General features: G+C 40.5%; 2 protein-coding genes and 3 long non-coding RNA genes across 6 annotated transcripts; 2 read left to right on the top strand and 3 right to left on the bottom strand.

Moving 5' to 3' along the window:
* Positions 1-4,962: 4,962 nt before the first annotated feature.
* Positions 4,963-13,349, bottom strand: LOC103707536 (uncharacterized). The gene is made up of 4 exons (XR_604158.6): positions 13,110-13,349; positions 5,549-5,620; positions 5,315-5,387; positions 4,963-5,229 (listed from the first exon to the last, which is right to left on the bottom strand). It is a non-coding gene; the product is annotated as an uncharacterized LOC103707536 (long non-coding RNA).
* A 2,783-nt stretch (positions 13,350-16,132) lies between these two features.
* LOC149768387 (uncharacterized) lies at positions 16,133-16,867 on the bottom strand. The gene is made up of 3 exons (XR_016399687.1): positions 16,530-16,867; positions 16,289-16,413; positions 16,133-16,201 (listed from the first exon to the last, which is right to left on the bottom strand). It is a non-coding gene; the product is annotated as an uncharacterized LOC149768387 (long non-coding RNA).
* A 3,162-nt stretch (positions 16,868-20,029) lies between these two features.
* On the top strand, positions 20,030-33,970 carry LOC148714884 (uncharacterized). Its single transcript, XR_015975781.2, has 2 exons — positions 20,030-20,196; positions 33,797-33,970. It is a non-coding gene; the product is annotated as an uncharacterized LOC148714884 (long non-coding RNA).
* LOC103707537 (receptor-like cytosolic serine/threonine-protein kinase RBK2) lies at positions 33,664-38,988 on the bottom strand. 2 transcript variants are annotated; one of them, XM_088716793.2, is made up of 10 exons: positions 38,787-38,988; positions 38,517-38,567; positions 37,586-37,701; positions 37,115-37,501; positions 35,877-36,128; positions 35,645-35,799; positions 34,684-34,763; positions 34,445-34,580; positions 34,208-34,357; positions 33,664-34,119 (listed from the first exon to the last, which is right to left on the bottom strand). In XM_088716793.2, exons 1-10 carry the CDS (start codon positions 38,804-38,806, stop codon positions 33,949-33,951), a joined length of 1,518 nt encoding a protein of 505 aa, XP_088572919.2. In that variant the 5' UTR covers positions 38,807-38,988; the 3' UTR covers positions 33,664-33,948. The 2 variants fall into 2 exon arrangements, 1 of the variants encoding a protein (XP_088572919.2); XR_003385810.4 differs by lacking the exon at positions 38,787-38,988 and having other exon boundaries at positions 34,449-34,580; positions 38,517-38,778.
* Positions 38,989-49,093: 10,105 nt separating this feature from the next.
* On the top strand, positions 49,094-51,896 carry RKF3 (receptor-like kinase in in flowers 3). Its single transcript, XM_008792068.6, has one exon. The coding sequence runs from the start codon at positions 49,511-49,513 to the stop codon at positions 51,467-51,469; it is 1,959 nt and encodes a 652-aa protein (XP_008790290.2). The 5' UTR covers positions 49,094-49,510; the 3' UTR covers positions 51,470-51,896.
* The last annotated feature ends 20,193 nt before the right edge of the window (positions 51,897-72,089 follow it).

Genomic DNA, 72,089 nt, shown 5'->3' with positions numbered 1-72,089 from the left:
CCGGAACCTGGACAACAACGGCCGCTCCACCTATCCCTCTCCACCGCCTGCGACGCTCGCACAATCTTCCAAAAGTATAAGTTAGCTATATGTGAAGCATCCATAGTCTTGCTACATGGAACAAAATGCGTCATCTTCGAAAAATGATCAACAAAGACCATGATAGAATCCTTATTCCTTTGTGTTCGCGGAAGCCCCATCACAAAGTCAATGCTAACTTCCTCCCATGGTGAATTTGGAATTAGTAATGGGGTATACAAGCCTGTGTTTTGCCCATGACTCTTGGCTATATAACAAATCTTGCATCACTCCAAGTGCCTTATAATGTCTTGCTCCATTCTAGGCCAATAGAAATGAGACGCCACCAACGAAAGAGTCTTGTCTCGCCCAAAATGTCCAGCTAGGCCACCTCCATGAGCTTCTAGAATAATTGCCTCCTGCAATGAGCATTGAGGAATGCATAATCGATTGTCTTTAAAAAGAAATCCATCCTGCAAGACAAAATGATTAAGTAGTCCTTTCATGCATTCAGTTAAAATAGTACTGAAATACGGATCATCTTGGTATAGCTCTTTGAGAACTTCAAATCCTAAGACCTTCACTTGCATAGTAGACAGCAAGGAATATCTTCGATTAAAATATCGTCAAAGTAAACCACAATAAACAAACCAATAAAAGGTTTAAACATATGATTCATAAGGTGCATAAAAGTGCTTGGGGCATTTGACAATCCGAATGGCATAACCATCCACTCATACAATCCATCCCCTATCTTGAATACAGTCTTCCACTTGTCTTCCAACCTTATTCCGATCTGATGATAACCGCTCTTAAGATCAATCTTCAAAAATATAGAAGCACTATGTAATTGTTCAAGTAGGTCATCAAGATGTGGAATTGGAAACCGGTACTTGATTGTGATCATGTTCACTACTTTACTATCAACACACATACACCAAGAACCATCCTTTTTAGGCACAAGAAAAGCTGGAACCGCACAAGGACTTATACTTTCCCTCACTAACCCCTTAGCAATCAACTCGTCTACTAGCCTTTGTAACTCTTCTTGCTCCTTAGGATTTATCGTATATGCTGCCTTGTTTGGGAGACTAGCACCGAGAATGAAATCAATGCAATGTTGTATGTTTCTCATAGGTGGTAGTCCAGGTAGAATTTCATCGGACATAATGTCAGAAAATTCATGGAGCAAAGTATTCATGGTAGGAGGCAACTCACGCTTCTCCTCATTCTCTTCTAGAACAACAAGGGCATAGATTCTACAAGATTCCACTATGGCCTTTTCAACTTTAGTTTTGAACAAAAGATTATTTCCCTCCCATTTAGAAAGTTTGGGACTGCTCTCTATCTTAGTAGCCCTAACACAATCTTCACCCCATCCTTCACAAAGGAATACATATTTGTGAACCCATCATGTATCACTTTTCTATCATATAGCCATGGACGACCAAGTAATAGATGGCATGCATCTATAGATATAACATCACAAAGCAACTCATCGAAATATTTCTTGCCCATAGAAAATTGAATATGGTAACGCTTGTGAACCTTTACCTTATTACCTTGCGAAGCTAAGAAAGCTTGTATGGTTGAGGATGATCTTCTGTTTTAGTTTCAATTTCTCCATCATTGATGATGCTACGACATTCTCACAGCTCCCCCTATCAATGATCACATCACAGACTTTACCATGGGAAGTACATCGTGTATGGAAGATATTGTTGTGAAACCACTCATCATCTTCTACATGTGCTACGCTCAAGCTCCTACAAACTACCAGAGATTCTCCTTGATCGGCATAAGCCACTTCTTCTTCTTCTACCTCCTCATCATATGTTGGTTCACCCAATTCTTCGATTTCACCTTCATCTTCCTCCACAAGAAAAATAATTTTATGGTTAGCACGATGACCGGTAGGAGGTAGGGAACGACAAAAACCAACTGATGGACTTTCTGCTTTTGGAGGAATTTCTGATAAGGATGCCTTAGTGGAATTACCTTAGAAGGTTCGACACTCTCCCGGTTAAAAAGAGTGTCACGACTTGTAGAGCGAAAAACTCTCCTACGAGGCTCCTTCAATTGCTTCTCCACCTTAGCTGCAGCTTGCGCACATAGTTAAAAGTCCAATAAGGTTGCAATTATATCATGTCACAAATTTCACCACGTAACCCGCTAAGATAACATGCTATGATTTACTCCTCAAGCTCCTCAACATCACACTGCAACATTAGATACTCAAATTCAGCAATATAATCTTCCACAGATAAATCTTTTCACTTAAAATTATAAAATTTGAGAAAAGCATTTTGCCTGTAATTATCTAGAAGAAATTTCTGTCTCGGCACCTTTCTCATCTTTTTCCATGTCACAATTCACCTTTTTCTTTCATGTGCCCTTTGCTTCTTAAGATGCACCCACCAGATAGAGGCGCGTTTCTTCAACTTGATAGCTACAATTTTTACCTTGCGATCTTCTAGTAAATCTTTGTATTCAAAGACGCGTTCCACCGTATGCAACCAATCAATGAACTCATCAGAATGCGCCCTTCCTTCAAAATCAGGAATATCAACTTGGATGTCGAACTCTTGTTGAAACTCGCGACTCCTTTGGGAACGATTAGATGTCGAGCTATGATCACAATGAAAAGATTGCTCTCTTCTTCCTCATCATGTGAATCTTCTTCCTTTGATTCATGATTTGGGATATTATGTCTCAGTTTGAAGACGCGCCAAATTTTGTTGAAGCACTGCAATTCTTCATTCGCAGCATCACAAAGATCCCGCTCACGGTTTGGTCCTTCAACTTCCTGCCCTCTTTGACCACGACCTCAAGTAGCCATGAGGCTTTGATACTAATCTGATGCCAAAAAAATAAAAAGGGGGGAAGACAAACACAACGAGCAAACCAAAACTACCCAGAAATTTGAGAATAATGGTATACACAAATCCTCAAGGACAAGAACAATGGATAGATAAAAACTCACCATCCAAAAGAATCCACCCAAGGGATACAGAGTTTGATGGAAAATAAAACTCACCACCCAAAGAAATCCACCCTAGGGATACAGAGTTCTAGTGATCACCACTCAAAGACAATCTTCTTGAGATACAGAGCAAGAATACGCTCACCACCCAAAGAAATGCCTAGAGATACAGAACACTCAAAATATGGAACTCGTTAAGCCAAATGCTTAATCGTTAATCCACTCAATCTTGAAATTAAATTCTCTGATGACATAGTGTAGGGTATGCTTTTATACAGGCACGTTTGGAATACTTTTTAAGCAATTACAATCAATAATTTTAAACGTGAGGAGAAAGAAAATACTATAAGAAAAAAATCATAACCAAAATATAAGGAAAAGCATCCTAAACTTGGAGGGGGAAAAAACACCATAAATAGGCGTTCCAAAATTTATCTTTCCTTAGGCATAAATAAAAAATAAATTGCTAAAGAAATATTTTCTTTTTGGCTCCTCCGGTTGAAAAGGATTCTTCTAAGCACCCGTGTCAAAATTGTCATAGATAAAATTTCTTTTTGGCTCCTCCATTTGAAAAGGACTTTACTTTAGCACCCGTGTCAGAAAGGAAAGGTGATGCACTCATACCTTAATTATCCAGGTCAGATACTTGGTGATATACTATCCAAGTTTCGAACTTTGAACCTCTAACTGGTAGACAAGGAGGTTTGACCATTATTTCTTACGCCTAAATATTTGTATCAATGCATCAGAATGAAATATTTGAAACAAACTACGTCTAGGACTTAAACGTATATATGAATCCTCTACCTTATCGTCATAAGTCCTTGTAAACTAGTCATGAAATTTCTCAATTACTTACTTTGATATTGTGCATACTTCTTCAATGCTGAAGTTTCTAATAATGGTTAATTGCAAAGGTTATTAATAGAGATTTGACATGATGGGGGTTTCCATGAATAATAGAAACTTTTTTGTAAAACACTAGCATATGTATGTATTTGAGACACTAAACACTAACATTTAATTGTATATCAGCATAATTTTCAATTTTTATTTGGTATTCAAGTTTTACAAGAGGCTTGCTTGTATTTAGCTCTTGTAGGGGTTACGAGTAAATGTTTTTCCTTGGTTGAGACATGAACTCGAGAAGAAGAAGAGTGGTGTAACTGGGCTTTTACAATGTGCAGAGACTCATCTCTCTGATATTAATATCTAATAGGGATCCCGGCAAGGTGCTTGCCGCAATTGGTTCAAACTTTATATAGTGGAGTTATATGTAATATTTTATGAAATATGAACTGCTGGGACTAGTTCAAAGTTCAAACCGGATGCAAACAACTGCAAATAAGACCCTTAATAAACTTAATATTTCGTCCGGAATTTTTAAAACTCGATGCCTCCCCCAGTTCCCAATTACACTCCTGACTCCATTGTGGACCTAAAAAACCCTCCCAGTCCCTGAGGTTGGTAATTTCTCACTTTCTTCTTGGAGATAGAGGATCCAAACCTAGTTAGGGACCAAGAGGAGAATTCGATGTCTCCAGGTAAAACTCTTAGAAATTTGAGATTAAGCATCGCAGTAAATCTAAATGATGTGCTCTCTCCTCAGTCTTATTCTGACAAAAAGGGTGAAATCTTTTTATTTTTTGAGCATGGGGTCTAATCAAAATGGAGCCCTGTGTTTGATATTATAACTAGGTTGGTAAAATACTAGATGAAACCATGAGCAATTGAGATTAAAACTAGATAGTTTATGCCAATGTCTTGTCTGGGCTCCAATGACGAGAGGTGGCTCTAGTGGATTGTCTGGATGTTTTGTATGTTTCTCTCCCACTGAATTCTGCTTCTGAATTGGAGCTGTTTTTGTATCACCATTTGCAATCAGTTTACAGCCTGCATAAACTGTGATATAAAGAAGAGTGTACCTCAGCAGTTAGATCATAATATAGCAGCCCTTATGCTTACTTGCTAACCAACATTTCAAACATTATATTTGCATCTAAGAAAATGTTATTAAAGTTCAGCTCAAATTTTATCCAGCCAAGTTCAAATTCAACATTATTATTGGAACATCAGTGCCAAGGTTCAGCATGGCCTTCCTACCCAATGCTTGGCTTGTTAAAAACTTGATGGGGAAATAAAGAAGCTTCAGTAAGATTCCTCCTTTCCCTCCTTTCTCCACCACCAGCCTAAAGACTACCACCAGCTGCCACAATGAGGTGCTCGAGCTGCAAGTCATTAAAGGTAAAGATGAAGAAGATCTAGCAAGATTGAAACTTTCATTAATGAAGGTTCGAGAAAACATCTCCGGACCTGGAAGATACATGCAAGCTTGTTTCTTAAAAAAGCCATGTCATCCTTAAATTGTTGTAGATTCCTTATACATCTGCAGAAATCCAAACTTATTTTCAAAAGGGGTAATTTGTATGGAGAATCAAAATAGGATAGGATACATGGATTTGATTTTTTTTTTTTTCAATGACATGAGTCTATACCATACACCAAATGGAGCAAGTAGCTAAAAGATTATAAAAGATTAGTATTCACCCTTCCCTGTTGCCATTCCTGCAGCAGCTTAGAAATGCTATGCATATGTTGTGAAGTCTTCTAAAACCAATGCTGTTCAAAGAAAAACACCGTTTTAGAGTGATTCAGATTAGAAGCTGTGTGGAAGAGAAAGAAATTCGAAGAGAGAGAGTTTGATAATGGATGGTATATTAAGCTCCCTTAACTACAGAGGGACATAAGGAGACAACATAAAGTACAGAGATGCAACTCCAGAAAAGTTTGAAAATAAAGAGTGCGCAACTCTTTTTGGTTCTGAAGTCAGTGTTTAATCTAGTTTATACAACCTAAGTACCCCATAGCACTATCAATACGCATATAGAAGCTGGTACACATAAAGAACATCCTGTAAACATAATAGCCACACATGTATGTACTCACACTTCATCATTACCAATAGCAACTTATACAACTCTTATAAGAAACTTGTGGCCTCCATGTATGTTTTCAACGTGAAAAATGATTTATTTGAGTCTATATCTCTCCTTTCTCTATTTTCCATATGTAAATGCACTAATGCTCCAAACGTGCAAGGAGGACATATAACAAAAAGAATATATATATAAATTCTCTTTTGGAAAGAAAATTAAAAAATCGGAGCATTAGCTTGGTGAAATATTGTAAGTTGTAACATGCAATTAGCATCATAGGGTATCAAACCTGTACCAATATACAAGCATTGATGGAATAACCTGGCAGCAAGTAGGAAATTTAATATTTAGAGTGATAGCAAATATGGTCTGAAAAAAAAATTGATAGCAAGGATCAAGTTTTATCAGGCCTGACATTGACGTGCATATTTGCTGAGTGCAAGATTGTGCTCAAACTTTGACATAATAATTACTAATAAATTGTTACAATACTAACATATATTTTTATTGTTAAAAAAGTTAAGGTTATGAAATATTAGGTTATGTTAGCAACTTATATGCTCGCTATGACAAGTTTGTATTACATAGATCGTAATTAAAATATCTCCAAACTATGACTACATAAGCTGCTCTTCAGATGGAAGTGCACTTGTTTAGTTGCAAGTTCTTTTGACACTCAAAAATGCTTCAAATGAAATTTTAGTAATATTGGTTAGAAGGCTATTTATGCCTCTGAAGACTGTGTTCTATCCAAAGCATGTCATCAATGCGAGCCACATAAGTACGTGAATCTTAGCAGAAAAACAACTCAATTCTGCAGACTCTTGGGACTTGGTAGAACCACCCTCCCCTCCTTCCCCCAAGAACTGAACCCTATTTCCGCCTTTTGAAATCCTTACCTAACAAGTGCAGAAATATGCTTAAGAAGAGAAAAGTCCTCTAGAGTTCGTCCATTCCATAGCATCTAAGAATCTCAATATCACAGACGTTCAGTTTTTCCCTTCAGAAAATTTCCTGTGATAACATGGTAATATCTTAATGTCCACCTTTGATGGTAGGTTGCCAAGAGGATTTTATCACATTCCCATTCCTTTCTATTAGGAATACAACATTCGTGACCGAGCATACTAAATGTGATTGGTTAAGATAGAAGCAAATCAAGTACTAATAATAAAAGGAGATTGTACTTATCAATTTTCACAAGCTTACATGTTTCCTGAAGGAGAAAATGAAGAATTAAATAAGAGTATAGCTCTCTTATGGTCATTGAGTCACGAAGAACCAATTAGTTGTCTGTAGATTGCCCAAGCTTGCACACAAAATCTATCATATTACTATAACTGACTAGAAGACATCGATTAGCTTTTATAGTTTATAGCAAACATGTGCTCAATTATGATTCATCATGACCATAAGGATGTTGTTGATGCTTAGATTGGCCCTGAGCCAGAAAATCACCAAGGCCCGCGCACATCATGCTTGGGAGATTGTCCAAGGCCTAGGCCAGTGCGCAAGGATAGAAAATGGATAGACTACTCTAGGTATTTTTAGATTGTCTCATCGCAAAGGACCTCGCATTCCCATAAGGAAATAGGAGAAAAAACTTGCAATTAAGCTAACAACAATGAGATTGACGGACATGTTTGGTTGGGGGCAGTTGGACTCTAAAATGGGACTGGGAATGAGTTACTCTCATTCCAACCTTTTGGTTGGAGGAAGTCTCATTCCTATTTTGATTCCAGGGAGGAATGGGAGTGCCCCGATCCTCCCAAACCCAAGTCCTACTCTCCCCTAGTATTCAACTTCCATTCCGATTCCAATCACAAACCAAACATGTCGAGGAATATGGCCATTCTGATTTCCATTCCAATTCCAATCGCGAACCAAATGCATGCTGCCTTCATTATCTTTCATTGATAAGATAGCACAATGGTATTCATCTGGTTAGGTAGGATAAGCCTCTCCACTTGCTACTTCAAAGTTGTGCGTTAAGGAGTAATGTCCACTTGTTGCTTCTTCAGCTAGCCTTCACTCGAGCTAACATGTGGTTTGAGTGTTGGACACCTTATTCCCACAGTCGCCTGACCTCCCACGTATCTGTTGTCCTGGCAACACTCGATCACAACCCAAGGTGGCCACTTGGCAGCACAGTGGCTTGACACTTGGTTGTGCTCGATTGACTTGTCAACAAAAGTGTATGGAAAGGTTTAAACCACACCCTTGTGATTGCTAATGATTGCACAGTACTTGCTGATTCAATATTGCCACAAGAAAGAGTCCCACCTCTCATACATCTGGGCATTCTTTGTTTCTAATGATTGCTATTCTTTGTCGTATTGATCATATTTTTCTTGGTATCCAGGTGAAGACATCCGAAAACTACCCCATAAACTACGAGTTGTTTTATTGTCACAAAAAAATATGATCCATAGTTTTCCATTTTAGGACAATAATAATAATAATTATAACAACCACCAACAGGTGACTTACTTCACAAGCTCTACATTTCCACAAGTGACTTATTTTTCTTGGGAGATACCGTCCTTTGTTTCCTCAAGGTCAACTTTGACAGGAGCGTGCAAGAAAGAGGTACTTTTGATGGAGCAGGCTTCGTCATCGGGAGTGCCAGCAGTGCTCTAATAGCTGCAGGTGGAGTCAAGGCCTTTGATACTACAATTCTGATAGCAGCATTGTGTGCTGCAAAAGAAGCGTTGACTTATGCTATGAAAAACTTGAGAACGTCCCATATCCTTCTAGAGAGGGATTCCTTCACAGCCGTTAGGAGGCTGTCAACATCGCCATCTGTCAAGGCCAGTCCTCATTCCCTGGTACAGGATTGCTAATAAATGGTGGATTCCATGCTTTCTTTTGAGGCGACACATATTTATAGAAAAACCAACAATTCTGCTGATTGGGTAGCAGCTTATGTGGCCAATCATACTGGAACTACATTGTGGAACTCCGCGCCAATCATACTGGAACTACATTGTAGAACTCCGCAATAGATGCTTGTGCTCGGTTTTTGAATATTCTATATTCCGACTCCCATGGATGTATCTATACAAAGATTGTATAATATATCCAAGTTACCAAAAAAATAAAAGAATTAAATCTCTCTTTCTTGGGAGCAAATGAATTTATTTTAAACAAACCAGCCCTAGAGACTCCTATGAGGCTACATAAAAATATTTTTTATATAGAAACTAATAATTTAAATCGGGGTCAAATTCCTAAATATCACAAAATTAGGCAAGAATGGGCTTTCCATGAAACTTGTATAAGAAGTTGGCAAGGAAGGAGACCTATCTTATTGGTTCCAGCTGAGTTGATGCAACCAAATAGCACCTTGCCAAAATTCTCCTAAATTTTTGAAGAGCATGAATGAAGGGGTCTGACTATATCATTTGAGATAAGGTGCTATGTTCATCTCAAAGGTATGCAGTAAAATAAAACAAAACCGTCTCAACTTCATAGAAAATAAATGAACCAACAAAAGGGAAGATACTTATTTTTTTTAAGAAAAGAATTGGGTAAAGAGCAATCAGAATCACTCATTAAGATAATAAAGTACAAAGGAATAGAAAAAGAAAGAGGAAAGAAAGAGAAAAAGGAAAGAAAGAGAAACGAAAGGAAAAGGAAGCTCCTACATATAGGAGGCTGCCCAAACAAATAAACCAAAGCTGCAAGAGGTTATGAAAGCAAATCAGAATAGGTAGAATTTTCTACCAACATTTTCCCCAAATTGGTCCGGACCAGTCCTTGAGTAGGAAGGTCATGTTCCACTCTAGCTTGACGTACCAACAAATAGCATTAGCCAGAAAATTCCATCCAACTCCATGTTCGCTTTAATTTCCACCAATCTCCATCGATCCACAGGGAGGTCAATGAAGAAGGCAAATTTCTAATCTTCAGAAGAGCGACAAAATACTCTTGAACCTTTTAACATCATCAAAAATTAATCAAAAGCTAAATCTGTAGTGTCTTCAAATTAGTAACACGAGACAGATTGAAGGACCAGCTTCCTAGAAGCTAAAAGAGGGTATCTTGATCTATTGCAAGAATTGGTTAATTGATATTCTTGTTATAATATATGCTATCACACATACAGTCATACTCAATTCCATGGAATTGTTTGTAGTTAGTAGTTAAAATTTAGTTGTTAATCGCCTCGCCGACCAAGAGAAAATCAGTATTTTCATGGGAAGACAGGACTTCCAAAGTTGCCTTGCAAAAGCTGAGAGAATTTACCTTGAGCCCAGGAATCTATAGCAAGATTCCACTGAGAAGCTTCCTTGAGAGTCCCATTTCCATGTAGTAACATCGGTTATACAAGAGTGATAGCAGAGATAATCTAAAAGAACTAAGTATTCCTATTGTTCAATTTGACAGGCCTGGAGATATTGATATGTCATCTCCAAAAGTCTTCAATTAGGATGGAAGATATGCCATGCTCTTATGTTCAGATCTTGCTTGAGACCAAGGTACGCCATGCCAGCTCGAAAAGGGTGGTATGGGACATACTGTACCACACTGGTTCGGTACCGGTACCCAATACGGGTGGCATGCCGACACTCAGTACACCAAAAAAACTTCGAACCATGCCGTACCAATACTGTGCTAGTATGGCACCGGTACAGAGTTCGGCATCGAGACAACGAACCTTGCTCGAGACATCTTTGGCAAAAAAATTCATTTACTTGAGTTACCACTTGTAAAGGGGCCACTTTTGAAACCATCCATGCCACCATTTAATGCCAATGCTCTTAGATTCAAATAACTCCAATAGAAATATACCTAGACTATCTACTGTAAACCTTCTAAAAGTCCAATATAGCTTATTCATTCAGTAAAAGGTAAAACTATTAAGATAATAGCAAAGCTATTTAAACCATGAAAGGTGAAGACAAATTTTATGCTATCCACTAGTCTCCATCAATAGTTGTACTCATTGAGTAAGAACTTTAGTTACAATCTTCAAAACCCCATTAATGCATGAAACTGGGTAAATAATCTCAAAGTTAGCTTTCATACAAACTAGCTTTGAACCAGTAAGCATGCCCAGACCAACAATGGTCTTAGATGGGTCGATGGCCATAGCAAGCCCTCCGTGCTCCCATGGGCCTTGAGCACGAGCACGAAAGCCCCACTGCAGAGGCAACTCCCCGATGACCCCAGTAAACTATCCATCCAAAGGTCACTCCGGAAGCTCCAAAGTATCGAGAAGCATTGCAACCCCGATTGCTGGACTTTGATTGCACATACATTGATGTTGGACATCGAAGTCTAAGTAGAAGTCAAGTGAAAATTTGCTTAAATATATGACAATACATGGACAACCATGGTCCTTCTCTATCAATTTGTAGGGAATGGGAGAGTTAGATGCTTTGCCACATTTTTTCGTGGGAGTGAAGCATCCTGACTCCTTGGTTCTTTGGAATTGGGGTATTATGTCTTCATAGTTAAAGGGACTAATTAGGCTGAAAATGGATCGGATATTGATGTATCTATATTTGTATCCATATTTTTTAACGAATATAGATACGAATATTAAATGGATATCAAAATTAGCATCCATATTTGTTCTAAATGGATACGGATACGAATCAGATATTAAGCATATCCATATTTTTCTATCTGGATATAAATTGAATGTTATTTTGGATCTAAATTAGATTTTGTGCAAAATTCAATAATAGAAACTAAATCCCCCGCTCTTAGAGGATGTCCTCAGCGTCGAGGAACATGCACTAGGGTGTATGTGCGACTCGTTCAGGTCATGAGTTCAAACAAATGAGACAATTTTCCAGTATCAATGACCAGTACCAATGAATAGGATAGATAGAGAAGATCTATCATATACCTATATTGTGTTTGGAATTTATGGCTAGCAATAATGACATGATCGTAAAAGATAGATTTAATTAAAAATTGGAATTTTAGCAAAGCATTTATTGAAGCAACAGGTCATAATCATTACAAAAAAAATATTGAAAGCAAGAATTTAATAGTGAAAATAAATATCAATGACATTCGATGAAAAATTGCAATTCAGCAAGCATTCATCGAAAGCAAGAAGCTATGATATGTAGGATCAAAAGATTCATCATAAATGTAAGCTACATGTTTGAGGAACGGAAAAGATCTACTTAAATCTAGCACTATCCATCTTTTGATCATGTGTGCATTAACAATTCCAAAGAGGCCACATGCATGTGTTTCATGCAATCACATTCTTAAGCCATTTGCGGCGTATATTAGTCTTGCATTTTGGTCAACCTTCATGGCTGCCTAGAAAAATTCAGTGCCCAAGAAGCATGGACCTAGAAGCCTGCCTTGCCCCTTAAAAGCCCTAATCCCCCATTGGCTTCCATTACAAGAGCTTCGCTCTATGGACACCACCTGGTGAACTCATCTACCACCAAATCCTCACATCACATCTTTCTAATTAATCCCCACTTTAATAAGCTAACACCCAGATCCTAGAAGGTACTAGAAATAATATTTTCTCAAAGCCATCCAAAAAATTAAAAATTGCACTGAATCTTCTTCCACAATCAATACAAATAAATAACCTTTCTTCATCTAGGGCTGGTAAGTGAGTTAGGAATGGGCAAATGGCATTTTTTTCCATAAGGCACATCACTGTTTGAGGAAGGTAATGGAGACAAAGGTACTGTATGCTCGCCGGGGTTTACTGGTTACACCTAAACTTTTGCGAGAGTTGTTGGTATTAGAATTTGGAATCTTGGACTCGGAGGCAAACTCGGCATTCAAGTTAAGCCTGTATAACACCAGAAAAGCGAGGCATAGAGCTTCAGAAGAATATATTTCCCTTGAGGTGGAACTGGAAAACCGATTAATAGAAGCGAAGTAAAGAGGGGGAAAAGGGAAAACATGTCGGCGACTATGAAGCCTCTAATCTCCAAACTTTCACACTTGTGACACCCAAAACCAAATCAAGAACCCTAGATTTCTCCAAAATCGCCAATTCAAAAAAGCATTTTCGCGCAAAGCACCACCTAAACCTTCCTATGTCGCATCCATCTACGTAGAGATCGTCTTTTCGAGGTTAAAATCGCCAAGAAATCGAAAGGAAGACAAGAATCCAGAAATCCTGTAAGAAATCTCAGATATCAATGCATGGAGGGGAGGAGATTGGAAGCAGGACTCACCATAAGAAGCGATTTAGAGAGAGAGGGAGAGCGATGTTGAAGATTTGGAGCAGCGGGAGCCAGCCCCTGCGTCTAAGAAATTATTGGAAATGGGCTCGTTGCCGTCGCCATCACCGTCGCCGATCAATGATGCTTGCCTCCCGGCCGCTCATCGCCGGTCACCCGTCGGGAAAGAGGAATGACCGGGAAGTCGGAACGGAACCCGATCCGGCATCGAAGACTCCCGAAGGAAATAGGCAAATGGCGGTAAACCCGAAGGGCCAAATCGGGTTAAAAGGGTCCGGGTTAGGCACCTGTTAAACTGATATCCGGATCCGAAACATGGAAAAGTCAAAGAAATCTCCAACCCCTGAATTGGATATGGATGCGGATACGGTCGGATTATATCCGACCTAATTCTGGCCCTAATAGGATACCATGTCACCACATGGCTTCACTTCACATGCCGTCACATGGACTCAATTGAACAACCAAAATAGGAATGTTCAGAGTTATCCTTGGCATGAAATGAGAGTGAACGAAAAGTAATTCGGTTGGCATAAATCTAGTATGAATTTCCAACCATAATGCCATAGGTGTAGATTTAATGGTTCATGCAATATAATCCATCAAATCAATAAAATTTTATTTGCATGTCGTTTGACATTGCGTGCCAGACATATCACGAGCAAAATATAGAAATGTTTCGATCATGAATAAAGAAGAAAGTGGAAAAATGACAAGACTGAGGTTTTGTTGTTAAATCAAGTGTGCATTTTATCCTTTTCTTTTTTAGCCACTCAAATATTTGACAACTTCTCTCCACCATCTTGCTATCATCCACTTTTTTTCTTTATGTGGTATTTGATCAAGCAAAACTAACTTAGAAAAATAGAAATAATGAAAAATAGAATCATGCCTAAGTATGAAACCTCAACGGTCCGGCTCTTTGACGATTCAATATAAAAATATATAACAAAAATACTAGATTTCAAGCATTGTTATATTCCAAATATGCCCTAAAGGAAGAACTTCCAACCATTGATCCACAACCAACCATGGCCAAGGCTCACCCTTCCTTTTGTGCCTTGCCTGCCCTTTCATCTTCCACAATGATCTTTCTTTCCTTCACCCACAACATATGAGGAAGATGGCAGCTAGGTTATAAAGGAAGTTATATGGATCCAAGTGGCTACCAAGAGCTAGGCAAAGGGCATAATAAAGAGGAATACTGTAAGTTAGAAGTGATAGAACAATCTTCATTTTCTTCTCAAGACAAGAGATGAACATTTTTCCATCTCTACTGGGGATTCTTTGTTATCAAGAGATAGCTAATACAACAGACAGTAGACTTGGTAGACTACTAGCTCCATGGTCCATTGAATGTGCATCATAAATAAATAGACAAGCAAATATTAGTTGATATTTTTTTAATGATCTCAAGCCAAACTTACTTGGGCCAAAAAAAAAACAAAAAAACTTGTCAACCAAGGCCTGGTTTAGCTTGAGTGTAGCATCATAACCAATAACTTATTGCTAATAATGCTATGATATTATGACCGTTATTGATGAAATATGACATCAAAAAATTAGGCCTTTTGTGTTATATATCAACATTACTCAAATTTCTAGGATATATTTATTTTAATGTATTTGCTTTCCTATCCCTTTTTCCTAGTCCGAACATATTAAGCAAATGGCTCAAATTTCTCTATGTTAAATGGTACCTTTGGTTGTTTTTTTTTTATCCACCAAAAAGAAAAAAATTAGTTGTAAATAAATTTAGGACCAAGACCAATTTAGTTAGTGATAAGACAACCTAATATTTGGAGTTAGCACCAGGGAACTAGAATACCCTCCCCTACTAACTCATTTGATTATGTATGTATGTATGTAAATATATGAATATAAGGAAAATTAGCTACATGATTTTATCTGTTAAATTCTTTTCTTCATTTTCGGATGTACACTTTCACATGCATCCTCTCCTTTAACTCTTACTAGTTGCTATTCTATTACAACATCCCAACTAATATTTGGATTTTGATCATGTTCCAATCAAACTAAACACAATAGAAATTTAAATCTAATTTCATGAGTGATTTTTTTTTAATGCAAAACCGATCATTCATTTTCTCTGTCATGCTCCTTTCATGTTGTAATCTGTCAGAGACTATTATGACAAGAGTTCCATTAGTTTTGGAAGTTGTTAACCTTTGAGCTACTTGGTTCACTAAAATCATGTGCTGAATTGAACCTCAAAAGAGCTCGAATTTCATTATTGATCAAGTTTGAACATGTGTTCGAAGTTTACTCATTTGATGGATTCAAACATGAATCCAAACTTGATTTTTTTTTTCTTTTTTATAATCAAATTTGGATGCAAATGTAGCATGAATCCAACCTATTTACAATCCTAGACCCCATTCATATCTCAATATAGCCCTTCTTAAATTGGTCTAGAGATTGAGATTGACACCTTGCTTCAATTATCCTTACCACGAGATCATGTGCATCTCTTTAGAGAGCCTCTATCGGATTTCCTAGAGGGGACAAACCTCAAGATTTGTGTCCCATGGAATCAGTCTTGAAAGATGCTCCAAGAGCATCTTAGATGATGAACCTTAAAAAGAAAGTACTATAAATGCTCAATTGATTTGATTCTAAAACCCCCATCTTTTCTTCCTTCTCATCCTTCTCTCCTCTCTTACCTCAAGAAAGGGATATCAACCAGAAGGATTGATAAGAGAGGGAGGTGCATTGACTAAGAAGATGCAATAATCCTTGAATAGATAAAATCTTAAGGTAGATATTTTATCCTTTTACAAACCAATAGCTAGGATTTTAGTTTCAAACATTGAAAATTAAAATAACAATGTACTGAAATAAATCTCTTGTCATAAGAGGAAAAATGAAATAAAAATCTAGATATTAAAAATAACAAATACAGAGGTTTTTCACTTTTTATCAACATAGAGTGTCTTCTTAAATAGAATTTGCAACATAAGCTACATATAATACCAAAAAGAAGTTGATATGCATACCATGCTGTGCCCCCTTTCAACTTAATAATAATGTAATCAATTTTTGCAAAATCCACAGCTGGCTCACCCCTTCATTAAGATGCAAAACCCATATATTAGCTATATATCATCTCATGCAAAAGATAAATAAAGGAGAGATTTCGAATGAAAACTCACAAAAGCTTGCTTATCAGATTAATTTTTGTCTCAGTTTCCTTGAAGTACTCTGTCGTTACGAAATTTGCAAAACCTCGACCATCCTCTATGCCGTGTACTTGTCTAAAATAATCATCTAGGAACTCCTTTCCAATAGAAAGGATCAAATACAAATTAAAGAAGAATATCATGGACACAAATGAATAGAAAACATAGTGATCATAAAACTCAAAATATATAGCTTATCATCTTTCAGACTCACCTCATGAAACAGTTCCCTGAGAAGGCCTTTGTGCTGCTTCTTAAGCTGTTGGACATCCATAGCTTCTCCTCTTCTCCACAACTCAAGTTCTCTCTTTGATTTGAAAGTTTTAAGAAACTATTTGCAGATTAGGGTCTTGATTTATAGTGGAAACTAGAAAGAGATAATAATTGAAAGCAGAGTAACAACAAAGTTTTTAAGAACATTTGATGTTTCCAAGAGGAACAGACTAACAATATTTGTCTATTTCTAAAATGAAAACATATATTAATGAGAAATGAATGGCAAAAATCCGTGCTAGAAAGTTGTAATGGCTTTATTACATGACTTCACAAATTCGTTGGAGCTACTAGGACCCACAAAAAGGCTTTCAGGGAAGGAGCAAAGCTACTATTGTGCGAGTAAATTAGATGCCTCCATAGGAAACAAACTAACGTACTTGCCTATTTCAGGAGCCTATAATTATTAATTGATTCGAGATAAGCTTAAGAATTTGTGCTAGAAAGTTGTAATGGCTCTGAAATTACATGACTCCACAATTAATTGAAACTAGTAGGACTCACAGAAAGAATTTTGGGAAAGGAGTAAATGTGCCACTATAAGACAAAATAATAAGCATTGATAGGATAAAGATAGGCTTTGAAAGTTATAACAGTTCTAACATTATTAGCTTCATGGATTGGTGGCAGTAAGTAATAAATGTTAAAGAATTTAATGGAAGGAACAAAGCTGCTATCATTTATGTGTCAATTTAAATAAGAGATCCAAAACATCTTGAAAAGAACTTCTACAACATGAGTTCAAAGAACATAGAGGTAATTAGAGTTGTTTTTTTTACCTTTTCTAGGAATATTCTCTTTTAATACAATGTGAGACATTGTAACCTGACGGGTTATAAAAATTATTTTTTTTTAACAAAATAAACTATGGTTTAGGGTCCTAATATAGTGGCACTACATTGAGGATGAACTCCACATATTTTTATTGATACATCCTTTTGACATTCAATGTTCTAAAGAGTATGAAATTAATGCTTTCCCATTAATTCAAGAAGAGATTGAACATACTATTGATATAATTAAATATATTCTACAATGTGTTTGAAAAAATTTGGTGTTCCTAAAGGCAATAAGTTAGTAGCACTTATCAATTTTAGAAGGAACCAACTAGGCAAAAGCATATGATTAAAAATGTAACGGCTTTGACATCACTTATCTCCATGGATTTCTAAAAGTTTAGTGGGGTTTATAATAGAAGTTTCAGCAAGGAGTAAAGCTACTAGCATGCATATAATATTTAAATTAGAATATTAAGATTTTTGAAGAAGGATGCTACCACATTAAATTAGAAAAAATATAAATTTAATTAAGGTTTTTTATTTTTCTAGGAATTATCTTTTCTACTATGATGATAAAAACTTTGTAACTTGATAAGATTAAGATTGCAAGATATGATATGTATTTAATATTCGTACCTTTTACCATTCTAAAGTGGTGCCTTTGTTTTAATGTCCCTTCATGGAGGACCTATATTTTTATGGAGACATCCTTTTGATATTTAACATCTCTAACAGGACAAATTATCAGTACTTATCCATCCATTCAAAAAGACACTACAATTACTAGTAATGAATACTAGCATGAAGTCTATAGAGCCTCAATTTATAATAAAGGATTAGAAAGAGATATACTTAAGAAGAAAGTATTGAAGCAAAAAAATAATCAAAGAGTATCTAATAAAGTGTTACAACAAACTTATTTCAAATTCTTTCTAAAGTTCAATGTATACAACAAAATTTCTGTGAAAATTCAACATTTCCAAGGCATGCTGACTAAGGATACATGCCAATTTCAAAAGCAGATACAATTTATTGATCATAAATGTAAGGCAAAATTCTCTACTGGAAACCTTTGAGGGCTTTGGCATTGCATAGCTCCATTGGTGGGTGTTGGTGGGGCCTAAAAAGAATTTGAAGAAAGGAGTAAAACTACTAGTTAGCTCTAAAAGAATTTAGAGCTAACTAAACCCTTCTACGTTTTCTAAAATGCTTTATAAAGGAGTTCTAGCACATGAGCTAAAAGAATGTAAAGCTAATAATCTCTACTACTAAGATGTGAATAGCTTTGGAACCCAAGTAGATTGTGTTTTTCCTAGAAAGTTTCATGGCAATACATTGAGGATGAACTCCACATATGCAGATACATCTTTTTGACATTTGGGGCTTGTTTGGTTCGCGGGAAGTATTTTTCCTCCTAGAAATATGATTCCTGGGAAGCAGATTCCTAGGAAGAGGATGCCTAGAAAAGTACTTTTGGCATGTTTGGTTGACCATGGAAAATTAACAAATTTTCAAAGTGCTTATATTTGATTGACCATCCACTTTCTTGGAAAAGTTATATATAATTCCTATTATACCCTTAATAAAAATTAGGTCTTTGATACCTCTTTAATGCTTCTTTAATGCTGAAGGATCTTTTTGGAAAAAAAATAAAAATAGAGTGATTCCTGCCTCATGGGAAAGTAACTTTCACATGTTTCTTATGGGAAAGAATTTCTCATAAAATGTGGGAATTATATTTTCATAGGAATACAATTTTTCCGTCTCTCTCCTTTGAAAACTCCAACCAAATAAGAGGCATCTTGTTACTTTTCCGTTGACCACACTTTCCTTCCTTCTTTTCCCGCGAACCAAACGAGCCCTTGATATTTCTAAGAGAACTAGAATATTAATATTTTCCCATTCAAGAATAGACTACAATTACCGATGAAGAATGATACTATGGAAGTACCAATTATAGGCAACAAAAAGAATTCAATGAAATTTAATTTTACAACTCCGAGAAATGCAATGTTCCCAAGGGAGACGCACTAACAATTCTTGCCAAATTCAAAAGTGACTGTTAACATTGATGAGAAACGAAAGGCAAAAGTGTATACTAAAAGTTTTGATGGCTCAAATATTACACGGCCCCACAAATGGTAAGAATTAGAAAGACTCATGAAAAAAAATTTAGATATTTTCCAAAAAATTTCTACCATATGAATTCAATTATAGATTATATCTTACATGATATACACCATACAACCGTGTATGCTGATAACCATAGCCGCTTATTTCTATAGTAATACATCAGGATAAGTGTTTGCTAAATAGAATCGATGATTAATGGTGTGCAGTGTCACGAGGTGCACATAGTATAAAATATAATTTTTTAAATTAAAATAATTTAATTACTTGCAAATAAGACTAATAAATGAAAAATTATTCTCCATGCTGTGTACACCGTGTGGCGGTGCATGCGGCCAACACATATATTGCAGTTTCTATAGACCTCATCCATTGAACACATATTTTGATGCACAATCATAAAACGAACGGCCGTGATTGTCCGTTGGTGCATGTAGATAATTTTTCCAAACAACCTAAAAAAGCCGGCCGTTCCGCCAAGCCCGGTGCTAGTGTTAATTGCAAATAAGACCCTCAACAAACCTAATATCTCATGAACACTCGATTATTGTTCTCCCGAATATACGGCCGACCTCAAAATCCCTCGGGATACCAACCCTAGCTAGAGCTCGGAGATTTCCCACTTCTTCTTGGATAAAAAAATTTCGAACTTGTTGGTAATCAAGAGGAGTCTTGTCTTCTCGAGCACCTCCAACTGAGGTAACAATCTCTCCTTTGCCGTATTTTCCGTTGGTTTTTGTTCTCTCTCTATTCCTTTGTTATGAATCGCGGTAACTCTAGATGATGTGCTCTGTCTTCCGGATTCGAGATTGTCACTTAATTTGTTGGCAAAATATTGTTAGGAACCATGAGGATATGAACTGTTAAATTCGTATAGATATGATGGCATGATTTTATTTGTAGAAGGTAACTCTGCTGGATTGTGTGGATGTCTTATATGTTTCTCTGCCATTGGATTCTACTTTGAATTAGAGCTGCTTTACTATCCCCATTGGTATGCTTGAAATGTAAATAAATAAAAATTATGTATATTATAGCTATGATTTTTCACAAAATAAACTGTGATATGAATAAAAATGGTGTATATCAGTTGTTAGATGTTAACATAATAGCCCTTATGCTTACTTTCTAACAAGCATTTTAATCATTAGATGTGCATCTAACAAAAGGACAATAGCTTTTGTTGCGGGGTTTTCACCCCGGCAACAGTCCGCACACCAACCGAGCAGAGAAAGCGACTGCGTCCTCACCGAGGTATTGTCCGCTCTGGGCCGGCCTACGATTTTCCCTCCATGGGTTCGTGAATGAGTTGCTCGGGGAGTACCAACTCGTCACGGCGCAACTTGCTCCGAACGCATGGAGGACGATTATCGGATTTCGGTCCTTGTGCATGGCATATGGGATCCCGTCTTCCGTGAATGTCTTCCGGCGGCTCTTCATGTTGAAGTCCAACCCGGGAGACGGAGAGTGGCTCTATATCGCCCTTCGGGGGGGTCGGTCACTCTTCCAGGGCGCTCCGACGTCCATTCACGACTGGAAGAAAAAAATTTTCTTTTTTGGGTTCCGAGCGGTCATGGGGGTTCGACCTTAGGTGGAGGCAGAGCCGGCTCAGGACCGCCAATAAACTCCCCAGGCTTTCCACGCGCGAGCAGGGGATCCTTAACGCCGTTCGCGGCCTCGGGGATGGTATTCTTCATGAGCGAGGACGCTCTAGTCAATGTCGGTCTGAGCTCGGCGCGCCCTCAAGATAAGGGTAGTAGTAACTTAAAAAATTTTCTTTCTTTTTCCTCATAATATTTTACGAACTTACTTTGCTCGTCCTTGCAGACATTGCAAAGATGGTGACCAAGAGCGGAGCTTTGTACGCTCGGTTCCGAAAGAGGGCAGCCGAGCTCGAAGGAGTCCCGCCCGAGACAAAGAAGAAGGCCAAGGTCTCGGCTGATGGGGCCGCCGAGAGGAGCGCTCCCCGAGTTGAGCCCCCCGAAGCTGCTCGGAGGGGGGGCTCGAGCTCCGAGCCCGGAAGCTCAGCAGGAGCCACTATGGCGCTCGCATGCCCGACGCCAATCTCGCGAGTCCCTGGTCGGTCGCCCGTTCGACCCGAGCGCCCGGCATTCGAGCCGGGCAGCAGCCGAGGGGTCGCGAGGCCGCCTTCGCCGAAGGCGACAAGGCCCAGCCTCCCCGACCCACCGGAGGATGAGGGCCAACAAGAAAGGCGGTCCTACATTCCGGAATGGACAGTGTTCGAGGGCGACTCAGCCCTCAAGAACGTTGAGACGGCGCGGCAGATCTTCCGCGTCGCACTTCTTTCAGCCGACAGGGCGAAAATTCAGGCCATGAGCTTGAACAATTTTTTGGAGTCACCTCGCCTCCCTGCTATTCGGATAAATCTTCATTATTTACTATTATTTATTCCTTACGCTTTTAGCTTTTATGCCCTAATTCTATCCTCGGCCTAATTTCTGCCTTGCTTACAGCACCTCCACGAGATCGAGACACTGATCTCGATCGGTGCGGACTGCAAAGAACGAGCTTGTCGGTGTTTACGGGCACAAGAGGAGGCCGAGAAAAAGCTGGCGGAGCTCGAGCTCCACAAGAAGGAGCTTTTGCTTAGAGTGGGGGCCACCGAGGATGAAGTCCGAATTGTGACCGAGGTGCTCGAAGAAGAGAAGGCCGCTCATGTTCTGACTAGATCAGAGCTGCGGGCTGCCGAGGCTTGCTTGGCCGAGGTGCGGTCCCTGCTCGTCGTCCGCGAGCAGGAAATAAAGAACGCGGAGCTTAAGACCGAGCAACTCGAAGCTCAACTCGGAGCTCGGGAGAAGGAGGCCCAGGAGCAGGCCCAGAGCGCCGTTCAACTCTTCCGTGAATCGGAAGAGTTCCGCGACCTGCTCGAAGAGGAGGCCGTGAAGGGGCTCATTCAGGGCTTCAACGACTTCCGCAATCAACTGAAGCGGCTCTGCCCCGACTTTAACCTCGACCTGCTTTAACCGGGAGCGGGGTTCGAGTTCGAGGCAGATGACTCGGTTGAGGCGGGGACTCGGGCGGTTGAAGAAACCGCTCAAGAGACCGAGGCCGCTGCCGAGGAAGGTCCGGCGGGAGCACCCGAGGCTGCTCCCGAGGTTGCTGAGGACGGCTGGACCGAGACCGCCACGGAGGAACCAGCAGCTGCTGAAGAAGGTCCGACGGGAGTTCCTGAAACTGCCCCCGAGGCTACTGAGGACAGTGGGGCCGAAGGGATCCCGGCTGCTGGTGCCGCGCTCGCCCCCTAGGGTTTTCTTTTTTGTTTTGTTATTTTTGTGAAGGAGGATGGCCTTTATGTCTGTTATACGGCCGAGCCTCAATTTTGTACTCAGCCTTCGGGCTTTTCTTCCAAATGAACTTTCTTTCTAAATTTGTGTGGTTGACTCAAGTCTTGCTTTTCAGTAGATCTAAGTTTTTTCGGGTTCACTCAAGTTCATGGACTTGGGCTCTGCGGCCTCAACCACGTTCATTACGTAGTCAGACTTAGGTTTGGCATATTTGCCAAGTCCTTGACTCGGGTCCTAAGTTCGCGCTGCTCGGACCCTCGACCAGCGATATCGCGGTATTTAGGTCCGAGACACTCGCCTGTCCTCGGGCTCGTCAAGCTTTCGAGCTCGGCACTGAATCCTACCGAGCCCTAGGACCTGAGGTCGCTAACTTGGCTCAAATGTCACAGGCTCCGTGAGCTCGGAGCTCTAGTTGCCAAAGCGAATTGTCGGACCCTCCCCCCGACCTAAACAAGTCTAGGTACAGGCCCGATGCAAGTCCCCAAGCTCGGGATCAAATTTCACTGAGCTGCCGATATCAATCGGACTAGGGTTCACTGACGAGTGGTGCGCGTGGGATCGATGAGGTCGGCCCATGATTGATCCGGCAAAGCGCCCCGATGCTGGTCGGGACTTTATTTGAGCATTCAGTTGATGCAGGAATGAATACAAGTACTGATTAAAATGTACCTTTTGTACCGTCGGAGTCGAGCGGCTCACGCTGAGGTCGGCAGCTTTGCTCCTCAGCTAACTTTTGAGGATGCTCTTTTGCTCGGGGTCTGCTTTCTGGGGACACCAGCACACTAGGAGAAATAGTTGTCATTGGAGATCTGTGGGCGTTGCCTTGCGGTCATCCACAAATATTTTGGGGGCGCTTCGTTGTCAATCACGAACATTTGTTGCCGATCACGAACGTTTGTTGCCGATCACGAACGTTTGTTGCCGACCACGAACGTTTGTTGCCGACCATGAACATTTATTGCCGACCTCGAACATTTATTGCCGACCTCGAATGTTTGTTTCCGGGGGGCCGCGAAGGTACTACCCCGTCATTCCGAGGTCGAGGGAGCTCGGGCTCACTGTCGACTCATCGGGGCATCTCGACCTTAGTCGAGGAGGCGCTACGGGGGGCCGCGAAGGTACTACCCCGTTATTGATGTTGAGCGCTGGCCGCGAAGGTACTACCCCATCTTTCCGAAGTGTCAAGAGGTCTGGGCACGCACTGTCGACACTTGGGGCATCCCGAACTCTATCGGGGAGGCGCTACGGGGGGCCGCAAAGGTACTACCCCGTTATTGATGTTGAGGGCCACGGAGGGCCGCGAAGGTACTACCCCGTCTTTCCGAAGTATCGAGAGGTCTGGGCACGCACTGTCGACACTCGGAGCATCCCGAACTTTGTCGGAGGATCGTACGCAGGTCGAGGGGTCTGGGAACGCACTGTCGACCTGCGACGCTTTCCGAGGTCGAGGGATCTGGGAACGCACTATTGACCTCGGGGCATTCCGGCCTTAGCCAAGGTATTTGAGGAAGATCGAGACCGAGCTCGACATTGACACCTCGAACTTTTTGCTATAGGCGCCCGGCTTCGCCCGGTGCTAATTGTAGTATCCGAACGGGGTCATGTATACGAGCCGGGCCGGGTCGTCTGGGAATCACGAAACATTTAGACATCAGGAGAAACGCAGCACAATTAAACAATTGTAGATAAGTTATTGTAAAAAGGTGAGACTTATGCTCCAAACAGAGATCCCCTTGGGGTTCTATTGGTAATACACCCGGAGGTTTTCAAAACTCCAGCTTCGTGGAATAGGGGTCCCGTCGAGAGACTCCAGCTTGTACGCCCCGGATCGCTGGACGCGTGCGACCCGGTAGGGTCCTTCCCAATTCGGGGCCAACTTTCCTTGCTCGGTCGGTTGAGAGACTTCAGCCCTTCTGAGGACGAGGTCCCCCACTTTGAAGGATTTGATTTTGACTCTGGCATTGTAATATTGCGCCGTCTTTTGTTGGTACCTCGCCATGCGGACTCGGGCGGCTTTCCTTGTCTCCTCGTCTAGGTCCAGGTTATTTCTGAGCTGCGAAGAGCTGGAGTTGGCGTCATAATGCTCTACCCTTGGAGAAGGGAGCCCAATCTCCAATGGGATAACAGCTTCCGTTCCATACGTCAAATTGAAGGGAGTTTCGCCGGTGGGTACACGGAACGTGGTCCGATAAGCCCACAGGATGTTGTATAGGTCTTCGACCCACTGTCCCTTGGACTGCTCGAGCCTGGCTTTGAGCTCCTGCAAAATAGTACAATTCGTTACCTCGGTTTCTCCATTTGTCTGAGGATGTGCGACCGAAGTGAAGCAGTGGTCGATGCCGAGCTCGGAGCAGAACTCTCTGAAGCGAGCGTTATCAAACTAGCGGCCATTGTCTGATATGAGGATGTGGGAAAGTCCGAATCTGCAAATTATTGACTTCCAAACGAAATCCTGCATCTTCTGCTCGGTGATCCGGGCCACTGGCTCGGCCTCAACTCATTTAGTAAAATAGTCGATAGAGACGACCAAAAACTTCTTTTGCCCGGTTGCCAGAGCGAACAGTCCCAGGATATCAATTCCCCATTGGACGAATGGCCAAGGGGAACTGATCGAGGTCAACAAAGTCGAGGGTCGGTGTTGAATATTAGCGTTCCTCTGGCATCGGTCACGTCTCCGAACGAAGTCTAGCGTATCCTTCTGGAGTGTCGGCTAGTAATATTCCTGGCGTAGATCTTATGTGCCAGTGCTCGGCCTCCCAGATGATTTCCGCAAATCCCTTCATGGACTTCGCGCATCGCATAATCCGCCTCTGTCGGGCGGAAGCATCTAAGGAGGGAAGAGGTAAACGATCTCCGATAAAGCTTGTCTTCGTACAATATGTATCGAGCGGCTAGACGCTTGACTCGGCGAGCCTCGCATTCATCACTGGGGAGGGCGTCATCCTGCAGGTAGCTGACGAGCTCGTCCATCCAGCTCGGCTCAACCTCGACGCAAAGGGCCGGCTCGGGTTCCTTCGTGCTGGGCATCTGAAGATACTCCAGTGCTGCTGCTTTTGGAAGCTCGCTTATGCGAGAGGACGCCAACTTTGACAGTTGATCTGCTCTGAGGTTCTCCGACATGGCAATGTGTTGGATGTGGAAAGAGCTCAGAGTCGAGGTGAGATCCCGCACTTTCCGGAGATACTCCTGCATCGTGGGCTCTCTGGCTTCGAAGTCGCCCAAGATTTGGTTCATAACCAGCTGGGAGTCGCTGAAGACCCTTAGGTCCTTCACTTCCAGCTCCTTTGCCAACTTGAGCCCGGCGATGAGTGCCTCGTATTCCGCCACATTGTTTGAGGCGGAAAACTCGAGGCGTAAAGCCTGCTCGGCAACCACTCCATCTGGACTGGTGAGGATGAGGCCCGCTCCACTACCCCCCAAGTTCGAGGAACCATCGACGTGCAGAGTCCACGTCGACCTCGGGGTCTGCTTTGTTGGTGCAGGCTCGAGCTCGGCCTCATCTGGCACAGTGCACTGGACTATAAAGTCGGCGAGTGCCTACGTCTTGATCGCCGGTCTGGGTCGGTACTCGAGGTCGAACTCTCCGAGCTCGACGGCCCACTTTGTAATTCTTCCAGCACGATCTGATCGTTGCAGAATTTGCTTCATCGGCTGGGCGGTCAACACGGCCACCGTGTGGGCTTAGAAGTAGGGCCGGAGCCTCCGAGCCGAAACGACCAGGGCAAAAATTGTCTTTTCCAGCTTTGAATATCGGGTCTCGGCATCCCTCAAGACTTGGCTGGTGTAGTATACCGGTTTCTGAAGCTTGTTCTCCTCTCGAACCAGGACCGAGCTCACTGCAATTGGGGAAACCGCCAAGTACAGATAAAGGAGCTCACCCTGCTGAGGCTTCGTGAGCAAAGGAGGAGAAGCGAGAAGACGCTTAAGCTCTTCAAAGGCTTGCTGGCATTTCGCCGATCACAAGAAGTTCTTCGGCCGCTTGAAAGTCGCGAAGAACGGAAGACAGCGCTCGGCAGATCGGAAAACAAATCTCTCGAGAGCTGCGACTCGTCCTGTAAGCCGCTGCACCTCTTTAACTGTCCTCGGGGGCACCATCTCTTGAAGCGCTCGGACCTTCTCGAGATTGGCTTCAATTCTCCGTTGGGTAATCACGAAGCTAAGGAACTTGCCTAAGGTGACTTCGAATGCACATTTTGCAGGATTGAGCTTCATCTGGTATCTCCGAAGCATGGTGAACGCCTCGTCGAGGTCAGCCACATGATCCTTCGCCATTCGACTCTTCACCAACATGTCATCGACATAGACCTCCATGTTTCGGCCTATTTGGTTTTTAAAGATTCGGCTGACCAGCCTTTGATAAGTGGCTCCAGCATTCTTTAAGCCGAAGGGCATCACCTTGTAGCAATAGGTGCCCCCGTCGGTAATGAAAGCCGTCTTTTCCTCATCTTCTGGCGCCATCCGAATCTGGTTGTACCCTGAGAAGGCGTCCATGAATGTCAACAGCTCATGTCCCGAGGTGGAGTCTACGAGCTGGTCGATGCTGGAAAGTGGGAAGCTGTCCTTCGGGCAGGCCTTGTTCAGGTCAGTATAGTCCACGCACATGCGCCATTTTCCGCTAGCTTTTCTGACGAGGACCACATTGGCGAGCCACTCCGGATAGGATATCTTCCGGATGAAGCCGGCCTTGAGGAGTTTGTCGACCTCCTCGGCCGCTGCTCGCTATCGCTCTGGAGCGGCACTTCGCTTCTTTTGTCGCACAGGCTTACAGGTTGGCTTTACTTGGAGTCGGTGGACCGCGACCTCCGGATCTATTTCCGGCATATCGGCGGGCGACCAGGCGAAGATGTCCATGTTGGCCCGTAGGAAGTTGATAAGGCGATCCCTCTTGCGGGCATCAAGGCCAGAGCCGACCTGCACGGTTAGCTCAGGACAATTTTCTCGTAAGAAAATTTGGGTGAGTAGCTCATCGGGCTCTACCCGCTTCTTCTGAGGGCCAACCCGTGTCTCTAAAGTTTCAGCCGAGAGCTTGTCATTTGGCACCGAAGTTGACACCTTGGCTAGTTGCTTTGCCTTGTAGGTCGCCATTTAGCATCACCTTGCTATCACCTGGTCCCCACGGACTTCGCCAACTCCTAGGCTGGCAGGAAACCGCATAAGTAGGTGACAGGTTGAGACCATGGCTCGAAGTGGATTGAGCCCTGGCCGTCCAAGGATGGCGTTATAGGCTGAGGGCAAGCGCACCACGAGGAAACCCATCCTCACGGTACTCTCTCGGGGGGCGAGCCCGACCGTAACCAGGAGATCGACCTCGCCCTCCACTGGAACTGAGTCTCCGGTAAACCCGATCAGTGGGGCGTTCACCCTCCGTAACTGCCTTTCTGTCATCCCCATTCTAGAATAGGCATCAAAGTACAAAACATTCGCCGAACTTCCATTATCAACTAGGATGCGTTTTACATCAAACTTGTTTACGACCATAAAGATGACCACAGCGTCATCGTGGGGAGTTTCAACTCCCTTGAGGTCCTCATTCGAGAAAGAGATGACTTCAGAGGTGCGGGAGCGCTTTAGAAGAAGTCTTTTTCCAGCGGGTTCTCCGGCTGGGGCCCTCCGATCTATGGTGTTGATAGTGCCAGCAATGGGTTTGTTAGCATTCGGCTCTCCATGCTGCACGACGTCCTCCACTGGTCTTTTTTCTTCACGCCGGTTCCGCACAAACCGGTTGAGCACTCCTCGGCGGATGATTGCCTCGATCTCGTCCCGGAGCTGGAAGCAGTCCTCCGTATCATGACCGTGGTTCCGGTGGAAACGATAGTACTTCTTGGGGTTGCGCCAGGCCCCGGGGTTCCGCATCGGGGGCGGAGGCCGGAAATAATTCCGACCCTCGATCTCCATAAGGATCTCAGTCCGAGGAGCGTTAAGGGGAGTGTAACTTTCGTACCTCCCGTTGGATATGCGGGGCCGTGGCGGAGATCTCGGACGAAGCGGGGTTCTTGGTCGGAGCGGTCCCCGTAGCCGGGGTGGACTCTTCAGACGAGGCAGGTTCTTAGCTCGGCGCGGAGACGGGCTTCTGGGACGGCCGCGCTCCTCATGACGCCTCTTTGCTTTTTGGAGGTCTGCTCGGCCCCGCCTCGTCTAGAAGCGACGGCTTTCTCGGCTTTCGCGTACTTCCGCACCCGGACTAGCATTTTGGTGAAGTCAACTGGAAAATTCTTCTCGATGGAGAAGAGAAACATATAAGACCGAGCTCCAGTCTTGAGTGCCGACATGGCTATGGACTGGTCGAGCTCGCGGACCTCCCAAGTTGCGGCAGTGAAACGGTCCAGATATTCCCTGAGCGACTCTCCCTCCCTTTGCTTTATATCGAGGAGGGAGTCTGAAGTCCGCCGCTGGGGTCGGCTGGCAGCGAAGTTGGCGGCGAACTGCCTGCCGAGTTGCTCGAAAGAAGAGACCGTGCTGGGTTTCAGCCTGGCGAACCAAAGACGAGTTGCTCCTCGAAGCGTTGCCGGAAAAGCCTTGCAGAGCATGGCCTCCGAGGATTCTTGCAGTGCCATCAAGGCCCGGTAACTCTCCAGGTGATCGAGAGGATCGGTCATGCCGTTGTAGGGCTCCACCTGGGGCATCTTAAACCTCGGCGGGACCGGCTCATCCTCGATTTATTGGAAAAAGGGGGACCTCGTGGTAAATTCGAAGTCGCCCTCGCGTCCCGCCCTCCTGCTGTGGAGCGCCTCGATCTGGCGCTCCAGCTTCTCGACTTTCTTGTCGAGCTCGTCGCCCTAGGGGATCGCCACGGTGGTCTGCTCGGGCGCAGGTTGCCCTGGGACTGACTCGACCTCCGACGGTTGCGGCCAGTCGCCTGGACCCCTCACTGGGGGTTCTCTCCAGGATGCTCGAGCATGGAGATCTTGGCCTTGGGGGGCTGGTCCACTTGAAGGGGGCACCGGTTGAACCAGGGCCTGAGGAAACGGTGCTGTCGGGACGCCCCTAGGTTGCAGGCCTTGGACAGCAGCAGCCAAGGCCTGAACCTGCTGCACCAAGGCATCAAACTGTTCCGGCCAAACTTGAGGAGTCGAATCGGCCGGAGGTGGTGAGTTCTGGACAGAGTGTCTAGGGCTAGGTGGAAGACGTCGGGAGGCATTAGAAGCTCCCTTGCTTCTCAGCTTCATGGCCGCGACTCGGGCCCTTCCTCTAGCGCCAACTGTTGCTGGAATTTGGACCCGGGGGTGACCACTGGGCCAGGAAGGAGGAGCTCCGGTGAGAACCAGCGGGCGGCGATCTGGCGGCGCGCGACGTCCTCCGAGAGACCTGCAAGAAGCCGGCGCCGGAAACCCCGGTGCCGGCCCTCCGATGCTTAAGTTAGAGGGGGCAAGTGTATGAACGGGAGTAGTCAATGTTCAGAGTTTTTTCTTCTCCAGTCCCCTTTAAAATGGGGAAGTTCCCCTTTTATAGAAGGGGCTGGGTTACCTGTGATGTGACGGGGCAAACAGTCTGTAGTACGATTGGGCATGCAGTAGAAATCAATGCTCGATCGTGTGAATCAATGCCGTTACTGTAGGAGATTAGGCCGAAGCTCTCGAGTCATCATGGAGTCATACCATCATTCATAGCCAAGTAGGTTTGCCGTAAGAGGCTTGATGTCCGTAGATAACAGAAGCCATACGTTTTAATTGTTGAGCAAGCTGAGTGCCTGCAAGAGCCATACGCTTTGATTGTTGAGTAAGCTGAGTGCCTGCAGGAGCCATACGTTTTGATTGTTGAGTAAGCTGAGTGCCTGCAGGAGCCATATGCTTTGATTGTTGACGAAAGCAAGGCGTGGTTTTTTGGTCGCGCTGCGGGGGGATGTGACCACAGCGCGAGTCGGGCGTCTCTGGGTCAGTAGGGCTGCTCGGGCGCTTCCGGGTCAGGGGGTTTGCTCGGGCGCTTCCGGGTCGGAGGGTCTACTCGGTCTGCTCGGGCGGCTCCAGGTCGGAGGAGGTCTGCTCGGCTATTCATGCAGGCGTGACGAATATTTTCCCCCCAACAGCTTTCATATGAAACCCTGAGGTTCTCATGCTCTACCTAATCCCTTAAACAAGCTCCTCATCAAACTTACTGAGCTAAGCTCAAACTCAACACCATTCTAAGATGAGCCAATCTTTAGCAGGGCGGTCCCTACCTGAAGCTTCGCTTATTTAAACCTTTATGGAGAAATAAGGAAGCTTCAGTAATCTAGCGATGCATCAACAGTCTTGGACATAAAACAATAGCATTCTAGCAGGTATCTCCAGGTCCCTCCTGCAAGGACTGGTACCAACAACTTATAGGGTTTGCTTGAACTATTTCTGAAAGCTCTCTGACACTGTCAACATAAAAAGAAGTATCTCATGCGGTATTATTGCTTAAAATGAAAACTTAGGGAAAAAACAGAGGGCATAAATGCACGCTTAACACAAGCCATAGAAACACAAGTCTAAAGGCTTTTGTTTGCTTCTTCCGCTTATAGTATATATATTTACTAACATGTTCTTTTACACATAACTTGAATAACATTAGTACAAACCGCACGATGACAAAAAATAAAATCCAGATGACCACCACTGCATTATCTTGTACTTCCAAATGTGGCAAAACAAATAAGGTGATTGTATCTTTAGACAAAAAAAAAAGATCCACCCCCGACACAAAAAAATAAGAAAAAGAAAAAGGGATCCAATATATAAGAAAATATAGGAATAGCTTCAAAGGCATCCCTTTTCCCCACCTTTCTCCAGTATCACTGTCCTATAGACTCCCACCAGCTGCCACAATGAGGTGCTTCAGCTACAAGTAGTTAAAGGTAAGCATGAATATGATTTAGCGAGAGTCAAACTCTCATTGCCGATTTTTTTAAGAGAAATATCTAGATATCTGGTGTAAACTTGTAGTTTGTTTCTTAAAAGAGATTTTTCTTGCTTAGATTGTTGCAGATTCATTTGCCATCTGCACGAATCTAAACTTATTTTCAGAATGGAAATTTCTATGATGAATCAGAAGAGGATAGGAGATAAAATCCATGAATTTAATTTGTTAATGAGATAAGCATATAATGCACACCAAGTGGAGTAAGTACTAAGTAGCTAAAGAAATTGTAAACTATTAGTGCTCACCCCTCTCAGTTGCCATTTCTGCAACAATTTTGGAATGCCCCACATATATTGAAAAGTCTTCTAAGACCAATCATGTTCAGAAAACCCATTTTAGACTGATTTAGATTAAAAGATGTGTGTGCGTGTGAGAGAGGAGGTGGAAGAGAGTTTTATAAATGGACGTATATTAAGCTCCCTGAACTATAAACAGCATAAAGGACATAAAAGAAGAGTTGCAACTCCAGAAAAGTTTGAAAATAAAGACTGCATACCTCGTTTTGGTTTTGGAGTTAGGCAAGTGTTTAATCTAGCTGATATAACCAAAGGATCCCACGGCACTATAGTATGCAGGGACAAGCTTGCACATAGAATGGCCATCGTATAAATATAGTAGACACGTTGGTGCTCAATTCTTCACTATTGTAGCAACTTATACAATTCTTGTAACAAAATTGTGATCTCCCTATATGTTTGAGTTTAAACAATGATTTAGTTAAATCTATATCTTTCCTTTTCCTATCTTCCATATGTCATGCAAATGCACTCATGTTCCAACAGTTAAAGGAGAAGTTACTTTAGAAAAGTTGATGATAAAGGAATTACCAGTGTTCTAGAAGTTATTCTTCTCATGAGATCATTTGTTTTGAAGGATCTTATGCAATGGCGTATTCCAGTATTATTTCTTAAGAGATTTGCTATAGAAAAGTTGTTCCATTAGAGGACCAGTTCCCACTGAGGGGTGATATTTTGAGGAGTTTCTAGTTGAATTAGTTGCCTTATAGCAGAATTTGTGTGTATCCTTGGACTGTGATGTTTCAAGTTATTTTTCCTAGTTAAGCCCCTCATGCTGCTTCTACCATTAATTGGAGGAATAATGAGTTGAAAACAAGACTAGTCAAGGCGACAAGCAGGTCAGGAAATAAATGATACAGAAGCGATTTGGACCATGACCTCTTGCAATTTTAGCTCTAAAACCACATTAACTAACCACTTGATCCAAAAGCTTTTGTTGTTAAGGAATGGATCAACATCGTATGGTACGCGTAAGAAGGCTAATAGCCCAGTTTACTAATTAAATTTACTTTGCTGACAACTTGAGTACAATATCTATTACCAATTCAAAACCATGATGTATTAAGACTATTTATATAGAAACAAGGATACATTGATAGATATTTCACTACTCTCTACAGATAATGGTAAAGATTTGGATTTCAGCATGCGTATTGGACTCGAAAGCTTTCTTCATAAAATCTTTGTTAATGGTATTTTATGAGTTTCAAATATGCTTTAGTTTGGTGTAACAAAATATAGTGTAGTATGTGGACTTCTCCATGTTGTCGCCATTCATTTGAACTCTATGAAATTAGAAATCATAGCCATCCAAACTTTTCTCATGTGCATTGCATATATTAAGATTTATGATATAGAAACAAGGATACCTTGACAGCTTTCTTCATAAAATCTGTGTATTGGACTCGAAAGCTTTCTTCATAATATCTTTGTTAATAATATTTTGTGAGTTTCGAATATTCTCTAGTTTGGTGTAACAAAATATAGTGCAGTATGTGGACTGCTCCATGTTGTCTCCCTTCATTTGAACTCTGTGAAAGTTAGAAATCATAGCCATCCCAACTTTTCTCATGTGCATTGCATATGCTAAATATTAAGATTGATGATATAGACACATAACAAGTGCAGCATGTGGACTTCTCCATGTTGTCTCCATTCATTTGAACTCTATGTAAACTAAATCATAGCCATCCAAACTTTTCTTATGTGCATTGCATATGCTAAATATTAAGATTTATGATATAGAAACAAGGATACCTTGACAGAAAGGTATCTCACGTGATGCTAACCATGTCACTCTTTTTTTTTTCCCTTTAGGACTGACATTTGGTGCATTCAACATGACTTTCTACTTACAAATGCTATTGAGTTGGTGTGTAATCCAAGTCACACATTTGAAACACTACAGAATCTGAGTTTCCATGATACTGACATTCCATAGAGCCACCAACAGATGGATCTCTAATGGTTTATAAATCCAGAGCAAGCTTCTTATGTTGAGTAAGAGCGTTCAGATATCTTGTCGCATTGTACTCTTCTGCATCAAAGAGTTCCTCTGAATATGTCCTCCGGATAAGTGGCTTGTGAATCCCTTTCATGGACTCAGACCGCATTTGTTCACCTTCTAGTAGCTTTAATACCTGCACCAACATAAAATGCTAATCATTTGAGGTCCAGACTTATATCTTGCAAATTAAGATGTATCTGGATTCAGAGTTATGTGCATGCCTGACTCATCTGAGGTCGCAAAACCGATGAATGCTGAATGCACATATAAGCTGTTTGTGCTACACATCTCACTTGCTTCAGGTTGTAAGCATCATTTAGGAAAGGATCAACAAGCTCCTTGATTTCATTCTTTTCAAGTAATGGCTTTGCCTGTTACAGTATGTTGGAAAATTCTATCATTGTAGATGATGTGCTGTACCACCAAGAGATGTTGACATATAAATAAGTAACACATACCCACATTACTAAACTTTGTTGTGATGCATTTATTGCTCTGCGTCCGGTAATAAGCTCTAGCAATAGAACCCCGAAAGCATATACATCAGTTTTCTCATCAACTATCCCATGAGTGCAGTACTCAGGGGCGAGATAGCTGCTCAATAAGAAGGCAAAATGGCAAGAAGTAAATGACCAACCTCACAATAGATCAATGATGACAAGAACAGAAGTAAAAGGAGAAGTAATTATTCACCGACCCAAATGTGCCTTCGAAATTTGATAATGTATGGTGAGTCAACTTGTCAGGCAGCCACATAGCAAGGCCAAAGTCACATATCTGGATCAGAATAAAATAAGTAACTGTGTCATGTTTCTTTAGAAAAAAGTGTCTGAGTTACTTATGCTGAAAGCGTTTATTTAATCAATGTTTTTTTAAAGAGTCATATGAAGTTGTGAATTCTAATAACAAAGCACAGAGAACCTAATCAATTGGTTGAATATGAATTTTAGTAATGCAAACTACAAACTGTATGAATCCATCATATCTGCACTTAATATAACAATGGAAGCAGTAAACCAGTAAACCTTTACTTTTCTTGACAAAATATTTGTAATTATCCTATTTCTTCTTCATATTCTTTTAAGATTTAACTGATTGGCAAAATTTTCATCTCATTAGTTTGTTACAATTGGATCAATGTTTTCTTTTTGGCCTCTTCGTTTTTGCCGTCCATGCTTATCAATGGCAAAAATTTGCAATCTAGACAGACATGTTCTTCCCAACTTTCTCTCACAACTTGCACCCTCATGTTAAGACTTTTACCCAGATCGTGCCTTTCTATACTATCCACTGCACATTATTTGTAAGGAAAATTAAATCTTCTTCCTATTAATTGCAATCCCTTAGCTTTGCTTCATATATGCATTTTAAAGTCCTCCTTTTCTTCTACCTACCGGCAGAGCTTTTCTGGATCTTCCTGAATTTCCATGAAAACAATTCATTTTTCATGGGACTATATAATTACGTGGGAACTTCAATGACTTCAACACAATAATTCTCAAATAATCCTTGTCCAATAAAAGAAGAAATTTAGATTATGGAATTTTTCCAAAAGTCTCACAATATGCTGCACATACAGATCGCAGCAGAATTATTAGAATATCGGTGGTAAATCTAGTAGACAATGCCTGAACAAACTTGATCTACATGAATGATACCTGTGGTTCGAAGTCATCAGTAAGCAACACATTAGCAGCCTTGATGTCTCGGTGAATGATGCGCTTCTGACACCTCTCATGAAGATACTCAAGACCTGTTGCTGTCCCTGTGGCAATCTTGTATCTCACATCCCAGTTTAGTTTATCCTTTGAACCTAACAAAGGATTAAAAAGATTAAAAACTGCAACAGAGGAAAAATGATTTGAAAAGATTTTATGTTGACATAACTACCATGAAGAAGAGTTTCCAAGCTCCCATGAGAGGACAGCTGTAAAACAAGATACATGCCTCCTTCAGTCCCAACGCCAATCAATTTGGCAGTGTTTGGATGATTTAGATGGACTATGATTCCCAATTCAGATAAGAAATTTTTTGTTCTTTCATCTGCTGTTCCTTGGGTAAGTTTTTTAATTGCTACAAGCTGTCCATCTTCTAGGCTTCCTTTGTAAACCTCAGCATAACCGCCTTTCCCTATAATGTTCTCTACAATAGAAAAGAGGAATGGAGATTTTTTACACTAAACTTGATATGCAGCATATGAAAATAACCTGATATTGTAGCTTAACATGCAAAGAAAGAAATGCGACTTCGAAATGTCCTCTTGATCATTGTCCAATTTAGCATTGAAGCATGAGAAGACATGCAAACCATATCTTATTGGTTATTTGATTACCATTTCTGAATTACTACAGCAGATCTTTATGAAGTTTATTTTTCACCATTGCAGCAGTCCAATTTGAACACCAGGTCAATTGAACAGCAAAACTTTGTCATTCCAATGTCAGAATTTTAGGACCTTTAAAATCACATTTACCACAGAGTTACTGAATTAGCACTCTCATATTATGAAAAATATGACACTACTTAAAATAAAACACAGACATATGTTTAAGAAAATGCAAACAGAAGCAGGAAAAAGAAAAGTACATGTTAAGATACAATTATAAACAAATCAAAAATTACCAGGATCTTTATCATTCTGTATTTTATCCGTTCAAACGGTGTCATCTATGGAACACAGTCAAGAAGGGTTTAGCAAATTCTGTGATCACCTACGCATTTGATCTCAGCTCTCAAAGTATGGATCCAGAATTCCTATTAGAGCAACTTTAGACAAGTGAAGACCTTGGCATATTGCCAATGAAACCTACTTTAGAAGTGCAAACCTGGGGGCAGCTTCCTTTAAGTCACAGTTTGGGCTTATGAAACTATGGAACAACCCTTCAAAACTTCCCTAGACATAGAATCTAAATGAACAGTGAAGATGACAATGTTCTGAGGCCAAACTGGAATGCAGCAACAGGATTGCTCTTCCACAGATTAACAAACAACATAAAAATAAAAGGGAATAGTAATAACTGCTAAAGACTCACCATAAGGATGTCTTCACAGCATAATTTAAGTACCACTAGAAATCTACTAGAAAGGATAGGTTATTCAGAGAAAAGATCATGCTAAGATGAGCCAACCTGGCCTGAAGTTATTGGTGGCTTTCTGGAGCTCTGAGAGTGTGAAGTTCTTCCAAGAAGGTTTGAAGCAGCAATTGTCATAATCAGTGGTGGTGTCTGATCTGGGGCCATGAGTCTCCCTATTGCTCTTCCTCCTTGATAGCTTTGGGACTCCGAGCGGAGGAAAACTGGATAATCTCCTCATTGATTTCTGCTTCCAGAAACGAAAGAATCCCTTCCATAGGGAAGGGCTGTTCGAGAGCAATTGTGTTTCAGAGCAGGATGTGCTGGCCTTCGAAGAACTTGTCTCCGAATCCGAACACCTCAAGCCATCTTCGAGGACTCCTCTAGGAGATGATACCTCTGTCGCTTCTAGGGTATCCTTCTCCATGTCTAGTGACCTCAAATCTATGAAGTGGAAGGGAGAATTCAGACATGAACATGATGAAAATTATATGAAAGAAAGAATGGAAGATAAAGCTGGCAAATTACCTTGAGCAGAAACAGAGACAGATAACAAGCTGGTTGTATCTTTATCACGGCCTGAAAAAAATCCTCCTATTCGAGGGGGCTTTCCACTGCACTCTCTGGATATATTGGCATTTTCTCTGAGAAGGGAAAGAAGAACACATGTTGGACTAAATGGAAGAAATCTGTGCATATATGGAAAAAAAGCAAAATATGTGCTGAAATTAAAACCCATATAATAAAACAGTGAGCATACTGGCATTAAGATCAGGTACAGATAAATCCAATTTTTATGTTTGTGCCTGTGTGTGAGTGTCTTGGTCAGGAAAGGCATGGAAATAAGAACATGTCTTCTTTCTTTGAAAAAAGAAACAATAATAGAAGAGAACATGTCTTCAATGCAAAAGAATTGATGCCTTAAGAAATAAAATAACAAAATCCCATAAGAATAGAAGGGTAAAACAAAAGAACATAAGAGAGGAAGAAAAACCAAAGAAAAAGGAAAATTGAAGTTTTTTCTTGAGGAAAAGATGGGCACTTAGAGGGGCCCATCAGAAGATTCATTCATTGATAAGAAAGGAAAAATTGGAGTTCATGGAAAGAAAAACTGAGGCAGAGGAGGAGAACCAAACATCATGGAACAGAGATAAAAAGAAAAATATCCATGCCTAACAATGAATTTTTTTTTTCTTTCTGTTTTATAAAAATCATGTCGGGGATGAGCCATTTTCAATGAAAGTTGGAGCATGGAAGGTTCCAAAATGAAACTTTGCACAGAAGAAACCAAGAATATCTTTTGAACCCAATAGATTTTGTTTGATAAAAGGAAACCAAGATCTCCAAGACTGCTAATTATATGAACCTTTTGCAGATGAACAAAAGAAAAATACAACCCAAAATGAAAACTTAGAGACATAAAATGCATAAAACGACGAAGTGGGTGAAGAGATGATACCCTGGAGGGGAGTCACCAATTTCTTCGATGAGATCATCCATTTGATCGCTGCTGCAAAATAACCAGAGGCACATATAAGACAAGAATGGAGACCAGCTACCCTCAAGAACTTGAATCCTCTCCTCCTCTTGTGCTCCCAAAGCCAAGCTTTTCTTCTTCTCCTACATGAAATCTTCTTCCTCTCAGCAATGCAAGAAGAATTAGTAGTTGAAGAAGAAATGCTTCGCTGTGTGGATAGAGCTCATGGATTCCAGCGACCGTTAGCCTTACCCCACCGTCCGGGGATGCATATCCTGGGCGCGAGTTTTGCTCTCGTCCACTCATTTTTAATAATAATAATAATAACAATAATAATAATCAAACCATAACAGCTTTACATCAAACAAAAAAAAAAAAAAGAAACATAACAAATGATTTTTTTTTTTTTGGATCCGATTATAATCTTTAAACCTTGTTTACTCAAACCATGGTGGTCGATCTCTCCATTTCTTTGCTCTTTAAATTGCCTCACCCAACCACTACATCTAAAAAAAATAAAAAAGTGCATTTTACCACACTTGCCATCATTAAATTTGGAAAGGATCAGGTATATACAACCATATCCGGAGAAAATTGTAATACCTAGAATCACTTTATGATAGAACATGACTCATTAAAAGTTGTTGCAACTACAAAATTGTATTAGTATAGAGATACCTATTCTACTGTATAATCAGAAGAACTACGCTCATGAAACCCAAAATTTTTGCATTTCCACCACCTCCTGCAATATTATTGTTATCTATATTATGTCACATGTATATGCGCCATAATTTAGTCTCTCTAAAGCAGCTCATAACTCTACCAAATTTCTAATTTTTTCCTAACCATCAACCATCCTCCAATTTGCACTAGTATTCTTCTTTTCTCCTCAAGATATCAGAAAGTGTCATGATTGCTCCATCCAGCTTCTCTCCCATTCAGCAAGGACAACTTGCTTATATTCCCTACTAGGAAAATTTCACTTGCCTTCTAATCCTCACCCATACACTTACCCAAGCTCGTCTACGTCCATTACATTATGTCGAAGTAGCAAGTGACTTGCCATATTTACAACAAAGAAAAGAAAACAAAAGAACAAAAATTAGCATGCGACCGACACTTAAAGAGTCATTTTCTTGCGTTAGGTGCTGATTTCTCTAAAAGAGTGATACCAAAGCATGCATCAACGCTGTAGTACAGTGTTAATTACTACCAAACAAAAACACTATAAAACATTTTTGAAAAGCAATCCTAACTGTTGTACTTTTGATGATTTGATTCACTGCATGCATATTTACTGCATGAGGGCTCGACAGAGGCCAAACAGTATTCTAGGAGATGTTGTTGATGTGTAGGACCAATGATTTGCACCTTGTAACTAATAAATTATAGATTTCTATGTAGATGTCTTTCTTAGTCTTTCCTGTTAGGTATGAGTCCAAAAGAAATTAATTAGAATCTCTAGTTAGTAGTCATGGAAAGTAATGCTATGGTTTACCCTCTATTCACCTAGATCTGACCATGGTTCTGGAACCGCCGGTTCCGGTTTCACAAAAACCTAAAATCTTAATCGTAACCGAAAATAGTCGGTTCGGTTCCGGTTCTAGAACCGCCAGTTTCGGTTCCGATTTTAGACGGTTCTGATTCCGATTTTTCAACATAAATTATAAAATTTTGAAAAAAAATAGATTGTGTAATTAATTTGAAAAAAAATAATAAATACAAACAGATTGTGTAATTAATACAAAATGATAATTTGTACCTCATTTTATTATTAACTATCAAAGTAAATTTTAATAATACAACTAGATAATATCATAAAAAAATAATAAGTTACATTAAATAAATTTGGAACTAATTTATTTTATAATAAATGGAAAAAAAAGAAAAAATTAGGCTCCGGTTTCGGTTCCGGTTCGGTTCCATCAAACCTAGAATCTTAACCGAACCGTATTCCTCAAGGTTCCGGTTCGGTTAAGAACTGTGAGACACGGTTCCGGTTCCGGTTCCGATTCTTTCCGGTTCGGTTCCGATCTAGTTTCTCGGTTAGAATCGGACCGTGATCAGATCTATATTCACCTCTCTATTCTCCATCCAACATGGCACGAGGCAATTGGTGTGATACGTGGGAGGTTGGGCTAGGTGCAATGTCACACATGAGATGGGAAATGGAGCAGTGAATTGAGTTGCTCTGCGTAGAATTTTTCTTGATTGAAAAAAGGGTAACTACTTGCATATTTTTACCAGCATGCAGGAACAAAGGTCAGTTCTTTGCAGAGAACTCAACTAAATGAATTGAACACTCAACTAATCCCTCAACTTAAAGTGACAAATCTGATCAAATCGTCTTGCTTACAGTCAGTCTGATAGAGAGCTAATAAAAGGAAAGATCAGCATTACCATATAAACTCAATGGACAGGACTGACAACTTTATTGACAATCTCACGATGGCATGCAAACCACCAACTTTCGATTGATTTGACTTCTGAATCGTCTGATTGGTGTATAAAAAAGTGGTAGAAATGGACAGAACAAAAATCTCACGAAGACATCGTAACCACCAACTTTCAATTGATTTGAGTTTGAATCTTTTGATTGGTGCATTAGGAAGTGGTAAAAGAGGGGCTTTTGCTAGAAGAAATTATATCCTACGTGGCCGTGCATGCTGCCAAGTGCCAATCACAGTTGCTTGTTCCTGTAGCGATGCACCAGTACTTTATGAATTCCTATTTTGCCGGACTATATAATGAATTAATTCCATCATGGTGAGAAGTCTATTTGGGAAACTCAAGCGACTCGATGGGATATTCAAGCTAGTTGTCATCCCTTCAGCCAATTGAACATTGCTCCTCAACTTGGTTTGTAGAGGATCAGCTGCTGATTTTGTGATATTCATGTAAACTTAGGCCAACAAAGACATCGTATATTAGACTCCCTTTTCTCTGAGAAATTATATCCTACATGGCGTGCACCATTTGGCCACGTGACCGTGCACGCCAATTATCACTGCTCATTTCTATGGGCCCCATTTATCAAGCATTCATCTCGGTCCAATACTATAGGAACAAACGATTGTGATTGGCAGTGTGCATGGCCATATAGTGCACACCATATAATATATAATTTCTCCTTTTCTCTGACCTCCCTGCCGACACGCTATCTTATATTGGTCATAAGCACATCAATTATGCAAAGCTCTTGGGCTATAGATTGAGTTGGGTATTTTACCTTCATATAAGCTCATTCGGTTCTCAGCCTTATTTTTATGAAAATGCTTCTCTCCTCCAAAACCTGTCCGAAAACTTTTTCAGCTGATCTAGAAAGATCACTGGATTTGATGTGGACCATTTTGGCCACTACGAATATTCAGGAGGATAACCAAATTTGATATAGATCACTTTGGCCACTACGAGTATCTAAGGAGATCACCAAACTCGATGTGGAATAATTTGGCCACAACGAGTATTCTGAAAAATCACTAACTGGATGTGGACCACTTTGATTACTATGAGCAGGAGCGAGATCCATTACATTGGAAAGCCGAGTCGCATATCAAACTTTTGAAGGCCATACCTGATTGAGATGATTTTTTTTTTTGAAGTTAAGTAATTTTTCAAAATCTACATCTAGAAGGTTGAATTGGGATGATATTCAATCGTTTAGGCCCTAAAACAGGCTGGTCAAACTATTTTTTTTTAATGTAAGACTTTGATCGAGCATAGCTCTCTATCTGAGAAAAAACAGGTAGAAGGATAGAAGGCAGAGTTGATGCAGAAGTTAAAATCTACCTTCTCAAGAATTTTAGTTTTTTCTAAAATATTTCTAAATTTTAGCTTTTTTATAATATTTCTATTAATTATATTTATTTTAGGATACCTAATCCTATTCAAACTAGGAATAGAATTCAACCCAAATAGTGAAAGAGGCAACCTCGCTAATATTATAAATGGGGGTTATGCACCTCAGTTTAAGTGGTGTGGATGATCAATGAAAGAAAATAGGAGTTAAGCCCTACTTTCATAATTCTTCTATTTTCTTCTATTTTTTTTTTGGGAGATTCGAGTTAAGCAAATTGAAAAAATTCTTCCTTCTCTCCGATCGGATCAAGTTGGTATCAGAGCCATGCTCTTACCTGGTAGAATTCCAACTTGATTTGATCAGATTAAGTTAGTATCAAAGCTTTAGTTTTCTACATCTATGGGAGCCGTAGAAGGGCTATTCATGCTTGAAGTACATTAAAGGATAAAGACAAATATGGCTGCTAGTTCTACTTCGATGGATGATGGGGTGAAGGGATATCTTACACAATTGGATGAGAAGATAGCCCAACTCACTGAGAGCGTGTCTTGATTGGCGATGCCTTCAACACAAGCACCGACATTTCTATCTTTGAGCAAAACTAAGTGGTTCAGTCATGAGGCAAGGAAGTAGCCATTTTCTAATTTTTAGTTCTGATTTAGCAGGAGCTAAATCCCCTAAACAAAGGGGAGCTTTGATCCACGATGATCACCATACTCGATGTGGACTACTTTAACCACTACAAGTATTCTAAAAGATCACTAAACTTGATGTGGATCACTTTGGCTACTATGAGTATCTAAGGGGATCATCAAACTAGATATGGAACACTTTGGTCACTACGAGTATTCAGGAAGATCACTAGGCTCGATGTGGACCATTTTGACTACTACGAGTAGGGCTAGATAGGGTTCAGGAGTGAGATCCGCCATATTTGAAAGCCGAGTCGCATGCCAAACTTTCGGAGGCGATTACTTGGTCATACGATGTTCGATTGAGATGATCTTTTTTTTAAAAAAAAAAAATTGGGTTCGTTTTCAAGATGTATAATTGAAAGGTTGAATTGGGATAAAATTTTACTATTTAGGCTTCAAAAAAGGCTGGTCAAACTGAAAGTTTTTTTTTCGAATAAAACTTTGACCGGACATAGCTCTGAGAAGATTCAAATAGTAAACAATATTCTAGGCTGACTCATCTTTTACCAATTTTTTCCTTAACTAGACAATCAAAATTTGATCTGCATTTTCTCCAACATAATTCAATCCTCACCCTGAACAGCACAGCATTGTCCAACTGAATCCAACCCACCGTAATCTCACTCAATCCAACCCAATATGACCTGCTTCAACCTAGCTCATGGCATGTTTGGTTTTGTGTAAGTGGGCCGAGCAGAAGCCAATTTACTAAAGTCTCTGGTACTAGGGAGAGGAAATCTTTAAACCGAATGAAGGGAATGCCCCTTGCATCTGCTATAACGTATTGAGCTAGAACTGCAGGAAAGTCCTCACCCTAATTGGTTTCAGCTCCTCCTTGGGGCCTTCTATTTTTCTCTCTTAAGTTGGACTATGCAAGAACTCAGTTCAATTCCATTTTGAATCAACTAAACATCCCCCTCTAGCCTGAATCCTTAGAGGTTATGAATCAAGTAGTGCAAGTTTGAATTAGGCTGGCTGGTTAAGATAATTTTCCCAATACAATCACCAATAACGAACGGCTACGATGAATCTCCTTTTTTTAATTAAAAAAAATATAAAAGAGGGCATCCCCTAAGACGAATCAGCATAAGGAAGATATTTTTAAATAGTGTCCTCATAATCATAATACAACTACCACATCAACAACAAGAGGTGTGTCGCCTATGACCATCGTAGGAGGGGCACAACAGCCGACCAACTTGAGATACTTTAAGCTCAGTTTGCAACCATTTTTTTATTCGTTGCTTGGAAGTTGCCAGGAAACGCCAACTCCCCCGGCCGGCCAAAGGCTACTTGCAAAATTATCGGAAACATTTGCCATGATGATCATGTGCTCCCCCTTCCATAAAAAATAAATAAATAAATAAATAAATAAATAAATATTTTTTTCTTTTTTATTCTTATTTATTTATTTATTTATTTTGATAAAAATGATATTTTATATAGCTCCAACATAAGTACATCCTGCCAAGTTAAAACAAAATAAAAAATACAAAAAATGGGCTAAAACTGTCAATGTCGTCCAGATAAACTTCTTGGAGTGCCGGGCTACAAATGAGGCGACTCAGTCCGCTGCTCTGTTCATCTTCCAAAACATGTGCTGTTTGAAAAAAGGTAAATTTTTAGATCAGTCTATAGATCTTACAAATCAGTGAGTGGTCGTTTCCGTATCTGTTCACTTTCTAAATTCAGTCTACGGATCTCACAAATGAGTAGGTCCTTATTTTTCAAAAATATCAACATCAATCTGTTGTTAGAAAGATAAGTTTGATGGGTCCTGGCGATGTATATATTCTCCGTAGATGATATTGACAATATATATATTTAATGAAAGAAATGTTACGGAGTCCAACGTACAACTTGGCCATGGCCATGTGAGAAGAGAGAATCCGTACACTTAAACGAGGCTTAGCGCAGTTGGTGGAGACTACCCGCTTAAGACTTGCGAGGTGGAATATTTTTTAATATATATATATATATATATTGTGGTATACATTATGACATAATTTGTTAGCCTCGTGTCCGGTTGGCACGCGGTGTCATTTAAATGTTCCTCGGCAAAGCCATCTATTTTGACCAAAAAAAAAAAAAAGGCATCTACATATAGATTTTTATAAAGAAGTTTGGTTTGATCTTATTTTTTGACAAGCGGGATGGTTGTGCACTGTACCATGAAACCTCCATCTCATGGTGGATAATATCAAGGATCCATTTGGTTTGCCAACAATTTTTTTATTAAAATATATATTTTTTAAAAATTAATATTTGAAAAATATAATTTTTATATATTTAGTTTATATTAGAATAATTTTTATTTAGTTAAATATTTATTTTTTGAAAAATTTGTGTAAAATACTTGTTATATCTTAATAAAAAATCTTACTATATTTTATCTAAAAATTTAAGGATACTTTTGGAAATAAAAAAATTCCAATTTTCAGTTCTATATGAGTTTTTCTCTATAAAATATAAAAATCTTATTCTTCTGAGAAAAGCTCTTCTTCTCATGCCTCTATTTTGAAAACTTCAAGTAAATTTGAAATTCTGTCTCCTTCTTCGGTGAAACAAATAAGTCCTAAAATAGAAGAGAGCTAGAGTAGGGGATGGTTTAGAAATATAAGTTATTGTAATGTTTTGCTTGGGCCATACCTAGTTCTAGCTCCAAAGAAAGGTAGAGGGCATCAGAAAGTTCACTTTGAGTGTGCCATCTTTGAAAAATCCATCTAGGAGACAACACCTGACCAATCATGTAATGGAGCACTATAATTGATCACCAAGTGGACAAATGGGAGGACTCCAAAGCGTGGTTACCTGAGGGTGGACCCTTGGCCTTAAATTGGGGACCCAGGATCTCTATAATCTACATAATCCTTATAGATGGATCTTATCGTAAACATTTTACGTGCTGGAGTTATAATCATGAGTCTAGGTTTTTCTTTCAAATAACATTTTCAAAAGTATATTGGGTTTTATCAGATATCTGTATTCTAAGAGTACATTCCACTTGCTTTAAATGTGTTGACTTATCAAACAAAGTTGTGTGATATGCCATTTATTCAGTAACAATTTCATACTTTACAGAGACTATGTTTACCAAGGTGACAAACAATAAGCTTATGATGCCTTGGCACATACTTTCATTGGACATCTCCTTGTACAATTCCTCATACATTATCTCCTAATATTGTTATGGTAGAAGCAAGCTTGCATGGACCTAGCTCATGGACTCATGGTGCACTCTCTATAGTGAGTTAGAAAGCTTTTCTTTTTTATTTCATCTTCTATGATGTCTCGATCGAAAGATTATCTTTTCTATCATAGGAGAAAGGGAGATCAAATTTAAATAAGTCATGTTATGGTTTTTTTTTTTAGCCTGAAATGAGTATTAATCATCTCCATATCATCTTCTATGATGTCTCAATCGAAAGATTATCTTTCCTATCATAGGACAAAGGGAGATCAATAAATAAGTCATGTTATGGTAATCTTTTAGCCTGGAATGAGTAATCATCTCCATATGGTCCAAAATATTTGAAATCAAGTCAACTTTATCATGCAAGATTTGGGTCAATTCAGCTTATAATTTGTATTTTGACGAATTTCATAGTTTTGTTGTTTGAAACTATAAGTAACGTATACGCATCATGAAAAATATGAACCTTTGAAGTTCATGATACTGATTTAATTATGCATTAATGGAGACAACCAAGCATATCTAGAACTTTACTTTGCAGCACATAATCATTTTACCAATTGTATCTTAAAAAATATGCTTGACAGATATGCATCTATCTAGAATCCTCTATAGGCATCAGAAGTGCTTATAAAAGAATGGTCTTGAAAGGTTCCTTGCAGTAACCAGAGGATGAAAATCCAAACTAGGTCACTATGATATCAAGCTTTGCTCTTAGCATTTCTTAGGATACGTGCTATACCATCCTGCCTAATGTTTGAGATATACCATGTTAGTGATGTCCTCCATCAGTGATTGGCTATAGATTTGAAGCACTCATAACATGGAGAGGTGAGTAACTTGGATGATCCTTATGTTAGGTTTGGATGGTATGGAACATATCCTAAGAGTGTTATATATAACCTTTGTTTTGAACTTGAAGATTACAGAACCTTACAGGTGCCTAATTTCGAGCAATGATTCTTATTTCTTATCTTTACATGTATGCATAGGACTGTGTTTCATTTAGCTCTTTGGCTTACTCATGCCTTTGTGATGAGCACCATTCCTTATATCAAAAAAATTTTATCTCGCATCTCTGTTTAGTCTCTTAGCAGGTTTTTGTAAACATTAAAGAATTACTTTTTGGTTGCATGATCTTAAATTGCTATAAAGAAGGATTTGATCACCCTAGTTGTATTGGATCACATAGTTTTCATGTGCAAATTTACTTTAGATAAAAATTCAGGCACATTTTTTTAGAGTTTTCATGCCAAGTTGATAATTATAAAATTTAGCAAATCTTTCCATGTTGCCTTCTCAACTGAGGTCTCATTTTATTCGAAAATAAGAAAAAAAGAATTAGGGCTAGTTATATCTACCAAATAGTAATGCCACTGGTGATTCCTAATCTTTGTTTGGCTATAATTTCTAGAATAGGTATTTTTATGCAAGAATAAAAGATGTAGAGTAGCTTAGGATATTTTTCTTGGAATAGTTCCTTTTGAAATAAGCAAATTTGACCAACATAACCATCTTGTGGTCATGTGTATTTTTTCAAAGTTGCCTGGAAGGCATGAGGTTAACTACATGCCTTATATTTGCTTTATTCCTAACCAAGTGATGCATAAGAGTTATGCTCCATAGCCAATCCTTTATATGATAAGAAAAGGCTTAGATGATAATGATGATGATAGCAACCCTTTGAAAATCTTCACTAATAAAACAAAGTAACTCTATATGAATACAAATAATAGTATATTTAACTTGGGGTGTCAAAATTGACCTTGCCTGAAAAATAGACTTGATCTTGTATGGGCAAGTATTTAGGGTTCATCCATTTGGATATGGGTAAATTTTTCTCGAGCTTTAAATGGATCAAGTATGGGTTCGAGGCTTTTGACCAAATACTAGGTCGAATTAGGAATGGTTAAAGCTCATACATTGCGGTGCTAACATATCCCAATTCAAATTATGATCTTGTCAACTCACTGCCAACTCTTTTAATTATAATGACAACAATATAATAAAATACATAGTAATCATTCAAGAAACTGACTAATCTCTGGCTGGCCATTAGCAGAAGCATTCTGGTTTGCTTACTATCTCTTTTACACTAACATCCTACTTGTTTCAAGTTTTCAGAACACATATGAGATCATCGATGCCTCTATATTCTCACTTTGGCACCCTTTTCACATTATATAAGTGAGATCTTGAAGGGTTCCTCTGAAAAATTGGTTGTAGAGATCAAATCCTTCAACAGTTTAGAATCATGAGCATACGGCCTTTAAGAATATGTCTTGTGGTAAGGAATGACAAATTCTAATTAATTGTAATAATTGAGGGAGGAAGGTAGAGAAAATCCGCCATTCATTACAATTATAATTATAATTTGGTTCATATTGGATGCTATATTTATGCTCAGAAATATTTATTTTCTTAAAAAAAAAAGGTTATTCAAGACCGTCTTAATTGCTCTCCGCATACTCAAATTAACTAAATAGGTATTTTTTGTTTGTCAAAAATGAAAACATGAAATGCTTGCCAGGTGATCCAAGAGTATCGGTTATTATATAACTTTCATATATCCTTGTAAATACTAGAGACTTCATATTTTATACATATCATATTATTTCAAATATCAAGAAATTTGTAATTATGCCGACGAAGAATAAAATTATCATTAAATCTTTTTTCCCCTATTTTTGGTGGTATAAATCACTGGAATTAATGGGAAATATTTGTATTAGCTGCTCAAGGAACATTTGGTTGCACATATTAGGAGACCCATAACATTTTCCAAGCACCAATTCTATTATTCTAACAAAAACTTTAGCTAGTAGATGGAGTTTTCCATTCTAGTTCTCTTTCCATATATATTGACTAATAAGGCCAACATCTACCAAACAAGTTTCCCAACTCCGGTCCACACATTCAAAACTTCACTAGCTCCGGATTATAAGTCTTTGACGTCATAATCCGACAGAGATCGCCACGCAAGCCTGACTTCTCGCCCTGTGGCTGCGGGCAGCGTTCGCCGGTCTCACAATTCCCCTCCCCTCGCGCCAAGCCCGCCGCCAAACAAGATAATTCCACTCTCTCTCCTCTCTTTTCTCTCTACCCCTCCTTCCTCGAACTCTCCTGCTCTCTCTCTTCGTTTTCTTCCAGCTCCTGCAAACCTCTCCCCATCCGCCGCCTCTATGACTGCAGCAAGACAAATTATAATAAAATAGAATGCCCTCAACCCCTCGTCACCACCTAAACAACTAAAAACTCAGCATCTCGCAGGCTCCATCCATCAATAATGGGGAGAAAAAGAAGAACTTCTCCAGCACCCATAGTAACGGAGAGAAGCAGGAAAGAGTACTCATTCATTTCTCCTTCATCAATGACGTCTCTTCCTATCTCCGTCTTCTTCCTCTCTTGGTGTCTCCTCCTTGGCTTGGTCCGCTCTCAGAACTCTTCATGCCCTCTAGACTTCTCGATCCTCCAGAAGTTCATCACCAACGCGGATGCCGGCTCGGACACCAGCTCCCGGTGCACCTTCGCCGTCGTGGCCTTCCATCTGGTCCAGGCCGAGTACCTCCGCACCGCCGGCCTCTTCGTCCCGCCCGCCGCCTCCGCCGACGCCTGCTGGTCCTCCTTGAACTCTATCCTCCGCCCCCTCGTACCCTCCTCCTTCTCCCTCCCCTCCTCTTGCGGCTTCCAGCCCTCCTGGATCTCCGAGGGCTGCATGAACCTTACCTCCCGCGCCGAATTCGAGGCCGTCGTGCCGGCCTCCGGCCTCCGCGACATGGACCAGAACTGCAACCAGTCCCTCCACGCCGTCCCCTCCTGCACCGCCTGCACCACCAGCCTCAATCGCGTCAAGGCCGCCTACCTCCCCGGCCCCGACTACGGCAACGTCACCGACTGCACCGCCTACACCTTCATCTACGCCGCCGGCGTCGTCAACCGCTTCGGCCCCACCGATAACGACACCGCCTACTGCATCTTCCTCCTGAACTCTCAGTCATCCTCCTCCGGCGGCAGTTCGAACGCCTGGATCTTCGGCGTCGCCGCCGGCTGCCTCGTCGTCGTGCTGCTAGCCGTGCTGGCCGCTTGGTGGCTTCGAAGACGGCGCCGGGAGCGGCTGCGCAGGCGGAGGAGGAAATCGATGAGGCCGGAGAGCGGGCCGTCGAAGGCGATGGAGTCGATCGGTGCGAGCACGACGCTGATCAAGTTCACCTTCGACGAGATCAAGGAGGCGACCAAGAACTTCTCGCGGGACAGCATAATCGGGCGGGGTGGGTACGGGAATGTCTACAAGGGGACGCTGCCGGACGGGTCCGAGGTCGCGCTGAAGCGGTTCAAGAACTGCTCGGCTGCCGGGGACGCCAGCTTCGCCCATGAGGTCGAGGTGATTGCAAGTGTTCGACATGTGAACCTGGTCGCGTTGAGGGGCTACTGCACGGCGACCACCCCCTTGGAGGGCCACCAGAGGATCATTGTCTGCGATTTGATGCGGAACGGGAGCCTCCATGACCATCTCTTCGGCTCGGGCGTTGATCGGCTGAGCTGGCCCGCGAGGCAGAGGATTGCTGTAGGGACGGCGCGGGGATTGGCATATCTCCATTACGGAGCTCAGCCGGCGATAATTCACAGGGACATCAAGGCGAGCAACATTCTGCTGGACGACAGCTTCGAGCCGATGGTCGCCGACTTTGGCCTGGCGAGGTTTGCGCCGGAGGGGATGTCGCATGTGAGCACCATGGTCGCCGGGACTCTCGGTTATGTGGCTCCCGAGTATGCTCTGTATGGCCAATTGACCGAGAAGAGTGATGTTTTCAGCTTTGGAGTTGTGCTGCTCGAGCTGTTGAGTGGGAAGAAGGCGTTTGTTTCATTGGGCGAGGGGCAGGCTTTTCTTGTCACCGACTGGGCTTGGTCCCTGGTGCGGAAAGGGAGGACCTTGGATGTCATCGAGGAAGGCATGGAGGAATTGAGCTCCAAGGAGGTGTTGGAGAAGTATGTCCTTGTTGCTGTCCTCTCTACCCATCCTCAGTTGCATGCGAGGCCTACAATGGATCAGATTGTCAAGATCTTGGAAACTGATCTGGATGTTCCTTCGATACCGGACCGCCCGATTTCCATTATGGCAAGCAGGGAGGACATCGAGAAATCGGCGAGCAGCAGCGGCTCGGGTCAGCTATCAACTTTTGCTGGCTACCAGACGTTTAACTCCGCGAATGATGATGCAAATTCTGATGGTTCAGAGGTGGTGTGATCGCTGCTCGCATTGATAGAGGAGGATGCTGCGAGCTTGATGAAAGGAGGCCATTTCTGCTCGCCGAAGGGGCTTCCCGGTATGCATGCCCTGCATTGCCTCTGGATATGAATTTTTCGGTTTCTGATTTCAGGTTGTGGCTTTCTGTTGTAAATAGGATGGCAATCTGAATCTTTAGTCCCCCCACATTTGAGAGAGAGTTTAGTGTACCATATTTTTTTTTATTTGCTTCTGACGAGAATTGCCTTTCTTTTTTTCCGCATTCCATCTACATGACTAAATGGAACACTTTAAAGCATTAAACCAACAGTGTAATTTTTGAGGGAATTTGTCTCGCTGTAGACCAGTTTCTCATTTTGTTTACATTCTTCAGTTTGCAGCTCGGAGTTTGATTTAATGCAATTGCTGTTTGCTCAAATTACAAAAACTTGTGTTGAATCCAGAAGGATCTTGTGTTTACGGTGCTCTGTTTTGCTTAATTATCTATTGGCTGATTATTATCATTGCAGTCTAAAGAGTACTCTTTTCCTTACAAAACAACATATGAAGTGTTCTATTGAAATAGGAAGTGGAATGGTATAAAATGGCTTTGTACAATAGGACTATATTTTTTACTATGGTTTCTCGAATCTCAGTCCTCAATCATCTTGGATATGCACATATCTTATTTACAAGAAACCTTGTAGGTTCGACTCTGAAAATTTTCCTCTGATGTAAAGTTCCCCTAATGTTCCGATCTTGATCTCTCGACTCCCATTTTAGCCTTAAGGCTGTGAAGAATAGGTAGAAAGAAGAGAGCGGACAAAGGAGGAAGAACGAGAGAAATGATAGAAATGATTGAAGGGGAAAAGTTGATAGAAATGATCTAGCTGTGCGCCTTTCTTTTTTTAACGAAATGCTACCTATCCTCCTGAAGTGTCCAACTGACAAAATTAAACATTAGCCAGTGCTAGTTACTCATGTTACCTTCAACTGTATTTGGAGTTACTCATGTTACCTTCAATTGTATTTGGAGTGAGCCATTATAATAGAATGCTAACAATGTAATATTACTTTGCTTTTATTTACATTTCATAGATCAAACTCCATAATCTCTTGCAACTGCGAGCATGTTGGTTTGGATTATGGCATTCAAGTTTGGACGAGCACTTAGCTTATTATTTTTAGTTCAGGTCTCCTTTAAATATGTTATATGGAAAGGTTTTCAGATTCGATGTCAGAATGAACAGCCTCTTTGCAGTCACCTTCTTCTGGATGAAATGAATGGCAACCTCACTATATTTTGGTTATCCATAATATGTAGGATTTTTTGTTGTATGATCTACAGAGTGTTTGTCACTGCATGGTTTCAATGCAACCTTAGCAATGAGCTCTCTCATTTTGAAGAAACTTCAATCTCAAAATCCCACATATTTATATGCCACATAATGCCTAGTCTCTACATTGGACATTACCAAAATACTTCATTTCTCACTTATTAGTTTGTTACAAGATATCACCCATCTGAGTTACCTTATTAGTTTGTTTTCTGTCCACTAGGAATTTTGACCCATCTAAACTTGATGATGCTTCAGTTTGCAGATAAATTGTTTATATGGTACGCACTAACTTGGTGCTCCTTTCAATCATTGAAGAATATGCATCATTGCATCTAGATCAGTTGTTTTGTAATATCGTCAATTGGTTAACATCACTAATGGTTAATGTAATATTCATATCACTTTGCCAACCAGAAATGATCTCTCTCTTTATACTATTGAAGCTCATATTGGTCCTAACATTGCTCTAGGATTTGTATGAAACGTCAAATCTTAGTAAATCCATTTCAATGTTGGCTCATCATGCACTTAAACATAGATGTAGTTCTTAATTTATTTTATTTTGGGTATACGCGATGTAGTTCTTAATTGAAGCCTGTAATTTCAATTGTACAGAAATGCTTCACGGCATCGAGATCCTTGATGCAAAATATTCTGTGGCCCAAACTTGTATTTTGATCATTAATTATCATTACCTTTGGTTACTAGATCCATCATGCATGCAATAAGAAAGTTATCCTATATATATATATATATATATATATTCATGGAGCCTAAATGACCAGCTCTACGTTAGAGATCATATGACATGATTTTTTTTAAAAAATCTTATTAGTGAGGTGGAAAGAGAGTATCGTTTCAGTCAATTCACTTCTAAAAATGAGAACTAATTCATGTGGTGCCAGGAAAGATAGTTGCAGCAGTCATGGACAAATTGCAGTTAAGTGTTCCCTCTGCCTTAATCTTGTAGATGGTATGACAATCACAAATTCTTTTCACCGATTCTGTCTTCTTAGGATACATAATGCATAGAAAGTTCACGGTGAAAGTAAAACTTGATGTATGAGTTTTATTTGGTTATAGTTTATTGGCAAATATAATACAGGAACTGGTTGCTGTTCCTTCACTTTTATTTGAGAAATCTAGCTGATTTCACATCTTCTCGGTCAGCTGAAGGGAGCACGGTGATCATTTCCTGGATGCTATGGAGATTTCTTCTCAACTATGGTGCTTTTTGACATAATATACTTGAGAATGTCAGGTTTTCAGATTTTTCATTGTATTCATGACATAACTGTGCTTCTCTTCTACTCTCTCCTTCTGGAATCTGCATAATAATATTCCTTCAGTACTCTCTCTACGCCTTCATCTTCGATTACTTTATGGTCACGTTAAATGTTGTTCACTTGTTGCTAGAAACTTTCTCATCGATAGGAAAATGTTAGACTCATTCACAAGACTAGCCTAATAACTATCTTTTGTCATGAGCTCCTATTGCCATTGCTAGTTTGGGAATAGATTAGTCTTCTTCTAGTCATCATTTTCCAGTTCTCATGATTTTCTTCCTTTTGTTGATAATTGTCTTAAGATCTGAATATCAGGAATAATGTTTACTGATTTTCTTTTTTATGGAACACAATATTACCTGGCATAATCTACGTCCACTGGGTTCTGTGTTTGGATTTTAATTCCTCGCTGCTATTTATGTGTGCTCCCTGGCATTCTCTCGTTCAACTGCAGTTTTACTGGCACAAGTTTTATGTTTTAAGTCTTTCATCTTTTTAGCAAGATTATACATCTTATCCTGTTTTATCAGGACTTGTGATTTCATCCTTTCAGCTGTTCAAATTTTATCGAGGTTATTTATAAGGATATTTTGCCATCCAATTATTCTTTTAGATTTGTTGATGACTGTATTCCTGGTGCATGTTTTTTTTTTCAGTGTGATGGTCTTATCATTATTAAAAAAGCATACAATATGACTTCTGCATAGCAGGGTGGACATGTCAAATAAATCATAGCATCTTTGTACTGAATTACAGGGTTTTTTATTTCAATCATTAGTATTCATCCTACTATTGGAATCCAAAGTGTATGAGCTGAATATCTAAGTTTCAAAAGGATTTAGGTAGTTGATTCTTTTATTAGTTATATACAACATCTTTTGGATATATCTGTCACAATGGCTTGAAATTTTTGAATCTTTTCTTTTTACTATTTTTCTAATTGTCTATATTGTAATAATCATGCCATGTATATAGAGAGCTTGAAAGCAATCATATGTTTTTTTTTTCTTTGAGTACAACGGCTGTGCACACAGCTCTTGCGTGAGTACAACCAACAAAGTCAAGAGAAAGAAGATGGCGTAAAGGTGGAGGGGCAACTGCATATATGTCCAAAGAACTTTTTCCAAATGCTGAGCAACAAATGAGACGACCCAGTCTGCGGCCCTGTTTACCTTTCGGTATACATGAACGGCTTGAAAGGAGCCGCAATCTCTCACCAGCCTGCAAATGTCATTGAATAGCGGGTGTCCATGCTCCCATTGGTCCTCGTCCTATATTTTTCTCGATCACCGTAGCTGAGTCCCCTTCAAGACAGATCCTATCAACCCCTAGAAAGCAATCATATGTTTCAAGATGTCTAAAAACTCCTACAAAATATTGGTCTCTATCATGAATTTCGAGATAATTTGTGTTGTCAGTGTGTGTGTGGGTAACTTTAGCTTGTAACAAATTACTCTGAAACCATGTGATATACATGTATAAAACTCTATGATGCTTTACAATCATAGACTTTTAACAAGATATTGAAATCTACATTCATTTGTTTAAGATATACACTAATATTGAACAACTAAAACTGGATTAATTTTAGAAAGGATAAATAAAGCAGCATATATTGGTGTGACAATTAAGAATTTTCTTTTCAAACTTATATACCATTTTGTTCTTTTGCATGACAAGTTGTGACAAAATGTGGCATGGTGTCTTACCATGCCAACCCTTGACAGGCACAAGCACAACTTGCAATTCTTTGTGCTACGCCTATAGGTACCTCAGAAAATTGGTGAGTGATTGTTGCTCAGTGGTTAGAAATTATGCCATCAGGGGACCAAACTTAGAATTCCGGACCAACTTGAAGGGCCTTAAATTTTCCCTTGTAGTCTTGCTCTCATCTAATTTTAGCTAATAGAAGGATATTATTCGGCATTGATAAAGGGATATCTCATAAAGAATATCTTAATTATAGAATTTGCAGAAAGGGACCATATTTTTAGTTATGACAATCCATTTTGAATTTTATTGGACCATTATGCTTCTGCTACTGCAACAACTTGTTTGACCATTTAGAAGTATGCATTGGCTTCTATCATTTGTGCATCTGTCAACTAGGATAAATTTGTGCATTTATCTGATAGTTGGGGCATAAAAGTCTTGCAAGGTCTGAAGTGGACTATTTCTGTTAAAAAGAATATAGATCCTTTTGAAATTTTCATAATTAAGTTGAATGATTCTTAAATCTAGGATTTCAAACTATGCTCATATCCAATTTATGTTTATTTTTTCTTGTGAACTGCCCATTTGAATCATTTAAGAACTTCCTCTTTATTTGCAATGGGCTTGGTACTTAGATACTTTCTACAGCCATCCACTTCTTCACTAGCTAGCTTATATCATCAGCACAAGGTCTGGTGTGCTGTTATCTGAGAGGCTATTTTTGGTTTTGAGTTCCACTGAAGTTCATTTGATTAATGATAAATCTATCTTTTCTTCCATTTTTTAACAAAATGTTTCTTAGATCCTCTTTTAGGATTTTTAGCTTCAGTTAAGACTTCTTTTGGTGTTTCTTCTCTTAGGATCTCTATAACATTTTGGCTATCCTTTCCTTTTTCAATTATGCTTTCTTTGTTGTTTTAACTGTTCCTATTATTCTTCCTATTGTTTTTCAATTCAAATGAGTTCATTTGATTGGCATACATATCAGAATTGACCTCAAGTATGCTCCTTTCGGCCCTCCCAGGAAGTTAAAGCTAATCCTCTGTTTTTGCCAAACCACATCTTTGATAGTTCACCTTCTTAGGGTTTATCGTCCATTCAGTTTGAAAGATCATTTCATGAAAATGACCATTTACCCAATTTGTTTGTTCTCGAAGTTCTTCAGTTCAAGCAGAAGTTATTCTGAGTTGAATTCACCCCATTTTTTGATGTATTTTTATGCCTTTGATATTTATCCATTATATTCTTATATATCCACATTTTGTTTCATGGTTCATCATTCTTGTATGCTTGAGGTCCTTCCTTGATATTCTGGTTTTTTGGTTTCCCTGCCCATTGTCATTTATGGTTAATGCACTAACTTCACTAAATTGTTCTTATTGCTTATCATATTGGTGACATCCTGCACACCCAAGTATTTCAAATTTCCCATATTGACCCATTTCTTCTATTTAAGGCTCCCTCAACTTCTTTTTAATGTTACCTTCCTAGTTCTAACACTGGTCAATTGTTCCTCAACTTAATGGAAGTTAATAGTCCATCTTCCAATCTTGTATTATTGTGGCTTTCTGCCTCCCATTATTAAGGTTGGTCGTTCTCTAATATTTATTGGGAAAGTTGGTCATCCTCTAATATTTATTGGATTGTTTTGCTAGACAAGTGATTGGCACATCTGAAAGTTTTAACACATTTTACTTCTTCATCAGTCCCTCATTATTCTCTTTGCTTTTCAAACTTGATGACTTGTTGCTTCTTAATCTGAACATGCTAATTTATTTCCTAATCATCCATGCACCAGCTATTTGACCTGGGATGCCAGTAAGCAGCAATCTTATTTCTAGGCTGCTTCGAAATCCTTGCATTCTCAAAGACCAACCTGTGCTTCTCAAGGTTCTTTTACTGAGGTTTTAACCATTTCATGGCATTTCAACTCTATGGTCATTGCCTGTTTACAAATCCTTGGCACTGATTTCATATTCATCTCTTCATTGCTTCACACCTCACACATCAATGTTCTCCTACTACCATCGACCAATCCCTTAAGAGTGTCAATAAGCTTTAACCAATTCGACCTCCTCGCAATGCGACTTATGGCTCCTAACCAGCTTGCAGATCGGTTCTACTAGTGCCTGAGCCTCTGATATTCTTGTTGCCATTCGCGTTGCTTCTCTAGGTTTCTCATGAAACACTAACCTCTCTTTCGAATTATAGTTTTCCTACAGTTTCACTGTGGCATTTCCAGAATGAAAGTGAATTTAAGTATGACATTTACAGGATGGAAGAAAATAATGGAATCAGATTATGCCCACTTCTCAATCTAAGCAATATTATGTCCCCTTCTCAATCTTCTCTTCTTAATGGAAGAAAATATTTCTTCCTGTGTATCAGATTCAAGAATGTAATCTTTGGAAGCAGAAACATCGAGGACATGGTAACCAGAAACATCAAGCAGAAACACAAACAAATTGCTTAGAACTAACTGTTTATGATTTTCTGAGAGGACAATGGCATTGTCAAGATAGGTTACCTTGGGATGATGTTGTTGTTGGAAGATGATAAACCTCAGAAGAAAACCCTCCCCTATTTCTCTTCTGTTCCTCTTTCTATGTTTCAGTTTAATTCTTTATAAAAATTTCACAAGAATTGCATCTTCTACAGTCTGATGTGGAAAAGAGATGGACAAAAAAAAAAAGGGTAATTGACTTTCCCATCCCTCTAAAGACTCCACTGTAACAAAAAGTCCTTGTTAATTAAATCTAAAACAACCGGTCCAAAAACTTTCCAAACTGTAATTTCCGGTCCCTGAGCCCCTTTTATTTTGAAATAAGATACCGAAAATGCCCCTTTCCTCATGATCTCCCATTCTTCCGAAGAAGAAGAATTTCAGAGACTTTTCAAACTGTAATCTCCCAGCCGCGGCTGCTGCCGACCGCGGCCTGCCCCCTCCCACGGCCGCCGCCGGCCCGACTCGCCTCCTCCCGAGCCCCCTCCCGCGGCCGCGCCGCCGGAAATGCCTCCGCCCCTGCCCCCATGGTGGGAAGGTGCCGAAGAAGAGGAAGAAGGGCGCCGTCCCGCGTCCTGCGGCTGTCGCCGGCCACGGCCCACCCTCCTCCAGCGTCCGCCGTGGCCCAACCCCTTTCCGGCGCCGCCGGCCTCGCGGGAAAAGAAGAAAGAAGAAGAAGGGAAGAAGAGAAGAAAAAAAAGAAAAAGAAAAGAAAAAGTTTGAACTGGGGTCGACTCGTGAGAATCTTGGGTCGACTCGCTTACTTCTACAACAATTTTCTAAGAACACTTAACTGTGTGCACAGTCCTGTTAACTGTGTTCGCAGACAACTTAACTGTGTGCCGCCAGCTCGCGGAAGGAGAAAAAAGAAGAAAGAAGAAGAAGGGAAGAAGAGAAGAAAAAAAAAGAAAAAAAAAGAAAAAAAAAAGAAGAAAAAAAGGAAAAAATAAAAATAAAGTTAAATAAGCTTGGAACAATTAAATAAGTTTGGAACACACTTAATCTAACATGACACACGGTTAAATAAGCGTGGAACATATTTAAATCATCCCGGAACACACTTATTCTATCCCAGAACACAGTTATTTCGACTGTGCACACAGTTAAGTGTTATTAGAAAATTATTGTAGACTTATGCTGAGGTCGACCCCTAAAGAGCTGGGGTCGACCCCTGAAGAGCAGGAGTCGACCCCTGAAATCAGGCAGAAAAACAGCTCTCTGGAAAGCTTGAGAGAGTCGACTCCAGGTGAGCAGGGGTCGACCCCAGGTCTGTGAACACAGTTAACTTATCTAGGAACACAGTTAACTTGTCTAGGAACACAGTTAAGTTGTCTGTGAACACAGTTAAGTTGTCTAGGAACACAGTTGTTTAGGAACACAGTTAAGTTGTTTGGGAACACAGTTAACTTGTCTGGGAACACAGTTAAGTTGTCTGGGAACACAGTTAATTTGTCTAGGAACACAGTTAACTTATCTAGGAACACAGTTGTTTAGGAACACAGTTAAATTGTTTGGGAACACAGTTAACTTGTCTAGGAACACAGTTGTCTAGGAACACAGTTAAGTTGTCTGTGAACACAATTAAGTTGTTTAGGAACACAGGTATCTAAGAATACAGTTAAGTTGTTTGGGAACACAGTTAACTTGTCTAGGAACACAGTTAATTTGTCTAGGAACACAGTTGTCTAGGAACACAGTTAAGTTGTTTGGGAACATAGTTAACTTGTCTGGGAACACAGTTAAGTTGTCTAGGAACACAGTTAACTTGTCTGGGAACACAGTTAAGTTGTCTAGGAACACAGTTAACTTGTCTGGGAACACAGTTAACTTGTCTAGGAACACAGTTGTTTAGGAACATAGTTAAATTGTTTGGGAACACAGTTAACTTGTCTAGGAACACAGTTAACTTGTCTAGGAACACAGTTGTCTAGGAACACAGTTAAGTTGTCTGTGAACACAGTTAAGTTGTTTAGGAACACAGTTATCTAAGAATACAGTTCAGTTGTTTGGGAACACAGTTAACTTGTCTAGGAACACAGTTAAGTTGTCTAGGAACACAGTTAAGTTGTTTGGGAACACAGTTAACTTGTCTAGGAACACAGTTAAGTTGCCTAGGAACACAGTTAACTTGTCTGGGAACACAGTTAAGTTGTCTAGGAACATAGTTAACTTGTCTAGGAACACAGTTAAATTGTTTGGGAACACAGTTAACTTGTCTAGGAACACAGTTAACTTGTCTAGGAACACAGTTGTCTAGGAACACAGTTAAGTTGTCTGTGAACACAGTTAAGTTGTTTAGGAACACAGTTATCTAAGAATACAGTTAAGTTGTTTGGGAACACAGTTAACTTGTCTAGGAACACAGTTAATTTGTCTAGGAATACAGTTAAGTTGTTTGGGAACACAGTTAACTTGTCTGGGAACACAGTTAAGTTGTCTAGGAACACAGTTAACTGGTCTGGGAACACAGTTAAGTTGTCTAGGAACACAGTTAACTTGTCTAGGAACACAGTTGTTTAGGAACACAGTTAAATTGTTTGGGAATACTGTTAACTTGTCTAGGAACACAGTTAACTTGTCTAGGAACACAGTTGTCTAGGAACACAGTTAAGTTGTCTGTGAACACAGTTAAGTTGTTTAGGAACACAGTTATCTAAGAATACAGTTAAGTTGTTTGGGAACACAGTTAATTTGTCTAGGAACACAGTTAAGTTGTTTGGGAACACAGTTAACTTGTCTAGGAACACAGTTAAGTTGTCTAGGAACACAGTTAACTTGTCTGGGAACACAGTTAAGTTGTCTAGGAACACAGTTAACTTGTCTAGGAACACAGTTGTTTAGAAACACAGTTAAATTGTTTGGGAACACAGTTAACTTGTCTAGGAACACAGTTAACTTGTCCAGGAACACAGTTATCTAGGAACACAGTTAAGTTGTCTGTGAACACAGTTAAGTTGTTTAGGAACACAGTTATCTAAGAATACAGTTAAGTTGTTTGGGAACACAGTTAACTTGTCTAGGAACACAGTTAATTTGTCTAGAAACACAGTTAAGTTGTTTGGGAACACAGTTAACTTGTCTGGGAACACAGTTAAGTTGTCTACCCCGGAACACACTTATTCTACCCTAGAATATAGTTATTTCGACTATGCACACAGTTAAGTGTTATTAGAAAATTATTGTAGACTTATGCTGAGGTCGACCCCTAAAGAGCTGGGGTCGACCCCTGAAGAGCCGGGGTCGACCCCTGAAATCAGGCAGAAAAACAGCTCTCTGAAAAGCCTGAGAGAGTCGACTCCAGGTGAGCAGGGGTCGACCCCAGGTCTGTGAACACAGTTAAGTTGTCTGTGAACACAGTTAACTTGTCTAGGAACACAGTTAACTTGTCTAGGAACACAGTTAAGTTGTCTGTGAACACAGTTAAGTTGTCTAGGAACACAGTTGTTTAGGAACACAGTTAAGTTGTTTGGGAACATAGTTAACTTGTTTGGGAACACAGTTAAGTTGTCTAGGAACACAGTTAATTTATCTAGGAACACAGTTAACTTGTCTAGGAACACAGTTAAATTGTTTGGGAACACAGTTAACTTGTCTAGGAACACAGTTAACTTTTCTAGGAACACAGTTGTCTAGGAACACAGTTAAGTTGTCTGTGAACATAGTTAAGTTGTTTAGGAACACAGGTATCTAAGAATACAGTTAAGTTGTTTGGGAACACAGTTAACTTGTCTAGGAACACAGTTAATTTGTCTAGGAACACAGTTGTCTAGAAACACAGTTAAGTTGTTTGGGAACACAGTTAACTTGTCTGGGAACACAGTTAAGTTGTCTAGGAACACAGTTAACTTGTCTGGGAACACAGTTAAGTTGTCTAGGAACACAGTTAACTTGTCTAGGAACACAGTTGTTTAGGAACACAGTTAAATTGTTTGGGAACACAGTTAACTTGTCTAGGAACATAGTTAACTTGTCTAGGAACACAGTTGTCTAGGAACACAGTTAAGTTATTTGGGAGCACAGTTAACTTGTCTGGGAACACAGTTAAGTTGTCTAGGAACACAGTTAACTTGTCTAGGAATACAGTTAATTTGTCTAGGAACACAGTTGTCTAGGAACACAGTTAAGTTGTTTGGGAACACAATTAACTTGTCTGGGAACACAGTTAAGTTGTCTAGGAACACAGTTAACTTGTCTAGGAACACAGTTAATTTGTCTAGGAACACAGTTGTCTAGGAACACAGTTAAGTTGTTTGGGAACACAATTAACTTGTCTGGAAACACAGTTAACTTGTCTAGGAACACAGTTAATTTGTCTAGGAACACAGTTGTCTAGGAAGGAACACAGTTGTTTAGGAACACAGTTAAATTGTTTGGGAACACAGTTAACTTATCTAGGAACACAGTTAACTTGTCTAGGAACACAGTTGTCTAGGAACACAGTTAAGTTGTCTGTGAACACAGTTAACTTGTCTGGGAACACAGTTAAGTTGTCTAGGAACACAGTTAACTTGTCTAGGAACACAGTTAATTTGTCTAAGAACACAGTTGTCTAGGAACACAGTTAAGTTGTTTGGGAACACAATTAACTTGTCTGGGAACACAGTTAAGTTGTCTAGGAACACAGTTAACTTGTCTGGGAACACAGTTAAGTTGTCTAGGAACACAGTTAACTTGTCTAGGAACACAGTTGTTTAGGAACACAGTTAACTTGTCTAGGAACACAGTTAACTTGTCTAGGAACACAGTTGTCTAGGAACACAGTTAAGTTGTTTGGGAGCACAGTTAACTTGTCTGGGAACACAGTTAAGTTGTCTAGGAACACAGTTAACTTGTCTAGGAACACAGTTGTTTAGGAACACAGTTAAATTGTTTGGGAACACAGTTAACTTGTCTAGAAACACAATTAACTTGTCTAGGAACACAGTTGTCTTGGAACACAGTTAAGTTGTTTGGGAACACAGTTAACTTGTCTAGGAACACAGTTAACTTGTCTAGGAACACAGTTAATTTGTCTAGGAACACAGTTGTCTAGGAACACAGTTAAGTTGTCTGTGAATACAGTTAACTTGTCTTGGAACACAGTTAAGTTGTTTGGGAACAAAGTTAACTTGTCTAGGAACACAGTTAACTTGTCTAGGAACACAGTTGTCTAGGAACACAGTTCAGTTGTTTGGGAACACAGTTAACTTGTCTAGGAACACCGTTATCTAGGTACATAGTTAAGTTATCTAGGAACACAGTTAACTTGTTTGTGAACACAGTTAACTTGTCTAGGAAAGCCTGAGAGTCGACTCCAGGTGAGCAGGGGTCGACTCGTGCTGTTAAGGGGTCGACTCCAGGTCTGTGAACACAGTTAAGTTGTCTGTGAACACAGTTAACTTGTCTAGAAACACAGTTAACTTTATTTTTATTTTTATTTTTTTTTTTTTTCTTCTTTTTCTTTCATTTTCTTTTTTTTCTTTTCATTTTCTTTTTTTTTTCTTCTCTTCTTCCCTTCTCCTTCTTTCTTCTTCCTTCTCCTCTCGCGAGGCCGGCAGCTACGGAAGGGGGTCGGACGGTGGCGGCCGCAGGATGGGGCCACCGGGGGGGGGGGGGGGGCAGCGGCTCCTCTTCATTGGCACCTCCCCACCGTGGGGGCGGAGGTATTTCCGGCGGCGCGGAAGGGGGCAGCGGGTGCGGGAGGGGGCGGGCGGCGGGCGCGGCGGCGGGCGCGGGAGGGGGTGGGCCGCGGCCGGCGGCAGGCGCGGGAGGGGGTGGGCCGTGGCCGGCGGCTGCCTTTTTCTTCTCCTTCTTCGGTGGGAATGGGAGAGGCGGGGGCATTTTTGTCCCATAAAGCAATGTTAAAATATATATGGACCGGTTGTTAAACAACCGGTCAACAGGGATTTAATGTTAAAGTTCGGTCAATAAATGGACCGCTGAGCAAGTTCCCCAAAAAAGGGTAATTGACTTTTCCATCCCTCTAAAGACTTCACTGTAACAAAAAGTCCTTGTTAATTAACTCCACTGTAATTGACTTTCCCTCAAAAAAAAAAAAAGAAACCCATCGTTTTAACATGAACCTAAAAAAACAAAAGAAAGAATGAAGAAGGTAACAGGAGAAAGCTTCACCATGCTAGTAGTACGTCATAAAACGTACTGACTAAATCTTATTTCAAGGAATATATTAAAAGATAGATTTTTGTATTAAAAGAAATATTTTAAGAACCATGTTTTAGTTAACGCTTTACTCATCATGTATGCCAAACTAAAGGGCGTCAATGGGTCAAGTTGGAGATATCGGCTAGAGGATCAAACTCAAAGCCACTAATAGCTCTAAATGTTGGGCCTTGACATGGACACTCGAAGAACAAATTTAGGATAAAGGTTATAGGAAATTGCAGCTAGACCTAGTAATCGTGGACCAATTTTGGGATGAATTTAGACTAGAAAGGCTAGTCGGCTAAGCCCCACACTAAATGCCGACTCAACAGAAAAGCTAATTTTAAAAATCTAAACATTTAAAATCCAATTAGTAATATTTTCTTTTTATTTCATTTAACTTTGTTAACAAAAGTCGGTATGTACACGATCAACATTGCATAATTTAGTGCACAATTAGAAATAAATTCCTATCATTAGCGAGGAGGCTATGAAATTGAATCCTATTGTTGATGAGGCTATCATAATAAGTGTCACAGCCCAACATCTCACCCAAAATAGTTAGCCGAAAGATTATTTAGGTTCCTTGATCATATATAAATATCTAAGATCTATCTAGCGAATAATCATTGTTGTTGGAAATTGTATCCTAAATCCAATCAATTGTTGATTGTAAATATATTTGAATCAATTATAAATAACATGGTATTTATTCATCACCAGAACATCTTCACAAACTCCGATGTGATGAAGTCCTTAGGACTGCTTTGTGTAATGAAATATGATTTTGTCACACAGATCCTTAAATATTCATGACCGTATGATATACTATTAATAGGACGATAGTATTATCAGGCGTAGGTCATTGTGTATCATATTTGTTGGTTGTTTTCCAAACCAAAGAGTATAGAGATACTAGTATGGTATACAGGTGAATGGTAGTGTACGTTCACTGAACGTGACCAATTGACGGACTCTCTCTTGTCAAGAGTTGTTCCGAGTGGATATGGGTATATGTATCCTTTAGACCTGAGATTGCAACCGGTGGCTTGCAAGTAACTCACTGTACTTTGGTGCCGGACTACCTGAATTTCTAATCCAGCGACGGAAGATTTCTGGGTCCAGTCAAGTACTTGTGGTAGTCAGTTGCAGATCAAGATGGGATTGACCTCCCTTAGAAATAAGGGTGAATGCCTTGTGTTTTCAATTAAGTAGACCCTGGCCAGGAAAAGTCAAATCACTATCACTTGACTTATTGAATTAAAATATATTTCCGGATGGATCGTTTCAGGGTAGACAGACTCTGAACCCACCCTGGGCATTTTTTTTGTCAAAAGGATAAATTATGCGGTAACCATAGTCCATAGGTTCTAGAATGTTGCTTTGCATCTATTCGGCCTATCCGATCGTCGGATCCCATTGCTAGATGGTTACTTCGATTAGTGCAAGAAGTGTTCTTGTACTACCGATTTAGGTTCGAACCTGTGAGGTCACACGCTTAGAAGTTTCTGGATTGATCAAATGGCCGATTGACGATTGAGAATTGTCTAGAGGTAAAATAGTCAATGTGATTGACTGATTGTCCTAAGCAATTATTGCTTGGAGAAGTTAATTGGTGATTGGATCACTGATTAGACTCAATTTGATTGAGTAATAGAGATTGGGCTTGACCAAATTCAAATATGATTTGAAATTGGTAAAACCGTAATTGACACCAAAATTGGTTTGGTGAAAATGTCTAATTTGCCCCCAACCAAATCAGATTTGGCTTGAGTCAAATTGGATCAAAATCAATTATGATCCAAGTATGACTATGACTTCCTTTCCTATGTGAGACCCACACACTGTATGTGGGACCCACGTCCTGCCTAGGTGGGACCCACATACTGTATGTGGGACCCACGTCCTGCATTTATGAGACCCACATACTGTATGTGGGACCCACATCCCAGCCACCTCACCCCTTTGCATACGTGATATGTGGCGGAGCAGGACACCTCTTTTGCTTGCATGCGTGACACGTGGCGGAGCAGGACACCTCTTTTACTTGCATGCGTGACACGTGGCGGGCCTGGATACCTCACACTCCTCTTGATGTCATCCATGACCTCATCTGCCTCATGAGGTCATCCATGATATCGCCCTCCAGGCCACCTCACCCCTTTGCATGCGTGACACGTGGCGGAGCAGGACACCTCTTTTGCTTGCGTGTGTGACATATGTCCTGGCAGGACACCTCATCGGACACCTCATAGGGACACCTCACCCTCTTCTTGGCCTATAAATAGGCCACCCCTCTTCCTTCTTCTTAACACATCAAGAGCACCAGAGAAAGAGAGTGAGAGGAGAGAGTAGTTCTGAAGGTGAAAACCCAAGAAGGAGTTCTTGAGCTGTGAAGGTCCATCTTCTTCCTTCTTCTCCCTTTCAGCCAACCTTCTGCCTCCCTGCGAGCTAGCACTCCCCGGAAAGCTGATCATTCCGGAGCTTTGCGTGGATGAGTCATCGAGGCCGGACGCTTGTGCGGCTGCGAAACATCCTTGAAAGAACCTCCTTCTAAAGGTAAAAGATCTGATCTCTTTTACGGTTGAGATATGATCTCAATTTTCAAATCAAAAGAAGTTGTGATTTATGCATATTTATTTGAATCACACAATCCTCGGGATCTGAGGGCTTTGTGATATTTGGTGTCAAAGCAAAGGATTAGTGGAGACTATCCGATTTTCGGAAACTCTCACGTGTGATCGTGTGACGAAGCGTGGCTCTCCACCCGGGGGCTCATATGATGAGTGCTTTGATAGGCACGTGCGGGTGTCACCCTATGTATTGGGACTGAGCCCGCGCCACATGTGATGTGCAGTTGAAGACTGTCTTCGACTGGTACCAGAGTCAAAATATTTAAAATATCAAGCATGTTTTGGGTTAAAATGTTTAACCCGTTCTTTCTGCATAAATTTTTTTTGAAATTCATGCTTAGCCCTCTACATGCACACCATCAGTGGTATCAGAGCCCGTCCAGGTTCTTTGTGATATCAAATATCTATGCAAGATGTGATCTTTTACATATGATGTAAACTGATTATATTATTTCATTATGTTATTCTTATGATGAATGAACATGTTTGTTTGCATGATTAACTTGAATCTTAAAAGTGTTTTAAGAATTTAAAGTTATGGAGCATGCAAAACAAAGATAAGACATGAATAATACAATATACTTAATTATGAATTAAGTAATGATATAGATCCTAGACTTTAAATGTGATTTGAACGTCTAAGACATTGCATAATTCATGGGGTAATGGGTTAGCTAAAACAAAGTAAGCCGATTTCGCACATCACATAACCGAAAGAATCCAACTGAGTTGGACTCAATGGTTGAAATCAAACTTGGTAGAGTAGTTGATCTAATCTAATTAAAGTTGTTTCTTAGATTGGGTCAAGATTACTCTTGATCTTTGCAATAGTTGTAGTTGATCAAGTCCATGTCTTTGATTAGACCAAATGGATGTTGATTTAGGCTTCGTGGTTGAGCTTGAGTTATGATATTGATCGAATTGAAATTGATAAACCAGTTGGTGTCAAAGGCAACTGTAATCAGTGGGTTTTTAATTGGGAGCTACTTGCTGGGTTTCGGTCCAGTCAAGTTAATGGCATACCCTTCCGCTGATCTCACTTACCTGGCCATCTTGGTGAATCTCTTTTGATCAGATCTCTGATTGACTCTATTTAACCCATGCCTGTAAGAAAATCAGTTGGACTGATTTAGGTGCACTGACTTGAATCTATTTCCTACGATACCTGACTTATGAAGTTAGTGGGAGCATTTGGATTGAGTCAGCTTTTTATTATAAAAATCCTCTAAATTATTAGGTCTATAAAATGATATGGTTAATGGAGATGACCACGTCATAGCCTCCTATTAGTTGTGTGATAATGAGTCCAATGCGTCTATATACATTGGAGGCGCGTGCGCGCACTGGTGCGTATCGGCCATTGGAATTGTCATACAATAATGATGAGTCAGTTGCAACTATTGGAATGGATGGTCCGGTTGGATACCGGCCAAAGTCGGGCTTGACCATCTATTAGATAGTTTGCATTGATTGCTACATGTTAATGGTTGGACCTAACCGGGACTTTCAGTAATGCCGATATACGCCTGCTGAAGTGCTTCCTGGGGCAAAATGATCACTAGAAGTTGTTTAGTTGAAACAATTTGTTATGAACCTACCTTTAGGTGTATTTGGGTTGATACCGACCAAAGCCGGGCTCAGGTGTAGCCTATTGGATTCTAGTGCCCACTAAAGAATTAAAAGTAATTCTTCGGATTAGAGGTAGAGGCTCTTGATTCGTATAAAATAGTGGGAGGATCTTTAGACTAAAATCCATATCTTTAGATTAATTGATTCATTTACTAATAAGGCCATGGTTTTGTCCTTTATGCAGAAATGTCCTCTTATAAGTTCCCCCTATCACTATTGGATAGTGATGAGCCGACTAGACCTTTGATTAAGAATCAGGCTAACTCGAGTGCTAATGAGAGAAATCAGCAAAGAGTCGCTGGTCAAGGTGGTTATATGATAACACCTTATAATTTCTCTGTATGTGATATTATGACTTGGGTATTGGATACCGAAAGTCCTTTTAATATCTGTAATACGTTGAAAGGACTGCAAGTCATTGAGAATTTCGGTAACAATGAGAAATTCCTAAATGTTGGAGATGGAAGAACTGTTCCAGTTCTAGCATTAGGTAATACTCAAATTGTTTCAAATTTTCACATAATTGCCCTTGGTGAATGTCACTATTGTCCTAGTTTCTTAATGAATGTCATTTCCGTTGGTCATTTGGCCTTAGATGGTTATGAAATTTGTATAAAGAAGGATTATTGTGATATCATTATGAATGGTGTTACAGTAATCAATGGACGATTAAACAATGGCATTTATGTATTGCCACAATCTGTTAGTGTAATGTACACTACAAGTAAACGCCCTAGATCTGATGATGTCTCTGATATCTACCTTTGGCATTGTAGGCTAGGTCATATTAACAAGAACAGGATCAACAGGTTGGCCTCACTGGATATTTTAAATATTAATGATTGTGAATCATTACCTACCTGTGAGTCTTGTCTTCTTGGAAAGATGACCAAGTCGTCTTTTACTGGAAAAGGTATACGAGCCGGTGCTGTATTAGGTCTTGTACATTCGGATGTATGTGGACCTATGAGCACTAGTGCAAGAGGTGGATACAGCTATTTCATTACATTTACCGACGACCTATCTTGGTATGGGTATGTGTTTCTTATGAAACACAAGTATGAATTATTTGAAATGTTCAAATTATACCGTAATGAAGTAGAGAAACAAACTGGACAGTGTATTAAGATACTTCGATCTGATCGAGATGGTGAATACCTCTCTAGTGATTTCTTGACATATCTGGAGGAGAATGGGATTCTCTCTCAGTGGATCCCTTCCGGAACACCGCAGCATAATGGTGTGTCTGAAAAGAGGAATCGGACTCTGTTGGACATGGTCCGATCCATAATGGGGTTTACAGTTTTGCCCTTATCATTTTGGGGTTATGCACTTGAGACCGCTTGTTATATTCTTAATAGAGTTCCCAGTAAATCTGTGACTAAAACTCCATATGAGATATGGACCGGTCAAAAGCCTGTACTCTCTCACCTTAAAGTTTGGGGGTCTCCAGCCTACGTCCGTAGTTTGAAAGCAGACAAACTGGAAGCTAGGTCGGAAGAATGTTTTTTTGTCGGCTACCCGAAAGAAACCAAAGGGTATTATTTCTACCAGGCTAATGAACAAAGGTTGTTCGTCAACAATAGAGCTGTCTTCTTGGAGAAGAAATTTCTTGGTGAAAGAACGAACAGCTCTAAGGTTGAGCTTGATGAAGTTCAACAGGTAGAGGATCAGACAACTAGAACTGAACCGTTAGATTCTGATTTGATTGGATCAAACTCAGAACCCATTAAGGTTGCACCTGTTAGGCGATCCGGTAGAGTACCGCATCAACCGGATAGATACTATGGTTTTCTTGTCCGGGACGATGATCCCATTGGTCTCGATGAGAACGATGAGGATCCCGTCACCTATATGGATGCTATGCAAAGGTCTGACTCTGATAAATGGCTTGGAGCCATGGAATCTAAAATGGAGTCCATGAAGGTCAATGATGTATGGATATTGGTTGACCCACCCGAAGGATTTAAATCCATAGGGTGTAAGTGAATTTTCAAACGGAAAAGAGGCGCAGACGGAAAGGTGGAAACCTATAAAGCCCGTCTGGTTGCCTAGAGATTTCGTCAGCGTTATGGTATCGACTATGACGAAACGTTTTCGCTTGTGGCAATGCTGAAATCCATTCGGATCATGCTTGCGATTGCGGCCCATCTGGACTTTAAGATCTGGCAGATGGATGTTGAAACCGCTTTTCTAAATGGAGATTTAGAGGAATAGGTGTATATGATACAGCCTGAAGATTTTATTTCTGCAGATGAGTCTAAGGTGTGTAGGCTGCAAAAGTTCATATATGGACTAAAGCAGGCATCTCGGAGTTGGAATATTCATTTTGACAGGGTTATCAAAACTTATGGCTTCATTAAGAACGAAGAGGAACCTTGCATATACAAATGGGCTAATGGTACGGTAGTTTTATTTCTTGTACTGTATGTGGATGATATTCTCCTAATAGGGAATGACATCGCTGCACTACAGGGAGTAAAAATATGGCTTTCATCACAATTCTCCATGAAGGATTTGGGAGAAGCATCCTACATCCTTGGGATGAAGATCTATAGAGATAGATCTAGGAGGTTGCTCGGTCTGTCCCAATCCATGTACATTGAAACCGTGCTGAAAAGGTTCAGCATGACGAATTCCAAGAAAAGCTATCTTCCGATAGGTCATGGAATCACTCTTTCTAAAGGAGATTGCCCGACAACTTCCCAAGAAAGAGAGTGTATGACTAGAATTCCATATGCCTCTGCTGTGGGATCTATTATGTATGCAATGATATGTACTAGACCAGATGTGGCACACTCGCTAGGAGTAGTGAGTAGGTACCAGTCTGACCCAGAAGAAAGCCACTGGAAAGTTGTAAAGACTATCCTCAAGTATTTGAGAAATACTAAAGATAAATGGCTTTTTTATGGAGATACTGAGTTGAGACTTATCGGTTATACCAATTCAAGTTTTCAATCAGACCATGATGATAGCAAGTCTGTGTCTGGTTATGTTTTTACCCTGTATGGTGGGGCTGTCTGTTGGAAGAGTTCCAAGTAGACTACTATAGCGGACTCTGTGTGCGAGGCGGAGTACATTGCGGCATCGGATGCGGCGAAGGAAGCTGTGTGGCTGCGGAAGTTCATTGCTGAGCTTGGAGTTGCACCCTCCGCTGATGGACCAGTCCTACTATACTGTGATAGCACTGGGGCCATCGCTCAAGCTAAGGAACCAAAGGCACACCAGCGCACCAAGCACATTCTGCGCCGGTATCACCTTGTTCGTGAGATAGTAGAACGAGGTGACGTTGATCTTCAAAAGATTGACGGAAAGGATAACTTAGCCGACCCCTTTACTAAGGCCCTCAGTGTAAAGGAGTTTGACCATCATTACTTGAAGATGGGTATACGATAC

Source organism: Phoenix dactylifera, chromosome 2, assembly GCF_051530095.1.
Source record: "Phoenix dactylifera cultivar Ajwa chromosome 2, Ajwa_hap1_PhDact_Kaust_v1.1, whole genome shotgun sequence".
Lineage (NCBI taxonomy): Eukaryota > Viridiplantae > Streptophyta > Magnoliopsida > Arecales > Arecaceae > Phoenix > Phoenix dactylifera.
Note: the sequence above shows the minus strand (reverse complement) of the source record. Positions and strands in the feature narration are given on the sequence as shown.

Coding starts and splice junctions, on each gene's coding strand:
- LOC103707537 (XM_088716793.2), bottom strand. CDS start 38,806: ATGCATCCCCGGACGGTGGG. Junction 36,129..37,114: donor CACCAATAACTTCAGGCCAG/GTTGGCTCATCT, acceptor TTTCTATTGTAG/AGAACATTATAGGGAAAGGC. Junction 34,120..34,207: donor TGCGACCTCAGATGAGTCAG/GCATGCACATAA, acceptor ATGTTGGTGCAG/GTATTAAAGCTACTAGAAGG.
- RKF3 (XM_008792068.6), top strand. CDS start 49,511: ATGGGGAGAAAAAGAAGAACTTCTCCAGCACCCATAGTAACGGAGAGA.